Source organism: Lottia gigantea (genome assembly GCF_000327385.1).
Source record: "Lottia gigantea unplaced genomic scaffold LOTGIsca_43, whole genome shotgun sequence".
NCBI classification, from domain to species: Eukaryota; Metazoa; Mollusca; class Gastropoda; family Lottiidae; genus Lottia; species Lottia gigantea.
The window spans coordinates 472,253-544,341 of record NW_008709504.1 but is presented as its reverse complement, the minus strand read 5'-3'; the positions used below and the strand labels follow the sequence as shown (position 1 = coordinate 544,341).

General features: G+C 32.6%; 8 protein-coding genes across 8 annotated transcripts in view; 3 read left to right on the top strand and 5 right to left on the bottom strand.

Annotated features, from left to right (window-relative positions):
• LOTGIDRAFT_164038 (hypothetical protein) overlaps positions 1-3,418 on the bottom strand; it is a gene marked incomplete at both ends in the record, with an annotated part of 5,756 nt that extends 2,338 nt beyond the window's left edge. Inside the window, 7 exons of the mRNA XM_009060536.1 lie at positions 1-131; positions 492-640; positions 934-1,228; positions 1,612-1,823; positions 2,137-2,327; positions 2,497-2,833; positions 3,382-3,418. The exon at positions 1-131 is cut by the window's left edge and continues 68 nt beyond it. Coding sequence (XP_009058784.1) covers positions 1-131; positions 492-640; positions 934-1,228; positions 1,612-1,823; positions 2,137-2,327; positions 2,497-2,833; positions 3,382-3,418 — 1,352 coding nt within the window. The remainder of the gene's footprint in view (positions 132-491; positions 641-933; positions 1,229-1,611; positions 1,824-2,136; positions 2,328-2,496; positions 2,834-3,381) is intronic.
• A 1,711-nt stretch (positions 3,419-5,129) lies between these two features.
• Positions 5,130-6,493, top strand: LOTGIDRAFT_123177 (hypothetical protein; the record flags this gene model as incomplete). Its single annotated transcript, XM_009060535.1, has 2 exons — positions 5,130-5,552; positions 6,233-6,493. 2 exons carry the CDS (start codon positions 5,130-5,132, stop codon positions 6,491-6,493), a joined length of 684 nt encoding a protein of 227 aa, XP_009058783.1.
• A 9,136-nt stretch (positions 6,494-15,629) lies between these two features.
• Positions 15,630-22,835, bottom strand: LOTGIDRAFT_164036 (hypothetical protein; the record flags this gene model as incomplete). Its single annotated transcript, XM_009060534.1, has 8 exons — positions 15,630-15,731; positions 16,196-16,332; positions 18,286-18,363; positions 18,969-19,033; positions 19,449-20,221; positions 20,543-20,659; positions 20,973-21,156; positions 22,753-22,835. 8 exons carry the CDS (start codon positions 22,833-22,835, stop codon positions 15,630-15,632), a joined length of 1,539 nt encoding a protein of 512 aa, XP_009058782.1.
• Positions 22,836-23,342: 507 nt separating this feature from the next.
• On the top strand, positions 23,343-27,663 carry LOTGIDRAFT_164035 (hypothetical protein; the record flags this gene model as incomplete). Its single annotated transcript, XM_009060533.1, has 6 exons — positions 23,343-23,440; positions 24,066-24,150; positions 24,437-24,468; positions 26,362-26,455; positions 27,187-27,317; positions 27,579-27,663. 6 exons carry the CDS (start codon positions 23,343-23,345, stop codon positions 27,661-27,663), a joined length of 525 nt encoding a protein of 174 aa, XP_009058781.1.
• A 582-nt stretch (positions 27,664-28,245) lies between these two features.
• On the bottom strand, positions 28,246-30,365 carry LOTGIDRAFT_150507 (hypothetical protein). The gene is made up of 4 exons (XM_009060532.1): positions 30,176-30,365; positions 29,872-29,948; positions 29,240-29,458; positions 28,246-28,798 (listed from the first exon to the last, which is right to left on the bottom strand). The coding sequence occupies exons 1-4, from the start codon at positions 30,294-30,296 to the stop codon at positions 28,568-28,570; spliced, it is 648 nt and encodes a 215-aa protein (XP_009058780.1). The 5' UTR covers positions 30,297-30,365; the 3' UTR covers positions 28,246-28,567.
• Positions 30,366-32,545: 2,180 nt separating this feature from the next.
• On the top strand, positions 32,546-33,425 carry LOTGIDRAFT_123274 (hypothetical protein; the record flags this gene model as incomplete). The annotated part of the gene is made up of 3 exons (XM_009060531.1): positions 32,546-32,645; positions 33,007-33,078; positions 33,298-33,425. Coding segments are annotated over 3 exons (300 nt in total), but the record flags the coding sequence as incomplete, so codon positions are not given.
• A 5,185-nt stretch (positions 33,426-38,610) lies between these two features.
• Positions 38,611-40,570, bottom strand: LOTGIDRAFT_123261 (hypothetical protein; the record flags this gene model as incomplete). The annotated part of the gene is made up of 5 exons (XM_009060530.1): positions 38,611-38,781; positions 39,009-39,345; positions 39,594-39,706; positions 39,948-40,138; positions 40,417-40,570. 5 exons carry the CDS (start codon positions 40,568-40,570, stop codon positions 38,611-38,613), a joined length of 966 nt encoding a protein of 321 aa, XP_009058778.1.
• Positions 40,571-41,204: 634 nt separating this feature from the next.
• LOTGIDRAFT_123321 (hypothetical protein) lies at positions 41,205-43,798 on the bottom strand (the record flags this gene model as incomplete). The annotated part of the gene is made up of 3 exons (XM_009060529.1): positions 41,205-41,393; positions 41,745-41,905; positions 43,735-43,798. Coding segments are annotated over 3 exons (414 nt in total), but the record flags the coding sequence as incomplete, so codon positions are not given.
• Positions 43,799-72,089: the final 28,291 nt, after the last annotated feature.

Below are 72,089 nucleotides of genomic sequence, written 5' to 3'. Positions count from 1 at the left end.
TCAAATGACAGAGTTATTCCAGCTCCACTGTCACAGATTGAGCCAGGAAACACACCCCGTCCATCTACCAGGTTAAAATTACTATCAGTTGATAAACAGGCTGATCCTGGACTAATAGTTGTTACAATAGCCTAGCAAAACACAAAACTCATTTTATGTATATCTTAGGTATTACTATCTTGCTGCTCCCGTTTGACCAAAGATGGTCAATTATATGCAGTTTACAATAGGGGAAATTTCATCAGGACAGCAGCATCAGCTTACTCAATTTCATTCATTTCTTCAATAAGCAGTAAACTTATGAATGGTTTTGGATTTTTCTAAACATCAAAACGAAATGTAATATTGTATGCTATGAGAAAAATCACTGATAGTTTGAAGGTTTTATCTAAATCAATGCCTGGATTGAAAACGCCCAAAGAAATCCTGATATACATGTTAATGTAAATACCAATAAATAACAAAAATAAAATCAAGATTTTAATATTTACCAATGTTGAGTCTTGCCCAGCGTAAATTCTATTCCCACCAGAATCGCGTACTTCTACGATAATGTCTGGTGTTAGCGGCATATTGGCACCAATATTTGTATAAATAGTAGATGTAGGTGTAACTAATGCTAGAGAGGCTGCAGCTTGTTCTAAAATATAGATTGAAATAGAATTTTTCTCCTTGGAATCATATTTATGCTTTTCAGCAATTTCATTAAAATTACCAATCATTTAAATTTGCGATGAAATATCTCATTTAGAATGAACAAATTCAAACAAAAGAAAAGTTTATATCATTAATTGTAATTTAAAAGCTGACATTAAAGTCTGTGCAGTGTAAGATGAGGTAAATTTCCTCAGGACAGCAGCATAAGCCATGTCTTTTATGATTTCATGTGAAGAGAGTGAGGGAAAGTGAAAGGAAAAGATCACAAGCACTTACCTGTGATAATTATAGGATCTGATATGAGTATAGCGTCTACAGTGGGACAAGCTGCGGTATCATTATAGGTGAAATAAACTCCATCATAAACAGTTTTACACGTCATATCAGAATAATCATCAGGTTGTCGAATCCAGGGATCTCTCGGAACGGACATGGTAAAATTTAACTTCACTGTTCCAACATCCAGAATTCGAACATTGGTAAATGTCACTACACCATTAGTTGCCCGTTTTCTAATTATAGTATCATAATAACTAGCATGTTCCCTGGCACCATCACCGGCTAATCTAAACTACAAGTAGATATTACAACACACTGTATTTATAATTTACACTTCAAAGTCAAAAATTGAAATAATTGTGGAGTTTAATGTCATACTTTTCTGCACTTAATTAGGCAAAGAAGATGTGCCATGCATTGCAGCGTGTGTAATGAGATGCAAAAATCTAGAGGTTTTATACTGACCTATGCCGAGATTGAACCCTGGACCTTCAGGTTAATGAGCAAGCCTGTTACTCACGGAGACACAGCAGTTTGGATAAACATTTGTTTTAAATTTTCTAATCTTTTCTTTATCATGATGCCAGAGAACAAGTTATGTTTGAACGATTACATGAACTGAAACTGTCTTACTTCAGTAGACATGTTTTATTATTAAAATTGTATAAACTATACCTGTGTCTCCTTCAGAAACATTTCTTTACCAATGAGATGATAAAATTCTTTGTGTTCCCAACTGACAGATAACGTGACAAATAGAGTTGAATCTAAACCACTGGTGACCACGTTTCCAGATCCATCTTTAATTTGTAATGTGATGTCAAATGGTGAATTGGCTGTTGCAGTAGCAGGCAATACTGATGATACAGTCAATGATTTGGCAGGCTCTGTCAATCAAAAGAAAAGAAAAATGTTAAAAGTCATAAATTCAAATATGTAGCTGAATCAATAAACCAGCAAAACTTCCTGGTCAATTTCATTCCAGGCTTATACATATTGGTAGTTTTATATGGATAAGACATTTTTGAAAAGATTTAAGCTGCTATGAAATTCTCTGCTGTGTGAGTGTATAGCCTTGTAGGGTGACTGCTTGTAATATTGGTCAGGGACATTAGCAGATTGTACATAAGCAATGTCTAAACATGGTTTATATTGCTTTAAATGTATTGTGAGTCAAATTCAAATATCTCTAACACTTACCAGTAACCTGTATGGGCTCAGTGACTTTGGTATACTCTGTTCCATTCACTGTAATTGACACTTTCAGTACTCGATTTCCAGTGGGAACCGAACCAGAGGGATGAGTATGATAAAGTCCTTCAATAGTTATTAGTCCACCAAAAGCTGTAATGCCCTCCAATGTTTTGGTTGTATTATCTGCACACACAAACCTGAGTATTAAAAACAAACAATTCTAAATATGGGAAAGAAGAGTTATTATTTAAAGTTAAATGAAGGTAAAGCATATAAATTCATTTGTAGAAATATCATTTTTCCCTTTGTAACTATCCTAGTCATATGACAATATGAAATCAAATACAAACAATTTTCTGTACTTACTCAGCAAATCTTCGATCTCTTCTTTTAGGATACGCTACGTTGTAAGCCCATTGGCATATTTTACCTCCAGTTGATGCCCATGTATCAGAAGTAGAAGGTAGATTGTTATCATACACATTCTCATCTATTGATGTCACTTTAACCTCTGCACTGGCAATGTCACCAGTTGTTACATAGCTGCCATCAAGTACAATTTTAGCTTCTACAGGCTTACTTATCCGTTCTCCAAGAGCAACAGAGTACACCCTATTTTCATCAGTTGGGATAGAGGATGGTGGACTTTTACCAGAAATAAACTCGATGTCAATAGTTGCAAACACTCCTACCGTTACAGTCGCTGTAATCAAATAAAAAAAGAGGTGTTAAATACGAGATTTATCTTGTCGATAAGGCCTACCCTACAGTCCTACGGCTACAGCAAATTATAGCTTCAATTGCATTAACACCAATGTTAAAGCTAAGCTACCTCAGACGTTAACATAGACGGCTAACATAACTGTCAAAGCTTCTTGGCCATAGGTAAGGGGAAGATGCCCTCCAGTCGATTATGTGAATAAGGAGCCTCGTCAGTTTGTCTAGCCTAAAATTGGGTCAAGGTTACAACTACAAACCGCTTTGCCATTCGCCGGTTCGGTGCGCAGTCGTAAAAGGGGAAGGAAGGAAAAGATTGGGATAACTTGCCTACTTTGGCCCTAGGCAAATTTCTTGAAATATAAGACTAAACGTTGTACAGTGTACATATCCAGGATAGCGATAAGTGGGCTACTACAAGATGCAGACGTACACAGAGAACTTTATAAACGACAATCGTGGAAGAATTGCGCTGAGTGAAAAACGTCTGTGAGGGAGACAGAAAGAAAATCTTAAACCAAAATTTGTTCTTACCGGCGAGGACAAACAATGAGAGAGTCCCCCAAACCATACTAAATCTCGTTTTACTTATTTGCTCTCATGAGAGCCTTCTCTCCAAACACAAAAAGAACGGGACAGAAAGGTTCAAATTCGCGCCTTCGAAAACATTTAGCACAACGTCATAATTACGTCATCTCCGGTGGAAAAAGCGGGAAAAATAATGGTTGTATTTGATTGACATTTTGCCCGGTTTTATTAAAATTATAGGATCTCTTTTTATCTGTAAATATTTAAGCCTAAATCATAACTCGAAGTATGTCATATTTTCAAACGTTTTGAAGATACGACTGATCTCAATTAACACCATTTTTTCACCCGACAGTTGCAGCATCAGGCCCATAGCCAAAGGGGGTATTATTATGAGAAATTAGGATTTGCCTGGGCCCCATCGCAACAGTCCTTCGGTATGACGTGTCATGAAAGTCATTTCCTTTCAGATATTTTCTCTGGGATTTGCAGCTTAAAACTAGAGGATTTTGTCCTGTTTGCCTTCAAACCGGGCACACAGTTTTGACAGTTAACAAAATGAAAGTAATGAATTATACTGTAAAGATAGTCTTGATTATCTAATCAGCTATACACATTGAACAGTAGAAAAGACTGGATAATCTGACTACGCTATCGTAACTAAAAATAGACTTGACTAAGCCAATCGTAATGGCTTCTATCCAATTAAATATTGTGTATTATCAAGTTTAGGCCTGCCTAGCGATGAGTTGTTGTACCAACATAGTAAACAATACAACTAAACTCCGTCGTTGTTAATATCTCTACTCTGGAAACTGGATTTTTTTTTTGTTTTGATGACTAATTTTTCCGGTGAGATTTAAATCTTTCTCTTTGCAACTAACAATGATGAATATGTTATGAAAAAAAAGAAAGGGGGGTGGGGGAAACCGTAAAGGCGGTGACATTTTATATTCACTACCGGTACCAAGAAATCAAAATATAGCATGGTCATTCATTTTGCAATCAGTATCGGTCAGTGAATTATGTAATTAAATTAATTGACTATGGATACATAAAAAGAGAGAGAGAGAGAGAGAGAGAGAGAGAGAGAGAGAGAGAGAGAGAGAGAGGGGGGGGGAGGGGGTGTGAATTTATTCATCTTGCAAGGCGAAGGGCTACTTTACAAATGAAAATATATCCATATTTTTTTTTTTAATTTGCCAGTGAGGGTCAATTGATATTATCCCCACCGTACATTATTATATGAGGGCTTGTGAAAAAGGGTTGGATTGGGAGTCCACCTAGTGGAAGACATCCTTGAAGGCATTGGCTGAGGTATCAAGAGGATATGGGATTCAAACCTGTAGCAAATACAAAACCTAGTAAAATCACTATCTAGCTATTTACTCTGTAAAATGTTAGCAGAATTAATCTTCTACTTTCTTTGTGCAAAGTTTAGAATCTGACTATTTTTTATTTCAATTTCAGAATTGTAAATTCAAAGCAACATTTTGACCCATTGTGTGCATATAAACAACATAAGATTTTATCATCAAGAACAAGTTTTCCTAGTTTGGATTATGTAAAGTGTTAACTGGATTAATCAAGTCTCAAATGGAACTGTGTGATCAAGACTAAACATGTCACAAACTTTCGAACCCAGGCCACCAACATGGCCGAAACTTACAGGCGGCAAACGAGCGCCATCGTGCCCTTTAGTGATTTCTAGCTCCAGTGAAAGCGAGGAAGATGAAAATGAACACAATGTTTCTATGGAAAAAATTCCAAGCCCTCGGATCAATTTGGATTTGAATACGTTAAAATCTGGATTACCATTGGACTCGAAAGGAAATAAATTTCAAAACTTTAGTAACAGAAGTCCACGGAGCGAGGCATTGACAGTTCTAACGAATCTAAGTTCTCCGACAGATTCTAATATAAGCCCGGCCTCCAGAAGCGATTCACTGAGTCCAGCCACCTCCTCCAGTTACGCGACTGAGCATGATCACGATTATGAAAATATCGCGTCTCCATGTAGCAGCACAGCCAGTGGTCCAACCTACGTCCGTCCACCAGGTTTTGAACATCATGCACAAGAAATTCTGTCATCCAGCGTAAAAATTAAAAAGAAGAAAACATCAGCATTATTCGCTCATCGAGAAAGTTTGCGAAAACGTGAACCAACACCGCCTAAAGTTAAACCAAAGAGAGGTATGTAACATAACACTTATAGTAATTTGAAAAATTTTGTGCAATGACGTAAACAACATTTAGAAAAAAATGTATGGAGTTTTACATCCTACTTTTCTGCAACTAATTTGGGCTAATGAAGATGGGCAACACTATGCAGTGTGCATTTTAGAAAATTTCGAAAGGACAAATCCCATTTAAAATGAAATAATTGTGGAGTTTTAAATCCAACTTTTCTGCACCTCATTGGGCTAATTACATCATCTAGCAATACATCATGAAAATAAATTTTGTAAAGAAGATGGGCAATGCTACACAATGAGCAATGAGGGAAATTTCACAGGGACAAATACAATTTAAATCTAGAGTGTTTATGACATTTAATTTATGAGTATAAATAATTATTACCTCATTATAATGAGATTATCAGATTAAGTTACATGCTAATGCACTGATAAAAGGATTAATAACCGTGAACTATGATATACTTACCTCATATACCCTAGTTGTTATTATTATATACTATACAATATCACACAATATTGGCCCGAGTTAATATCTCACACTTGATTTGTTATTCAATAGATATTATATACGCATACACAATTTATACCCTTTTCGAACTGAATTATGTGACTAAGCATAAAATTTTTAAAAGATTTTCTGAAAAAAGCCTAGTGCCTAGAAATTTGAAAGACATCTGTTTAATCTGTATAAAGAAGAATTACCAATGAAGACATATTTTCATTTTTCAGAACCATTGCCAATGAAGTTGAGGGCATTACCCCAATCATTCTGGCAACAACCAAATCAGCCCCACCAAGTATCCCCAGGGAATATTTTCCGTGTTTTACCCCCGTTATCTATTAAAGATACAGGTGAAGATGTCACAGGTAAATACTTTGGTCAATTGTGTGCAATGAGGGAAATTTTGTCAGGACTGTAATGCCATGCAGTGTGCAACTAGTCTTAATAGGAGGCAAAATCTAATTTAAGAAAAAGGTCTGAATTACATTCAAAAGCCTTTTTTCAACAGCAAAAAAATACATCAGGGTTCTTCTTGAAGGATCCCACTCAGATCTTCAGATCAACAAGCTAGTTTCGAACTCACTGAGCCATCGTTACTGTTTAAGGTCTAGTAGAGATTGTGTATATATAAAGATTGTGATGTTTACATGTATATATTTTTAATCAGTGAGACAATCAATATCATTTGATCAATAATTTGTTATAGTATACAGCATACAGGTCAATGACCTTTCTTACTGTATAGCAGGAAAAACTCATTCTTTCAGAACAGAATAGAAACTGCCTTTAGATCTATAATCTTTTATTCTGTCTGGCAGGGCATGCCGTTGTTTACTGTCTGGTAGGACATACCCATGGTTACTGTCTAGCAGGGCATGCCCATACTTACTGTCTAGCAGGGCATGCCCATGGTTACTGTCTGGCAGGGCATACCCATAAAACAGAATACTGCCAAATATCATTTCCTTTCCTACCCAAGCCAAGGCATTACCACTCTTCCAGGACTGTATAGAGTATAGTCTATAACAAGCCATCTTAACAAATGATCAATGATTAGTCATCATCCATTATTGTTGTGAAATGAATTTATTGTAGAAGTTCGTCCAGTCACACCGACTGATGACAATGTTGATAAAGATGTCAGTAAGAAACCAAACAGGTTAAGAGAACAACAAGTTTCTGTAGCAGATACAGAGCTACTGTTTCGTTTATTTGAAGGAATCAATGAGGAGAAGAAACCAAAATCAAGTAAAAGACAGAGGTTAGTTATAACATTTTTTCTAACTTTTATGAGAGTTTGTGTCCTCGAGCTGCATACAGCAATCAAATTGTAGCTGCAAATACTAGGTCATTTGCACTAACATGAAATTTTCACAAAATGTGTTCTCATTGTCATAATATGTTGCGATTCAAGAAAAATAATCCAATTTGTTTTTGTATCATAATTATTCAATTCTTTCTTTCAGAATCAGAAATCCGAAACCAGTTCTTCGTGGTAAGAGTCATATGAAAGGTTTGTTATCAGGGAATGACCCGTATATCGTTGATGCTGTGACGAATAAACTTTTTCCTCAGTTGTCGCTAGAAAACAGTAAGAGTGGAGTTGGGGGCGTGACCTCGTTACAAGTGATTACCGTTCCCAATGGAGACAAAACCTTGACATTGCCCACGCTAAGTGTGGAACAAAATTATCCCCAGATTTTGTCTGAGTTAGTGACTCTTATTTGAAGATGCTGGCTGCCATTGTTGAGGTATTGGAATCAAATTGACATGTTCATCATCAGGACAAATGCTTAATGGTGTCAGTTCGTAGTTCTGGAGCAAGAATAAAAAATATGAAATTGAATTTTTTGTAGTGTTAAACCAGTGTACAGTGGAATCTCAAATTATTTTTAAGGAAAATTTCAATCTTGAACATTAAATGTCTGTTATTTAATGAATTGTTGAATTAGTGAGATATAGTTTTATCTTTTATAATTATTAAAGACTGTAATTATTATTAATGGTGTGATTGATTGATTGATTTGGCTCAAGATTTGTTCCAAAAAAAAATAGAAACAAGTTACAAAAAATAAGATTTATAAATGATTTATGACAAGTGAAATGAAAATGACTCGTGATTTGAACTAAAAATTAACAATTATAAGATTTTGGATGCTGGACATGAATTGATTAGCGAAAGAGCTCAGGTTTTAATCATTCCGTCCGTTTTTTTTAAAAGTGAATTTACAACAAAATTGACAATCACTTTGTAACAAGTACAAGACAAATTATGTTTTGACAAACTAGCCATAAGAATGATATAGTCAAAGAAATATTTGTTTTACCATCAGATTGAGCTCAATTTCAGCTATCCATAACATTCTCATAATGAGAATCTGACTTGAGGTTCATCTGTGATTAAATGAAAATGTATTGAGCTCTATTAGTTGGTAAAACATATGTGTCTACATGTTTTCTTTTTGTGTTATGAAATAAAACTATTGTTAATAGAAATATTATAACTGTGATATACATGTCAGGAATGAAAATAATTTTACATCAAAACACCCCTACATTTTCACAAGAACCCTTCTATGTCCTCTTATTATTGAAAAACCATGTGAGGAAGAGTTCAAGAAAGATTTAGGGGTGTAAGAATTATTTTCTATTTTTTATTCCAATTATTATTATTTATTTATTTTTTGCAAAGTTATTTTTGCTTTTTTTTAGTTAAATGATCATCTTAGTCATGAATGAATTTAAATGTATTTTTTGATGGGCATTGGTCAGTTTTCTCTAGATTTGAGCCTCAGTCCATTTGCCCTTACATGAGGTTATTAACTGCTTCGATCAAATATTTCATAACCAAAATGTCATTGAATAATTCTCAGAAATCTTGTCACTGGATCAAAGCAAATTTTAATTAATTTCTTACATTTTAATTTTTTTGTTGCCAAGATGATCAGAGTTGTTGTAAAAAGTGCTCTTTTTAGTTTTGTATTTATTTATTTATTATTTATTGTGTTTCCGTCCAAAAGTTGCATTCCATCCTTTTACCCTTTTATATACTTGCTAAATAGTTTATTTTTTATGTGTACCGGTATACAACAAATTTAAAATTGACTTTCATGATATAAGCTAGAGACATAAGCTTACCTTTCTTTAAATTAAGTTTTTTAAGAAATGCTGTAAGACATGTAGAAGTATCACTGCACATTAAGAGACAACAATTGTTATGGATATAAACTTCTATTTATTCCTTTTGAACACAACGTTTCATCACACATACAGGTAATGTTCTGAAGTGATGAGTCTTATATATACAGTTTTCCAAAAGTATATTTTAAAAAATTAAATGCTCACCTAGCTCTATTAACCATTTCTTGATATTTTCTTCAATTTTCGCTTCAAGGAATAAAATTTTGAGCTGAGGGAACGTGCTTGAATAATTTTGATCCATTCTTTTTCTTGACCTTCATTCGATTTTGATCTTTATCTCTTTCTTTAGACTTCAAACTGAACATGATGTTGGTGCCAAATAAATCTGAAATATAAAAAGTTTGAATTAGAATTAGAGCTATATTTCAAATTTTTGTAGAAATATTTTTGAATTTAAACTTTTAAGCTAATTCTAGAATTTTTTGAAACCCTTCTTTTCTGCACCTTATAGGGCTATTAATGAAACCTACATTAATTAAGATGTGTTAAGATATGTATATGTTTTATCGGTGGTAAATATTTACTGTGATTTTCATAGTTTTATCTATAGAATTATATTCAGGAATTTGTTTAAAGATATTTGATTAATTAAAATATTAAATAGTTTGTTTGTTTTGACCTCTATTTTCTAAAGATTATAGCCTACAAATGGTTTCTAGGAAAGCTATAGTATAAAATTTCCCGACAATGTTCTGTAATTTCAGATGACAGGACCAGATTATGAAGTCACTATGTTTTCATATAGCAAAGTTATCATCCTTGGCCAAGAAAAAATCAAATTAAATCTAGCGCAGATAAACTATTAGAATTAGAGAACTATTTTAGCCCACTCACCGACAAAATTGGGCTAAGAAGAACTAGGACCAAAGCACAGTTTTTCTTTTAATAAGTTTTATTTCAAAGAGAGCAGTGGGGGTGTCCAGGTTTAATTTCACAATGTTCAAAGTAAACTTTTTCGAAGTGCCATCTCTCAGTTCTAAAATTGAAGCAATGGAGACAAACATCAAACATACCGTCGAAAATAAACACAAAAATTTATAAGGAATGGATTTAAGTTCATACATTTCATCAAATTGGCCTTATATTATGTAGTTGACATTTCTAAACTTACGTCGGCCATGTTTGTTACTTTACGTTGGAAACACGTCTGCCTCGCCTCGAATTGTTTTCACTTAAATTAAGCATTTTCATTTGAATTCACGACTCATGTTTGATAAATCAAGTAGTAAAAATATTTTTTCTTAACGAAAAAAAAGACATAAATCAGTGTAAAATACTTCGTACCTTCAAAGGAAATTCTTTTTGAATTCTATTCCATGGAAACATGTGATGAGCTCACGGTCTAAGGGAGGGAACTCGCTTCAGCAAAGTACATAGTCTTGATTGTCAAATGGTCTCGTTCTTAAAAATTTATGGACTCCACTAGGCACTAAAATATTTTATGCAATGTAGTCCAGGCTGTTTTTAGAAATCTTCTTTCTCTCTCCCTTTAGGGATTTTTGCATGCCTATTTTTGGGTAAAATTTGGTCTAGATTTGGAATTTGGTAGCTCCAAATTTTCACGGTCATCATATAATGAATTTTTTAGGAGACATTGACTTGAGAATTGGTCAGGCGAGATTTCGGGAAAAAGGTTGAATTTCGTGTTTTAACATGGGAAGAGATGGCAAATGAATTAGTGGAGTGAGTCCTTATGGTCTAAGGGAAAGAACTTGTAATGATTTACTTCCCCTCCTTGAGTCTTGATTGTCACATTGCATACTTAGACACAAAACCGCCATGCGTCATTTCATCCCGATTATTAAATTGGTTTTTCCACGACTCTAAAACATTTTTTAACATTTACAAAGGCCTTGAAGTTTCAAAAACATTTTACTTTTATGATTTCTGAATTTTTCATTATTGATTTGTCCGAAGAGGTAAAAGGGACGGAATGACATACACAGATCTTTATTGACTCCTAAAGATGAGACTTAGCAACAAGAAAAGATAACTCAGTCAATACTACCCGATGCTAGACTACAGTTAAATAATCAAAATTGCATCATCATTCCTCTTAAGCTGAAACTAACAAATTTAGATTAAAGAACTGGCCCTCATCATTGTTTTGATATTTTTGAGAACATAAACGTGTCTCCATTCTTACAATAAGAGATTCAATTTAACTGGTAGAAACAAATCAGTGCTGTCAGCCATCTATGCACAAATAACTTATTGCCTTGCCCTCCAACAATGGCTTTACTCTTTTTGCCCTTTAAGCGTATTCATACTTAAGTTCCAGTAAATTCCAAGAGCAATCTGATTCTAAAGGAAAGGCTGGATGTCACTTGTGAAGTCAGACTGAATGACAATGACAATAACAGTTTAAAGGATAGAGGGAAGAGTTGGCAAGTATAGACTGCCCCTTTCAAGAAGCAGAATAAATTTTAGGTATTTAACATTTTTAATCAACAATATACGTAAAACAGTTAAAGTGTAATCTATGAACGTCAAGGAATAAGATTAATAATATTGAAATAGTTGGTAGGAAATAGTTTCACCACAAACAGTAGTTGTGATATAAGATTAAGTAAGTACTTCACACATACATAGTATAATATAATAGTCTGAATTCGGCCTGACACAAAACGGAATAAATGATAGACACAGCGCAAAATAAATGACAAAACGTAACGAATTAATGAAACACAATAGTGATAATCAAGTTTCAGAAATTTCGCGAATGTTTTATCCAGCTCTATGAAACTGTTCAGCCAAGTACAGCACGTTACAAATTGAGAAAACAGCAGTGTACGATAATCAAGATGTGGAATTTTTGAAAGAGTTCTATCCATTCTAGCCATGTATCCATGAAACCTTTCCACCAATCAAGATGATATTTGTAATATATGGTATATGCTTTATTTTCTTTACAAGATACTTTAGTATGCACAAATTTTATCCATGAAATAATTATCTCTGAAATTTGTTAAATAAAAGAATTTTCGAATGCAAGGTGAGTAAGAATATAAACTTGTATGCTATGAATTGAAAATGCTTATTCTGCCGCAAGTTATTTGATAAAATGACAGTAGTATATGAATTGAATAAAAGTATCAGGCCAAATTCAAAATATACAGTCAAAGAGAATAATACAAACAACATGCAATGACAGATGTTTAGATTCATAATCAACTACTTTTACTTCAATTACAAAATTATAAAAAATTTCATGTTTAACACAAGAGAGATGGGGCTAACAGAGTACCAGAGTTAGGTCACTGTTTTTACAGTTTGTGTGTGACGTCATTGAATCGTGGCTTCATAGTTACAGTTGCTAAGAAATTCTACAATGTACTTAAAGCATTGAATTTCACACAGAAAATGGGGCAATGTTTCTTTCAAAGATGGGCTGCCAATTTTTCTCGAAGCTGGTCTTGGAGAAAACAGACGGCAGTATTGTTAAAAAATTTGCATGACATCAACAGCTCAAGGATGGCATCAAAATGTAAGTTTGTCTAAAGTTATATTCAATTTAGGTTTGATACAAATTAAGCTTTTAGCAATCTTTGTTTGAAAATAGTCATGACTAAATTTGATCCAAAATAGAAAAAAGTGGCAACCCATCTTTCAATAATTGTAAGAAAGGTGCAAGGGTTTAATCTTGTATGTAGTACCAGTCAAAAATTGTACAAACCTTGTATTTCTTTACTTTATTGAAACTTTCAGACAAGGATCATTTTTGTATTGATTTTTCACAAGAACAAGAGTTAAATCATAGAACTACAATAGTCTATATTTACATTCAGGGGTGTTTTATAACTTAATATACAATATCCAGCATCAAAAAAGCATAAAACACCCCTAATTTAGTAATGAGCTAGTCTAAATAAAACAGTTCATTGAATGTGTGAAAGAAGAGTTCAATAAAGTTTGAATGGTTGTCAAATGAGACTGGCACATCTTAAGCCTTAAAGCCTTGTAATAGTGCTCACAAGTTAATAAACCACATACAATAATAATGCCAAAACACAATTAGAGAGCAAGTGCTTACATATTCTCTGATTTTAAAATTTGTATCAAAAACAGTTAATATATCCACAAATAAAACAAGCATGATTCAATACATTTTTAGAGTCTCATGGACCTTTTTCACAATTTTTACAAGTTGGGAAATACACAAAGGGTTTCCGTTGGTAACAAAGACAATTTTTTCAAAGTTTGCCTGTAGAATTCTTCTTGAACTATTCACTGAATTTACATAAATGCAGCTACTGATTTTTAAAAATCTCAACTGTAAAAATATTTCAATAATTATTCTAAAAGTGTATTTTTTAATGTTGGTAGCAGTTAAAATATGAATAGAAATAAAGTGATTAAACATTTTCTTTTTAGATTTCAAACATAAATGCATGATTCAAAATTAATCGTATTATATTCGAATTGAATTTAATGTAAATTTTTGTTTATTCAATTAAATTATGATGATGATGATGAAAAGCGCCGCAGAGAAAAATTACTCTACAAAAAATAAAATTATAAATGAAATCGGATGATGTGAACGATTTTAAAAATGAAAAAAACCATGGTTTTGAATTGGCATTAGTGGCATTATTCATGAAGGGATATGGCCTTCAATTTTTTCTTTAAAACAAGTTGAGGGGCCCTCACACCATAGCCATCACCAGTTGTGTATAGTTGGGAATCAGAGAGGCAATCATAAGTTTCTCATGTAACTGAGTTGTGTTCGGAACTTATGACCACTTTCATTATTCACAACTATATACAACTGGTAATAGCTCTAGTGTGAGGGCACAACAAAACTAAGTTAAGAACTTTCCTGTTTCTTAAAGAGAAAGTTTAAACTTTTGCTCTTTACAGTTTGTACAGTGATCCACTTATAGTAGCTAATTTCTTCATAAAAATCTACTTAGCAAAATAAAAACAGCAGAATACAAAAAGACATTATGCAAATATCTAATACAAAAGTAATAATAAAATAATTGCACACATTGAAACTGAACTGGTTCAATATTTAGGGAAATTGATGCCTTGTATAAAACATTTATGTATTGCGCAATATTAAAATATAGTCAAATATATACTGTATTGTTTTTAGAATAATATGCCTTAAAATTGTATATAGACTATACTCAATCTAACAACTTTTCATCATGTTACAGGCAACTTAACAATGTCAAGCTATTATGAGCTTTGTGTTATACCTTTACTACAATAGCCACTATTCTTGTATCTCAGAAGTTTGTAATTGCAGAGATTTGATTGGATTGTAAGTTAGCAAATACAGCTAATCAGAGCTATCGACAGAAAGTCTGTCAACAATACACCATAATGTTAATAGTTTTTCTGTCGAGGGCTCTAATTGGTATTGTACAATTTAATCAAATCTCTACATAACGTGATACAAGAGTAAGAGCTTGACGTTGTGAAGATGAAGATTTAGCTGTATATGCCTGCTGTAATATATTTTAATACACTGTCTCCTGCATAGTTTCAAGTCAACACGAAATATAAACTGTAAATATTCTAACAAATATGCCTTAATTAAAAAGAAGAAATCCTGTACTGACATGTTAAAGCAGAAAATGAACGTCTTGACAAAAATGTCTTGCCGTAATGACTGAATATAAAAAAAACGGTTTGATAATGAAAATGGTGTGATAGAGCTATGATATATCTATGAAAATAATAATAATAATAAATCTTGGTGAATAACCATGACAACATTTCTTCAAAAATCTTACAAAATTTTGACGTACATTTTTTCTTGACATACTACAAATTGAAATTGTAAAATTTTTGAAGAAAGATTGTCAGAGTACAGTAATAGTTTCTATATTGAAATATCTACTCATAACTACGTAACAAATAACACATGAATAATAATAATATAAAAAAACACTCGCGGTATGTGTCCAGGATCTATTTCGTCTCCCAAAGATATTCTACCTATCTGGATTATTTATGCTTGAAGTTATCTCCCGATGAGTAAAATATCTCTATCAGACTCAACCAATTTAATATCAGCGTCACCCTTTAATTCACTCAAAGCTTGGATAGATACAAAGTTGTTTTCTGTTTCTTTTTTCAATTAGCTAAAATGTTAACTGAATATACCATAGTTGTTAATATTGAGAGTCAAAATTGGTAAATTAAAAGCAGAATGATTCATTCATTTAAAAAATTTACAGAACACCAACAAACTTTTTTTGAACACTGTCTTGTTTAAATTTTGTAAAGTTACAACAAGCAACTTGTCAGTAGACAACAATTTTACATTTTTTTCCGAGTACAGCCAAGTTTTATTAAAGAGTGACGTCCACATTTTAATTTAAATGTTTCAAGAGTTCCTGTCAACACCCACAATGAAACTCCATCTGGGTGTCTTTAACTGCTGCATAAATAGCTCCTACACACATTGTATGGTACCACTGGTCACAATCATCACATTGTACCTGAAATAGACAGGGGAGGGGGTTAGGTGGATCCTCTAAAACTACAAATTAAATACATAGGCATACAGATAACAATGTAAACTCTCAACAACAAAAATTGAATACATGGGCAAATAGTTAACAATGTAGATTTACATAAACTGCCTTGACGACATAAGAAAGAAAATTAATATTAAAAAATGTTAAAAAATATTATTAGTTCGGTAAGGTGGATAATACAAAAAGTGCTATACAAACTACATCAAATATCATATATGGAAATCAGCACTAGACTGATTTGTACAAAATAATGCAGATTTCTGTCAACTGGCCTGCAAATGCCTATTTTCCTCCTGGCAATGGGTGGAGCTTGATTGTCATCTAAACAGCTGGTAACCACATCACAATCAAGGTAAAGATTGAAGATATGATGATATCCTGGACAACTTTATACAGGAAAGTATATAAAACATCTGATAACCTACCCATTCTACTGTGCTATCTGAAGGTTTTAAACAACTTTCTGAAGCACAAGTTTCACCTTCATAATACCATATCTCTTCTCCATATTCTTCACTTTCATCTGTCGTACTTGTTTTAGCTTTTTTATTCTTATTATTACCTGATTAATTAAAATACATAATTTGTTACTCTAAACATACAATAAATCCTTGGTTTTCACAATTTTTAGTTTGTTTTGCTATACTTTTTTAGCAAAAAACATCATAACCTCTCTTCATAAAGTCTAAATTTCGGTTTAGATCTTTTACTCAAAACTTTTACTTAAACACGAAAACATCTAATACTTGAATGTGGCATATGTGGTTTTATTATTGTTATATATGAAAACAAGTGGTTGCTAGCAAGATACGCCTACTTTCCTGATACATTTTCAGTATATCAAATAGTGTTGAAACAATTAGTGAATTTTACGAACCGGGTATCGTCGGCAATAACCGTTTTTTACCTGGTTAATTACTAAAGATTATAAAAGGAGTCGAAAACCGCATTTGCGGCCTTAACTCACCGTTATCTAAACTAGAGTAAGTGTAAATGAGTATCCAGGAAGATTTTGGTTAGTTTGTCGGTACAAATCGCCAGATACCAAACAGCCCATTGAAGTGTCTGCTTCAATGTAAGTAAGATTACGAGCGGGCCTGTCAGAGTTCAGATGGACTGGTGCCATTGTAACTCATTGCTACAGTCTCTAGGTAGGTAGAAGACAAGGTAACGTTCGCTTCCAGCGGATGCTGATATCGCAGTCTCTAACAGATCAAAGGTTTTTATACCAGTTGTGGGGTCAGTTTATTGAGTTTATCTCATTGAAGTCGCCACGAATCAGTGTACTGGTTCCACAACTGGTATAAAACTATTGTATCAATGAATATTAATAAGCTTGAAGCTGATTGACAAGCAAGAATAAACAAACAGCCAATTAGAGGAGAGAGTTAATAAAAAGTAATATGATCTCTTTATAACTGTTTTATTCTAAGCAACTCGTACCCGATTGAAATAATAAAAATAATAACAAAACTTATTAAAACACTAGAACATGCTTAAAAAACACTGTTACATTTCCACAATACAATAATAATAATATCAAGATTCAACGAACCGTGGCACGTGCTGAACGTCTGATAATGATTACAGAGCTACAGTGCTTATTTGTTTAACCTAATTAACATAACGGTGCACACGGCGACTGTCGACAAACTAAGACCATCGTGAAGCGATTATCAAGAACGAGGTAATTAGTTGAACTTATATCAAAAAAGAGACTTGTTAATCTTGACCACAATTCTCGCAACTCGTTAGTGTTTTGATAATTGATACCCTATCTTGATTTATTAATCTCAATTATTCAATCAATAAAGATGTTTGTTTACTAAGAAAAAAGAATTTTCTGTTAAAATTGCTCTCTTTTTACTTCTTATAAAATTTTCTCAAATCAGACCCGGTTACCCGTGAAATACTACCCGAAATCGGTTAACTTTTTAACCGTTTCAACACTAATATCAAGGGCAGTGTCTGTGTCAAATCATACCAAAAATCTAATCTAAGATATTGTTGATTTAAACAAACACATTATTTAATAAAATTCTGACATAAAACTGTCACCTTTATCGATAACCAATTTTGATGCAGTTTTTACTAAGTCATGGGCAATAACTCAAATTCCGTTGATCGCAAAATTGTCAAATTTTATCTTGACTAAGATCTCATCATTATAAATGATCAAACCAAATTTCATTTAAATCGGATGAAAACTGTACTTTCTATTGTGTTCACAAACAAATTTTTACGCGTTTTCCAATAACTCAAAAACCATTCGTCGAAAGATAGCCAAAATTCGAACTTGTTCAAGATCTCATCAATATAAATGATCACACCATATTTCATTCAAAACAGATGAATACTGTAGTCTCTATCGCGTTCACAAGCTAATTGTGGGCAGACGGACAGACAGCAATATATGTCCACATTATAATGTGGGCGTATAAGAATGTTCTTGCAATAACACAATAGCTACGAGATAAAACTGATATAGCCTTGAAAAATACAGAATTTTACAAACCTTGAGGTTTTTTCCGTTTGGTATTTCCAGCTGTCTTTGTCTGTTTTCCAGTCGTCTTTTTATTTTTATTTTGTGAAGCTGAAATAATAAAAAAAGATGACATTATTCATTGCCGAATAAGATATAAAAAGCTACAAGAAAAATCTAAATTAAAGGCACAACATCTAAAGAAAGAGTCTAAAATATCTACCCTTCGTGGTAATGGTGCTGGGATTTGATACTTTTTTTGCATTTCCATTTTTTCCTTTTGATGTATCCTCTACAACACAATATTTCAAGAATATAATAACTTTTCGAAAGGAAACAAATTGGAACTCATAATTCTTATGGAAGGTAATTTTACTTAGATTTTAACAAGTCCTTAAGTTTTGACTTAAGTGCTCTTACATTCACCTTTCAAGAATGAATGAATAGTGTGACCAATAATCTTCCTTAGCAAGCAAAAGGTACTCTGATATGACAGATATTTTGACAAGAGTGCTGTTGATTCACCTCTTGAAATAAACTCTGATAACATGACCCTCCCTAGCCTACAAGTGACTAGTTTGATGGTGTAAGGAAGGGGTGGGCATTATACAGTAGAATAAAATTCTGAAGCCTTCCTCATATAAGCTTACGGTACCAGTTAACAATGACATAAAGTTTATTTAGATATAAAATTTGAAAATCTAATCATAGCTTACCTTCAATCTCTTCCTCACTGTTAAAGTCATAAGGATCTCCTAAATTATCAGGTTTAAGTGAATTACTGAAATGACAACAAAATTACATTATTTTCATTTAAAACGTTCAACAAATTTCTCTTCTTGTCTGCAGACTGAATAAAATTCAAGATTAAAACTATTGTTAGAAACAACAGTGTGAGTATGAACAGTTTAAATTTAATAGAGAGAGAATAAGACACTCAGGGCTGTTGATTTGCCTTTATTCACTAGACATGATTGACCAGCTACAATGTCCGTTTATGGCAGGAATAGGTAAAACGAAGTTCAACGGTACTGGTACTCTGTGTGAGATAAGATTGTTATGACAATCGAGTCTCTCAAACCACGTGTAGAATTGTCAATCTGAATAGTGTCATGGATAGCAAAAAAACAATCTCTATCTGTGACTATATCCCTTCTTACTTTGTTTTAAAAACACAATCAAGACGTGCTACTTACTTTTTACCATTGGCAGTAGATTTTTTGTTAAAAAGAAGCCGTCTTGATGGACTGATAGTATTGTGATTGTTAGAATTGTCTTTCGCTATTTTACTTTTACTAGTAGTTTTTTGTGATGGTCTCCCTCGAGCTACTTTCGTTTTAGTTTTCGCTTTCACAGGTGATCTTTTAGCATTAGTTTTTTTCTGCGAAGTTTGAGCATTCCGCGTCTTGCTAGTAGCACTGGCAGTACGTTTTTGACGGGGGGAGGCCTTTGTCTTTACACTGATGTCTATCGTTAATTCATGTTCTGACTCCGACGAAGAATTCTCCTCACTTTTTTCACTAGGGGCTGTTGACTCGGAGTCACTCGAATCACCACTCGACGAGTCATTCCCGCTATCAGAATAACCTAAAGTCGCTTGTTTCTTAAGAACTGGTGGATCTAAATGTTCATTTTTCACATTATTCGTTCCGTTCTGTCTTTGATCACCTTTGAATAACTTGTCTTTATTAGCACATATTTCCAGCCCCTTTTTTCCTCTCGGGGAACGAGGATTCACTTTCTCACTTTTGGTAAAATCTTTGTTATCGAGCTCGCTTTCACTTTTCCGAAGGTTATTTTTGTTCACTTGTTGTCCTTGTTGCCAACACTGACTACGGTCGTATTCCGGGGAGTTGTATAAATTCCGGCTACAGAAATGTTCGTTAGTTGGTTGTGTTGTATCTGATTCTGGTCCAGAATCGTCGGAACTCGAATCAGATTCATCTGAATCCTCCTCTAGTCTTTCAAACTGAAAGAAAAAACCAGAGATTTAACATTTTTAACAAAAATAAGTCAATCCCAAGATAATAATAATTATCAAAATTCAGTATTTTTCCTGAATGAATCATCAATGATCAAGACATTTTTATGCATCTTATGTTCTAGGGCATTTAATATTCAAAATCTGCATTATAATATCATTGGGAAATAAATGACTGGAGCATACTTGAACTATAAGCTCTCTAGTATGTGTATGAGCCTCTGTAAGAAGTTAATAGATAATAATAAGGCACTATTTACATTTTTTAAAAAATTGAAAAATTGTTGAAAAATTGAAAGATAGTAATACCGTGAACTGAAATTCTGAATTGGGTTGTTTTGAATACTGTCCTGGGTCTATTTTAAAACCATTTGTATGACCAAACGTTATTTTATCTCCTTCTTTTAAAACACACGATTTCTCCATCTGAAAAATACAATTTAACTTTTTCAGGATCACTGAGATTATGGGGGTGCTCTTGATGTAAAAAATGAGGAGGGGGTAGATAATACTGATTCAGAGAACAGGTAACATTTGATGAAACATTTGATAGCTCTTGATGATAGACACATTACTAGCTCCTCATCCACATATATTTTTGCAATCATTTTGTGACAGAATTAAAGAATTAAATGGCCTTGTTTATCCAATATAGTCATCGAGTGCTCAATGGAAAATGTGACGTTGATGTAATAGTAAAGTTATAATTGTGTGACTGAGCGACAAAACATCTACATACCCGAACATCGTTAATAAAGGTTCCATTTAATCCATGATCATACAAAACAAACTGAGGTTTTCCGTTCACTTTCACGTATCGAATCTCCGCATGGTGCCGAGATATAAAGTTCTTGTGAGTTTTAGAATCCAGATAAAAATCATTATCTAAACTTCTTCCAAATCTAGTGTTTCCATTCTTTAACCTAGAAAAAGCATAAATTGGATATAAATAAAATTCAACCTGACCGGATATATCATGTATCATGGGTGGCTTTTTTTTAAATTTCTAAACCAAGCATACTATAATTTTTTGGCTAGAGTATAGATATCTTCACAACAAGGTATTATGAACGTTGTCTTATACCTTGACTGTAAGACGCAATTTTCTCAACTTGTATTACAGGATGCAGGGATTTGATTTGATTGTAAGACAAAGTTCGTAATAATTTGATAAATGTTAAGATGCAGGATAGGACATAAAATGTAATTTTTATTTATATAACAGAATTAAGGTGTTAAATCAATATTCAAAACCAATTTGAATACTTATTTTGCTCCTTTCTGTAAAGAATTGCAAAACCAAATACAGCTATTTATTTAAATCTAAAACCAATTTGCATAATTGTTGTAATAGCTTTCTAATTATGATTTTGAAAACAGAATAAGGGGTAAATGATAGAGGATACTAAAGAAGGAAGTATATTTGTGGCTTCCTTATTCTAACTGTTGGTGACTCAGTTTGAATAAATATTTTGAATGTAAAGTGATACAATGTAGAATTATTGATAATAACAGAAGTCAAATTATCAATTTATATTGTCCTCCTATTGTCAAATCAGCTTTGTGGTCTTTAACAATGCTTAAACCATTTGAAGAGCTCTTGCTTACAGTTTTATATAATATTCTTAAGAATTGAAGAATTGGGATTATAAAATCAACAATGTCACTGTGACATCAAATTCACACCTGGGAATTTGTTATTTGCATGTCACAGAGTTTTGTGTTTTTATTGAAAAGCCAAAATATATTTCCAAAGGTTTTTACTACATCAAAATTTCTTGAATGTTGTCTTATCCAAAATATTATATACCAGTGTTATGGTTATTTAAGATTGTAAGCTGGATGATGATGTGATTTCAATATTTTTCTTGTGACCTTGGCCAGTGCTTATTTAATTGCTTCTTCTTCGTTATAATACACGCTCATTTATCACACAATAACATTGAAAATGACAGGGGCTGATTTGAATATTAGTTATAGCTCTTTGAATATTGACAAGACATGTCCCAGTCCAACATAGCAACAGTCAAGTGGAAACCATGGGAATGCAGAAAATAATTATTCTAGAATTAATAATTATAATCAGTAATTCACACCAGAGTTATAAGATCTTATGTTGTCCTGGCAATCACTTCAGTCAGATCAATACTTCTGCTTTCTGCGTCTGATCGTTTTCGTATCGTCCCAAACCAAATCAAACATTGATTTGAAACAAAATGTCATCTTAATCCTACGAAAGTCAATAAAGGTAGAAGAAACCCTTGACCACTCTTGACATATTTAAACTATTTGTGAATAGTAGAACATAGTGGAGTATCATTGACTTATTCCCGATAAAAATTGTCCTTGATAGTAACATAGTAAAAATTTAATCACTACTACACAGAAGTGGCACTACACTGGCAGATCTGCTATTTTTAGAATCTAGGTCAATGTTTACCAATGAGAACGGACGAATATAGGTCACGTTTTAATATGTCGTCCATTGCATTATGTTTTTAGAAGCCATTTTTGCTTACCTCATAAGATCACAGACATTAGCACACGATGCTGAAGGCCCAAGACGGCGTAATTGCCATCTACAATTATCAGAAGCCGCCATGAACGCGGGATTATCCCGTCTCAATCGTGACCTTTTCTTATCAACTTGAATTCCTTAAATTTCGAATTTCACAAAAAGTTACACAAATAATTCTTGCATATTTTTGGTCACTAGGTCGAGAACGATCAGAAGTACACAAATGAGTAATGAAATAAGTCCAAACTGCACAGAATTTGATGAAAAACACGCAGTAAATTTCTAAGCTTAGTCCACCATTTCAAGATTTTGATGAAAACCTTAATGGACGGTTTATTAAATTCATTACTTAAAACCACAATTCTGGCTAAATTTTTAAAATCTTTGGTAAATAAGCTAAAAACACAAATTAATTGCCTTGAAAAAAATATTTTCTTAATTTTCACAAAATAATTCAAACGAATTGATCATATTTTCTGAAATTTTTATGTAAACAATAATAACTGGTCCCGTTCTGTCAAACAAATGGCGGACGGCTGCTCTGATAGAAACGATTCAATGTCGGAGAAATCAGAGTCTAATCCAGTCAACATGAGAGGTGAAAATGGCTTCAATAATGCTTATCAAATCGAACACGATAGAAGCCGATACCCTCATTGTATCGTGTGGACGCCCATTCCCTGTTTAACGTGAGTTTGGGTGATTTAATTTGGGGTAATTTTTAGTGATGTTTGTTGTAAATGGGACTGCAGTTACAGGTGTGTGCCTGGTTACCTACAAGGCTAGGCCTAGCATCAACTTGTCAGCCATTCCATTTTAGTCAATAAAAAATAATTTTGTAGCCATGTTTCAACACGTTTTCTAATTAAATTTCATAAATCAATACATTTCTATTAAACAATTATAATGGCGAATGAATGAATGCCACGATTTAATAAAAATTCCCTGCTGTTAGATTAGGCCAAGTGCTAGGCCACAGGCATCTGTCTCTATAATAGTCGACTCTCTCTATAATAATATAGAGAGTCGATTATTGATAGAAACAGATGCCTGTGTGCTAGGCCCTAGATTGAAAATCACAAATAATTTTTGCATACTCTGATAGTTGATATTTTGTCAAAATTGTCCTTCAAAGTCATAAAAACAACCGTTCTTTTCCATTGGTATGATAAAAAAATGTGGAAAATGATGCTTTAAAACAAAATCATATTTTCTATGGACTGTTAAAGATGGTTCTTTCTAAGGGTCAAAAATGATCTTTGACAATGATGTTTTTATAAATGAAATTATATATTTTTTCGGTATTTATTGTAGGTGGTTTTTACCGTTTATTGGTCACATGGGTATAGCCACTATTTCCGGAATTATCCGAGATTTTGGAGGTCCATACTATGTTGCAGTAAGTAAGATACCGTATGTACAATAAAAAAAAAATTAGGGTGCTTGACATTAGATTTGCAGTCAATTCCATGGACAATTGAAATTGTGCAAGTAGGGCAAGGAACAAAATAATGTGAAGATGAATTTAAAAGCTTAGAACAAGAAGGGTTCTTACATCTTGGGATTTTTTACTCTGGTCTTTCAGCCAATGATTCAGTTGAAAAAAGCTTAAATAACTGAACCATGATGTTAAAACGATATTTCACAAATGAAATAATTATTAAATAATTTTTTTTTTTTTACAGGAGGATAATATGTCATTTGGAATTCCAACCAAGTAAGAAATTTGATTTTATTTTATTCATTTATCAGGCAATGCAAGCATCCATCATCTTTCACCTTCTTAGAGCATTGAGGTCAACAAATTTCCTTGGATTCCATGTAATTTGACGCCTAATTTCTCAAAACAAATCTGAAAGACAATTCACTTATTTTGTTTAACCTGAACTGTGGTTGAATACATTTTTATACGCCCACATCTCTCTATGTGGACGTATATTGTGGGCACCCCTGTCCATCCGTCAACATTTGCTTGTAAAGGCTCTAAAAACTAGATTTTTTGATGGAATCAAATGAAATTTGGTATGTGTATACATATTCATGAAACGAAGATCAAGTTGAAATTTGAGCTATTTTCGACCATTAGAAGCAGAGTTAATGCCCTTGCATATTTACCATCCGCATGCCATGGTGGGCTATATGGCTGTGGTCCACTACCTTTTAAAGCTATCATGTTCTGCTATTTTGAATATTGGCAGTTAGATTTTTTAAAATTTAAAGCTATCATGTGTATTTTGTATTTTTATAGGCCCACATGAAATGCCGTCACCCATGTCCATCCGTCGGTACGTCCGTCCGTCCGTCCGTCCGTCCGTCCGTCCGTCCGTCCGTCCGTCCGTCCGTCCGTCCGTCCGTCCGTCCGTCCGTCCGTCCGTCCATCCGTCCACAACTGCTCGTAAACACTCTACAAGACACAATTCTGGATGGATTTAGACAAAACTTGGTATGAATGTTCGTAATCACCCAAGGATGAACCCTATTGAAAATCAGAAGAACCGAAAAATATTTAGTATAAGTTATTGCCCTTGTTCTTGATAATGCGTTCAATTTTTAGCTCGTAAACACTCTAGAAGGGACAATTCTTGATGGTTTTAACAAAACTTGGCATGAGTGTTCGTAATCACCCAAGGATGAACCCTTTTGAAAATCTGCTGAATCGAAAAATATTTAGTATGAGTTATTGCCCTTGTTCTTGAAAACGCGTTCAATTTTTAGCTCGTAAACACTCTAGAAGGAACAATTCTTGATGGATTTTAACAAAACTTGGCATGAGTGTTCGTAATCACCCAAGGATGAACCCTTTTGAAAATCTGCTGAATCGAAAAATATTTAGTATGAGTTATAGCCCTTGTTTTTGAAAACGCGTTCAATTTTCTGCTCGTAATCACTCTACAAGGGACAATTCTTGATGGATTTTGACGAAACTTGGCATGACTGTTTGTTATCAACCAATGATAAACCCTATTGAAAATCAGAAAAATCGAAAAATGTTTAGTATGAGTTATTGCCCTTGTTCTTGAAAACACGTTCAGTTTTTAGCTCGTTAACACTCTAGAAGGCATAATTCTTTACAGATTTTGATGAAACTTGGTGTGAATGTTTGTAACCACCCAAGGATGAACCCTATTGAAAATCAGAAGAATCGAAAAATATTTAGTATTAATGCCCTTGTTCTTGAAAACGCTTTCAAATTAGCTCTAAAACACTAAAAGGCATGATTATTGCTGGATTTTGTTTTTGGTTTTTTTATTCAGTCCCGCAATGGAGATTGAATATTTGCCTTCTAGAGTGTTCACAAGCTAAAAATTGAACACGTTTTCAAGAACAAGGGCAATAACTCATACTGAACCTAAAGAGTTCAAAAGAAGTGCATGACTAAAGATTAAATATTTCTTACTGGTGATTGTTACTGTACTGATAAACATTTTTATTCAAAATCAAAGCTGCCAGTGGGCGTACATTACCTTGCCTGGCAAGCTATCTTTTAAGATATTGGCAGCTAGATTTATTTAAATTTAAAGCTATCATGTTTATTTTGTATCTATTTTAGATATTGGCAGCTAGATTTATTGAAAGTTAAAGCTATCATGTTTATTTTGTATTTTTTAAGATATTGGCAGTTAGATTTATTTAAAGTAAAAGGTGGAAGGGAGGTCTGGGATAAAGCTGTATATGAAGCTTCAGAAGAATATAAAAAACGAATGGTAAGGTTTACTTTGGAAATTCAATACCCCCTTCTTATTGGCTCTAATAAAACTAACCAATGATATTGGGCCTAAATAAAAACCCAGAATTTGACCACTTACTACATAGAGAAAGTGTATACAGCTATATTTTAAACGAATATTGTTTTTATACGCCCACATCTCTCTATGTGGACGTATATTGTCAGCACCCGTCCGTCAACATTTGCTTGTAAACACTCTAAAAACTAGAGTTAAAAAACGAAGATAAAGTTTCAATTTGAACTATTTTCGACTGTTAGAAGCAGAGTTATTGCCCTTGCCCCAAAATCTTGAATATGCTATTACTCTCTTAGTTTTCAACCGATTTTGATGAAACTTAAAATGGATGTTATTGGACCTAAATCGAAAGGTTTGAGAAAGTTTAGTTTACTTCTGATTAAATTTAAGGCTCTTACAAGATTTAGGCCTCTATACAGTAAGTGCTTCTATTAACATCAATTGCTCGTAAACACTCCGTCCGTCGGTACGTCCGCCCATCAACATTTGCTTGTAATCAAATGAAATTAGGTATGTGTAGACATATTCCTAAAAACGAAGATCAAGTTCGAATTTGAGCTATTTTCGACCGTAAGAAGCAGAGTTATTGCCCTTGCCCAAAAATCTTTAACATTTACCATCTGCATGCCGTGGTGGGCGTATATGGCTGTGGTCCACTATCTTTGAAATTATCTTGTGAACTTTTTTTTCAGCACAATCTTTGCTGTGATAATTGTCATTCCCATGTTGCCATGGCTTTAAACCTGATGCATTATGGGTCAAGTACATCATGGAATATGGTAAAATTATGTTTTATGATGCTCATTTATGGAAAATTCACAGGGTAAGTTTTGAATCTTTTTTTTAGTAAGAAAACTTGACCAGATTAAAAAGTTTTGGGTCATGTCTAAATTTCTTTAAATTTGCAGGAACCACAGACATTAGGTTGGTCTGATACGCATACAAATATCTAGAAACCCTCTTTTGAATTTGTTTACAAGAATAATATTATATTAGCAACTTGTGAGACTTTTCGTTAATAAATAAACTAAGTAAAAATGATAGATCAGGACCATTGCTAATCAATTTTACTTGTTTATTTCAGATTTTGTGGTTTTTTAAAGACCTGGTTACCGTTTTTAATAATGGTGGGAGTTGTCTTAACAATAATTCTTGTCCTACATGTATAGTGCTCAAATCCACCGAGAGACAACACAGATCAATGATGAATATATTTTTAGGTGATGTCATCCAACTAGAGCCATTAAAACTATTTTTGTAGTCTAGTACCATTTATGAACTATATAACAAATCATGCTCCTTGTGATTAAAGCTATTTTCTTGTTAATCAGTTACCATAAGCAAAAATATTCTTTTAAACCAACAAATTAATTAAATAGGATAGTTTTTCTGGCTCTAGATAACAAACATCTAAAGTTCACAAGCTGTGTTCAATCTCATCCTATTGTTATATGTCATTCTACACAAAATCCTGTATATATGATATATTCTAAATTAACTTTGTATATGAAGACTGATTATTATGTTTCTATGTTTTTAATGTCTGAATAAATTATTGAAATGAAATGGTTTTTTTTTAAGTCATATTTTGCACTTGTATTTTGCTGTTGTAGAAAGCTGTGTACAAACCTGTTAGCCCCCAGGAAAAAATCTAATGGAAACACCAACTTTAAAATCTCTTGGATTTAAAGAATCTATTGTAAAATGGGATATTTTATATTAGATAGGAATTAACGAACAACTTTCGTTTTAAACCGATTTATTTATAAATATTGTTTGTATATACAACACAAATATAATAATAGATGTCCGATCTGAAAAAACAAATATTTTCTCTTTGACATGACAGGAGAATTGACCCCATTAAAATTGTTATCAAATTTTCAATCCCCTGGTCTCTGTTAACAAATACTAAAATAAGTTTCATCTGTCATTCAATTCAGTAGCTCATTATATTAAAAACAACCCACAAAACGTGGCTAATTGTGAATGCAATTTTACTGTTTTAGTGTTTTCCAATAGTTCCTGATTATCCCCGACAGTGCTTCTCAGTGTTTCTGAATTTTACTGGAGTTATTGTTCAGTTAAATCATCGTTAAAATAAAGATGTATTGCCTGTAAGAAAGTATCATCATTCATACTGAGTTTATAGAAATCTTCATCTTCATCTGGAATATTGTTCTCTTCTAGTGATTTATTCATATCTAAATTACGACCATCATATTTCCATGTATAACTTCCAGCGTGAAGGTTATATTTTAAATAACGTTCTAATATCTCAGACATATTCTCTTCCGAACAAACCTGAAAAAAAAAAACAAATATAGAAATGTCAAAACAGAAACAGTTTCATGCTATATGATCTTCAGACAAATGACTTGTGTCCCTATGGAAATTGGACAAGTAGAACTTGTTCTCATAGAAACAGGAATAAAAAAAACTTAAAAAAAAACATTTAAATGTTATAAATTAACATATATTTAAATAAATAAGACTATTATATTGATGGATCAGTCTACAATATTTATAAATTCTTGTAGTAAATATTCTAGAATCATTCATACATAATATTGTCCATATATCTACAACTTGTGCTTCTAATAATGTATGCCATTGAAGGATTAGTTCCACCCGAAAAAATTCTCCTCATTGCACACTGTAAGGCACTGCCCGTCTTCATTAGCCCAATCAGATACATGAATGTAAGATGTGAAACTCCATTCTATTCATTTTAGTTTCACCTACCTCTATAACTTGATCTTGTGAAGTTAAAGTGTTGATTATTTTAATAAATCTGGTTTTCTTGGATAAAATTCCCACAACATAAGAATCATCTTTCCACCATGGTCGACCGAAATCATTGGCCCAGTCGGAGGAGGGGTAGGGTGGGGGAATGTGTATAAATCTACCGTTAGGACAATAGGGTATTATACAACCTGTAAGAGGATCAACATGTGTTCGGATCTGAAATTTAAAATATAGTCAAATTTAGAATTAGAACTTTCTGAATTTAAGTCATTGTTACATTGCCACCAAATAAAGAATAAAATAATAATAACAAAGAAACTGTAGCTGATAATTCACCTTGGCATATTAAAAACAAAATAATGGAGTTGCTTTCTCTATTGGAAAAAAAAATATAACGCGATATGTTCTATACTGATTATTACGTGCTTTAAAAGAAAAAAAAATAATCTGAAATCTTTCACATGAACAAGAAGAAAAATAATCTTCAAAGGCAAATTAGAAGCACAAGTTATAGATAAATAAGACAATTTTATGGATAGATACTTCTAGAATATTTATTACTTCAACGTTTCAATGTGGTTCTCACACCGTCATCAGGAATATAACAAAGAAAGAAATACCAGACTTACATCTTTATTTTTGGGATTAAACCAGTTAGAAATATCTTTACCAGCAGATAACAGAATAGGCTTCAATAAAACATCACCTATAAACAGAATAAAAAATATAATTACTGGTCAGAATTTCAATACCGGTACACCAATTCATTATACATGTAACGTTTCATTATTCTGCTAGGTAAGACTATGATCACAGGGAAATATTTTGATACCTCAATACAAACCTGCGCTTACAAATATGGATTGAAATCAGACCATTATATGGTCATTTTATTAATTATTCATCAATCAAAAAATCAACCAATCAACTCACCTTTGTACTTTTCACAGAGTGGAGTCAAGTTAAAAACTTTACCCAAAAACGACACCCAAATATCATCGATAGTATTGTGTATAGAAACTTCGTTAGGGGTAAAATATTTCGGCCTACCCATCTTCTTTCAATGACCAGACATTCACAATTAAAAAACGGCCAGAAAAAATAAAACAGCCCAGTTGTTGTCAATGTAAACAAAGCAAACCGGATATTGAAATGCTCCGTGTAAATGTCTGAATCACGTTATATAGAAAACGAAATTAGATTCTTTACATCGCCTGATTACAATTTTCAAGTTTAGAATTTTAGAAGTTTAATTCAAATATATTCAATTTTGTACATTATATCTATTTGAATTATTCTCGGTTTGCTTTTGAGATAAATTTTAAATTGTTTTGTTTCGTTTTGTTTAATTAAGTATTGAAATTTAATTTTCCATTATGGCTGCCGAAGTTAAGGTTTGGATTGAAATTTTCTAATTTTTGTGAATTTTGAATGATCTGCGCTGTACAATGCCGCATTTCTCTGCATAAAGTCTTGCTTATAATGTACTTTATCCAAAGCATTCGACAAATGTTTTATCTGCCCATAGTTTGGCAACATTATCAAACTAGTTTTTCTGCAAATTATTATTTCATGTACTATTTCCTTCATTGCTTAGCCTATTTATCGTTCGATTTTGCTCGGGTTTCCTTTATTATAATTCTTAGTACAAAGGACATATGATAGCAGTTGAAAATATTCGATTTTCTAAAATTCGTTCGATACTTTTTTTGTCGAAATTAATCGAAAAATGCTATTTCGGTTGCTTTTTGGCGGATCGATTTGAAATTTATATGTTGTAGATTGCCGGTATGGGCAAATAATTCTGCATGGTCAAAAAATGTTCATCACTTCCAGTTTTTCGATATTAGTACTTCCGGTGGCATCACTTCCGGTGAAATTGAGTTATGTCAGAAATGACATATGCATAAGCTTAGTGTCACTAATACAAAGTGTTACAACTCAAAAAATTTGTACCGGACGTAACATATAGGTCGCCATCTTTGTTTGCCTCATTATGCAGACCTTGCTATTTTGGAGCTATTTATTATCCGATTTGAACAATTTTGGTGTCAAATGATAGAATTAACGTTTATCTAAAACTCGTTGAGGACAGAATTTTGATTTTCGGTTTTGCATTTTTTGTACGACCGGATATTTTTTTTCAAAGTTTAAAGGCGTGTATCTCATGACCTTGACGTCTGGTGGCCTTCATATTTACTATGATGATAATTTGTGACCTTGAATATCTGATGACATTTTGACCTTTGGGGTCAGACAACTATTTCAGATTTTATAGGGGTTTAAAAATGGTCCATTTTGAACCTTTGCAGTGCTGTATCTCGTAGCCTTATAGAGATATAGCAGTAATTCTTTAGATTTCATAATGCTGAGATTCTGATCTTTCCAGTGATATACAACATGTCTATGTAACATGCATATTTAAAAATTCTATTCGTTTAACATTGTGGTATCAAATTTATGTTAGTTAATGAGATGTCAGTAAAGATAAAATTCCTGAATTTGACATGTCCGTTAAAGTACCATTCTCCCCAATTTCTATCAGAAATGAACTATGTCAAGTTTTCGCATATAATGAAGTTCTGGGGTGGATTTAAAGGTGTCATTCAGCAAATTGAGCTTACTGAAGCACACTAGAACCACGCCCACAGCTTAACTGACCCACTTTCTTATTTCTTGTCCGAATATCTTCAAACTTGGTATATACTTGTAAATTCGATTTGTGATTTGCGCATGCGCATTCCCAACTTCCTCATTTTTTATCTGAATTTCATCAAACTTGGTATGTATGTGTATAATCAAATTCTAAATTTGATGTTGAATTTTTGTTGTGCGCATGTGCATTACTAACTTTTTTATTTCTTGTCAGAATTTCATCAAACTTGGTATATATGTGTATAATCCAATTCTAAATTTGATGAAAATATTGAATTTTTGTTGTGCGCATGCATATTACCGACTTTCTTATTTCTTATCCAAATTTAATCAATCTTGCTAGGTATGTGTATAATCCAATTATAAATTCGATGGAAATATATTTTTTGTGTGCTCATGAGCATTATTAAATTTCTTATGTCTAATCCGGGTTTCTTCAAACATGGTCTTGATTAATTGAAAAACATTCTTTTATTCCTAGTCAATATACTCCAGGCACTTTTGGATATTTGCATTTAGAGATGCAGAAAAGTATTTACATCAATGTAATTGCAATAGACTATCTTCGTATGTACCTGAATGTCGAAACACGCCCTGCATCAGTACTGTTATTAGAACAGTTCTAGTTTTTAATTTATTTCAACTTTGCAGCAAAAGACTGAAGAAACCGTGACAGGGAAACAAAAGTTACAAAGATGGTTGAATAAAAGAATGAAAATTTGTATGACAGATGGCAGAACGTTAATCGGTAAGAATTGAAAGAACCCAAATCAATTTAGGTAGGCCTACCTGGTCACAGACGTTTTGATATTTAGGCACAAGCCACAAAATGTTGGTGCAGTATTTACATTGCCCACTGTTTATTAATGATCTTTACAAACCCATGTTCAAACATATTTATTGCAATAGCAGAATGGACATCTGTTCAAATCAGATTCAGAAAGCCTATGACCATTGTAAACCATTTGTTATATTTAGAAAACACTACAGTTTATTCAAAGGTTAGGAGTTTTGCAATCATAAGGGGCAATAAAAAATCAAACTTATATATTTGGACTGAAGATATTTTGTGTGTTTTTTGATATATAAGCTATGTTATTTTACTACAGGAATATTTCTATGTACAGACCGAGATAAAAATGTCATTCTAGGATCCTGTGAAGAATATTTAAAACCTCCAGGTACAGTAAAAACCTTGTTTCATTTTCTTTAACATATATCTGACAGAATGTCATTGATACCCCATCTCATGCTGCTTGCATGTGTTAAAGATACAACAACTATTAAAGAAATTAGGTTAACTTTCCAATAGGGTTGAAGATTTTTTTAAATCATGATGTTTCTAACTAGTTTGAGGTATATTATTAATATATTAGGTATATTTATATTTCTTTTTGTAGAAAGTGAAGAGAAAGAGGAACCGAGAATATTAGGACTAGCAATGATACCTGGACATCATATAGTCAATATATCAATAGATGAACACGATAAAACAGTACCTTATAATCTAGACATGGAGGTCAGCTGAAATTATTTATATTGAAACAATTCGTTCGTGAAACATTTGATGTGTAAAAAAATGTATGGTCAGTGAAGTATTGATTAATATGATGTTCTCAAAATATTACATTTTTCAAAGACTATTTGCAAGTGAACATTGAATAATTCGGGTGTTATTAAAACATTTGATATGTGCAGAATGAGGCTTAGCTCAGGAACAAGAACTAATTCTGTGTGAGAATAGACACTTTCTATGAATGAATTCAGACTGTGAAGTTTGTCCCGGATCAAGTATGGTCAAATGAAGATAATCAAAATAAAATAACAGATTATCTCCCTTTAATCACAAAATTAAATGTAACTTCATGCTAAACAATGAAATAAAATTGAAACTAATTTGTGGTTCTGTTTCATTTAGACATGCAAAGAAAATTCTTCAACAATATCCCTGACCCAGTGCTATAATATTTTCTCAGATTTTCCCATCTGTAGAAAGAAGAGATTTGTGTACATCTATGAAGGTTTATAACATGAGCCTACCCTTGTGAGGTATATTCAAGCAAATATATTTATGCATATCAGAGAAAGATTCAAACAAGAACAGTCTACTATATCATGAAGTAGTTGAAGTAGTATTGAAAACAACATGACAGTTTTGACTACTCTTTATTTTACCTCAAGCTATGTTTTGAATCGTCCATTAAAGTGCACAATTATATTTGCAGGACCCCACCCTCTGTAAAATGAAGGAGATAGTCAAGATACATTTGTTTTGTGTTTATTTTAGATATAATTACTTTCAATATATACAAATATAAACTACTATTTACACCCTTTTTAAAACATATAACAATTAAAAACAGAGTTAAAATTATCTTCTAAAAACACCAATATTTCTCCTAATAAAAATCACAACTTACCATAGAAAAATAAAATATACATCTTAAAAATTTGCATGAAGGTTGTCTGGGGTGACAGTTTTGGGACATTGATAGGACTTTGATCTGTTGTTACCTGAAAAATATTGTTATTGTTCGATGCTCAGGCATTACTGTTGACAAATTAACGAACACTTGATAATAGGTGCCTATAGATAATTTCTCGACTAGTGTAGAGAAATTAAAGCCGTAGAAAATACCTGAAATTTGACCAGCAGTAAATTTATTTGGAACAGAATTAAACCATGGTGCAATGAACAGTGTATGAAGTGAGGAAATAAACTAGAAAAACAATAGTTTTAACCCTTTGAACACTAATTGCCAGAGAATTTAGCGTCATATACACTGAGCTATACACTGTGTCTGTTCGTAGTTGCTCAAAGTGTCAGAATAATAAGAATGTTGTATACGCAGAATTAAAGTTTGACACGTTCTGCAAAGTTAGTTTACAGTAGACACCATGCCAATGGTGAAAGGGTTAAACTTTTTACCTTTTATATCTTCAAAACCCTATCACCAGATTCTGTAAAATACTAGTCTTTAGATGACAAACAATGATGTCAACAAAATACTCAACAGAGAGTTTATATACCTTAGCTAGTTTTTATTTTTATCTCTGAAGGTTTGTATAATCAAAGTTTGGCGTATGATAAGATATGAAGAACCTTTTTATTAGTTTATAATCCTGAATCTTACACTGTGCTTCGTCTCTTAGCACCTTCATACTAAAATTTAGAAATTTGAGCAGTTTGCTATCAATAAATTAGATTTATATACAAAAACTAAAAATATCAAAGTATATACTGATAATAAAATAATAGTGGTGGTTCGAAAAATATTGCACACTTAATCTTTATTTCATTGGCTGTTTGTAGGGTAAAAATACTGTGCCTCATATTCGCAAATATACACACAAATTAAAAATATATATATTTACATAATTGGGACCCTCTTTTAGTTTGAATTTGACAATTGTAAAGGTTCGCTTATTGTTGATGAATTAATAAAATAAAAACTAAATTCTGATGAAATCAAATGGGAATTTGTCTTAGGTTAAAATATTCATAAGATTTTTTTAAGAAACAACAACCAGGCCATGTATTCTCGAAATGATCATGGCACTTGGATGTCCTAATGTCTTAACTTCTAATACTGTTCTCGGATATCCTAGCTCTAAGATTGTTTCGAGAATATATGGCCAGGCTGATGAAATGAAATATAAATTCTTCTTGTCAACCTATCTCTCACACCCTGTAGCCTATCATATTGGTTAATGAACAATATAAAACGGTGATACAAGTATATGATATGACCCTGATTAAACTAAGAAATACTGTTACAATACAATACAAAAACATATCACTGAATAATTGAATAGTGTAGTGTAGATAAGATAAAAATTAAACTCTCACTAGATAATGGTAGGGTAACCAGTGTGAGGGTTTAAAGTCTAGGTCTAGTTCAAGTTAGAATGTAGGATGATACACCTGTCTAACATTCAGCCCATCGAAATAAAATACTAAAATACAGTGGAGATAGGGTGTTAAATGGATGGGAGTGATATACTCTTGTGTAGATCTAGATCTAGTGCAGACACCAACTAGAATATAACATGAAGAGATGGGAGTGATACACTCTAAAGTTAGATCTAGATCTAGTGCAGACACCAACTAGAATATAACATGAAGAGATGGGAGTGATACACTCTAAAGTTAGATCTAGATCTAGTGCAGACACCAACTAGAATATAACATGAAGAGATGGGAGTGATACACTCTAAAGTTAGATCTAGATCTAGTGCAGACACCAAGTAGAATATAACATGAGGAGATTGTCTAAAAATCTACCAACATCTAGAAATAGGATGCTTTATTTGTGTCATGATGAACAATTCTAAACTGTGACAAGATTCTAATCATTTAGTAGTTCAAACCCATTTTCTTAAACCTGAAATAATCTTTTGTTACTTTGAAAGCTGTTTTTTATTTCAGATTTCTAGGCATTATCAAAACTATAAATGGAATTCAGCAACATCAAAGTGAATTAGTAAGCTTCAAGTAGTAAGCTTCAAGTAGTAAGCTTCAAGTAGTAAGCTTCATCTCACAACATTTATTTCACGACAAATTGTCACAGTTTAAAATGATCAACCCAGTACCTAATTCAGGATACATCGAAATACGAAACAGCATCCTATCTCTTCTATTCTAGGACTATCATGCTTCAAAACAAGTTCTAAACACTAATAAGGATGGAATAAATTTCTAACAAGACTAGAAATGTTTTAACAGACATCTAAAAACACCCCTGATTCTGCAAATGAACTCAACATACATAACATTGTACAATATTGATAGAAGGTATGCATGAGTGGATGAGTTTAATTAAGAATGCAGGGGTGTGGAAATAAAAGACTGTTACATTATTTCTAACTTAGGAACCAACAGGATGACTCTAACAGTAAACAGATCTCATGAAAATTTTCTTAGATAGATATGAAATTTTTCGCCAATACACTCTTTCATACGCTATTCTGATTTAGCTATTTTTCCTCAGATTTTTTTAAAAAGATTCAAAAGTTCTGATTGGATGTAACATATTCATTTTGCTACAAAATTCACACTGGAAATTTAGAATTTGCTGGAGACACTAAATCACTTGTAAGAAATATATAGGTTCTAAAGGCACCATCAATTTCAAGAAGATCAAAACTACCACTTTCAGCCACTACTTTCCAAATCGGCTACTAGATTTCTCCAAACAGCACAACCCTGTTACAACATAGTTGGCAAAATCCAAAAATATCCACTAGCACTTTTCTTCTTTTATCAAATCTTTCACAACCCTGACTAATCCATTGTTACATTTCCATTACTATATCGGAACTTTCTGTTTTCAGGCTGGCGCCAAATCTATTGGTTCTGCCACAGAGTCTAACGAATGATGCTGAATTTGAATCGGTGCTGATATTTTACGTTTTGGTGTGTCGTCGAAAGCTAGTTTCAAATCGTCTTTGAATTTTTTACCAAAAGCACGACTGAGGGATCCCTGAAAGTAAAAAAAACAAAAAAAATCTGTAAAAATTGAAATTTTCTTCACAGCTATTATTATTTGTAGCTTTCGCAAAAATCAACATCATAAAACGCTTAGTTTAAGAAGAATTGCAAGAACCACAGTTATCCATGCAATACATATTTTTTTAACATGAGCCAAGGTAAACCATTTTCATGATCTATCGAGATGAAATGTGGCCTATTAGAAATAATAAAATCAAGTTCACACTATTAAAATCTCTCGAGAGTAATAAATAGAATATTTGTCAACCTACCCGAAAACTAAGTCGACTACGAGATGTTTCTTCGTTAGATGATGTACTACGATATGATCTATTTAAGGATTTATTAGCTGAACCATTGTCTGTTTTCTTACTGTTATTATTAGGGGTATCTAAGGCAGCTCTGAAAAAATAAACAAAAAAATTATTCAAAGTTTAAAAATAAATCATTCTGTATTAAAATTCTAAGCCATGATTTTTTAAAATCAGTTTCCTCTTTCCTATTTCTCTGTAAGCTTCAATAGACTGCAGCCTTTTCATTTCAATCTGTCATAAATCATAAGACTACACAACCAGGTTTCTTCCAAAAGTTTACTACACATATAATAAAAAATTAACTGAAAAACTTAAAATAAATCATAAGTAAATAAAAATAGTACATAAATATATTTAAATATAGTTTTATAGATTTCCATTAATAAAAGAAAGCATGAAACTGAATGAAAAATAATTGAGATATTACACATAAATAAAGTTAAAATAATGGAGGACCAATAACATACATCCATATAAATATAAGGAAAACTTAAAATAAATACATATATTTTGATACACATATAAATAAATAAATATAACTATAACGAAAGTAAATAAGACTAACTGTTAATAGATTAGACCTGTACCTTAATATATTCATTCCAGCTAGATATACTCTGTTAAGAAAATTAGTTAGAATTAGTACTAATTACCTTCACTAATTAGTGATGATTAAAATTTTAGTTAGTGGGTTACTACTCTACAAAATGTCAATGTACTTGAAAGTTCCTAACAATGACAATGACATACAGTTTCAATTTTTGACATCGAACCCTTCACAGGAGCTATAACTAGATATTGTGCCGATATCTCATCAATATATTGCGTTCGAGGCATGGTCGGGCAAAGATTTGATGAGTTAGCAAGGATACTATCAGTCAAGGCTAATGAAAAAGATATTTCGTAGCTTACCTAGCTGGTTTAATAAGGGACTCTAATTCACTGTTCAGATGACGACGGATATAAGATTTAGATGGGGGAATTCCCAAGGCTGTTGCTAGGGTATCCCCAGTAAAAGATGGTTCTAATACCATTAAAGCACCATGGATACCACTTTCTTTTAGGTTTTCACTGTATTCCTGAAACATACAAATTCTCTTTTTAATAAAAATTGATATTTTTCATAAAGTTTAAGAAAATAATAATCCTCTGATGGAAAATTGCAGAGTCTATTTGAGATCAAAATTTTATCAAAAAGCATAGTCTTGATCACTTGCATAAGACCTATAGACAACTGGATATTATAAGGCAACAAAAACAGACAAAGCCAGGTAGTGTGCAATGATGAGAAACTTTAAAAACTTACCCCTAAATCTATAGATTGTATCCATTTAATAATACGTTTATTGGTCCACACTAGTGGGTCGGTGTTCGATTCCTCACAGACACTACGTCTTTCGGTCAACGCCTCCTTATCATAACTTAACCTCCGTAACAACTCAACTCCGTGTAAAACACTCGCTTGATGACATTTCCGATGCATATCAAAATATTTCTCCAAGTCTTTTTTATTAAGAGTGTTTAACGTCCGTCCATCGATAAGATGTGATTCAAATATAGCTGTATATTGCTCCAGTCCTAAATCTGGCAGCCATCTATGGGAAATCCATGTGTGATCTACAGCATCTGCCTTGGGAAATTTCCTAAAATTAGAAAATTAATTAGATTGAGGTATTTCAAATAGGAATTTTGAGAAAAGTGAATGACCGCTCAAAAAAACTAAATGCCTTTTTGTAATCCAACTTTCAAGGGAACAGTGATATCTACAGCCTGTAGCATACTGTGGCTATTTTCATTGTAAAAGTCAAATGATAAGATGCTTTTTCATCATCCCTCCCCTCCCTACATCAAAAACTGTACAAATAACCAAAAGAAGACATGTTCTACTTACACTTCTACTGGTTCTCTCTGTTCCTCTATAGCCAGACGTAATTTTCTACGATGTAAAATATTCACGATGTTTAAAGCATTGTTTAACTCAGAATCACTCAAACCCAATAATACCTACAATAAAAAAACAAAACAGTTTGTTGAAATTTAATGAGGTACACTTCATATGCTTATAGCTATTCATACATTTTCCATTTTTGCTGGTGTCTGGGTATTTTCATGTCTTAAAGTATATTTCGTTAATATCATGTGATGTCACATAGTAATAGCAGCTTCACCAGCCAATCAAGTTATTACATGGCGTTTTAACAGATGCAAGTGTTCAAAGAGTTTAAAGAATGAAATAACACCTTACCTTGCCACTCTTGATATTTTCAGCACACATTTTACCATACATGGGCATATTTAATGCTATTTCTAGCCAAGCTAGCACATGATTGGCTTTCCAGGTTGACATGTGAACTCCCTTTACTTGGTCTAATATTCCCAGTTTTTCTTGATAGTTTTCTTGACTCAGTAGAGTTAATTTGGGACACGGACCAGATTCTGAAATGAGAAATTGACAGTTTAGAGCATTTCTTAAAACACAGATAAAAAGCAAGAAAAACACAACCCTATTTTACAAAGAAAACAATCTAGGTAACTAAGGTCTACAAACTAGTCCTTAACCAAACTTCTTGGCATTGATCTTTCCCAGGATTATCCCTACACATTTACAGCTGGGTCAACTTGAATCATGAGTGTAGATGACTTTTTCAAGGTCACAAGATTACTGTTCTGCATTTGATTTGGCATCCTAAAAGTTTTCAAAGAAGTCAACCTACCATCAGAATCGAGTCTTTCACTGGCTGGCATGGCAATAGATCGCCTAGTTCGCCCCCTAGTGAATACTCTAGATAAAGAACCAAAACTCTTTCTCTTCTTTTTAGATTTGACGTCTGGTTGTGAGTTTTCATGACTAGTGTTAAACCATTTCATTAATGGCGTTATGGAATCTTTTCTATCGGTGTTTGGCGTACTGGTTGATACTGGAATGTAAGACAGAAGTTTCAAAAACCATCCAATCATGAATGCAATCAATTTTGACAGTCAGAAAAACTGTTGTATTATTGGAAATTCACCAATCGCTTTCAAGCATGGTTCACAATGAGAATATCGTTTGCACCATTTAAAATGCAAACATAATTTTTTGTTTGAAGGTTTCCCGATACCCTAGATGTACTATTAAAATGCTGATCAATTAAAGAGACAGATTATCACTCTAGGAAGGAAAGAATATTAGACTTACTAGTAAAGTTATTGTTGTTTGAGGACGGAGGAGGGGACTCGTAGGGTGGTAGATCTTCTACTGGAGCTGATATCTCGATACTATTAATAGTATTATTAGGATCCGATATATTCTCTAATTTATTCGTACATCCTACCGTTTCTTTAGCCTAGAATTATAACAATTATATCATCAATTATCTAATAGTGAAATGAATGGAGTTATACATCCTACTTTTCTGCACCATATGGATAATTTTTAGAGAGAAAATATTAAAGAATGAGCAGAAACAAGTATTTTTCATTATTTTGTAGAACCTCTGGGCACCACAGAAGGCATTAAGAGCTAAAACAATAGTGATAATTGTAAATGTTGATGTTTACGTACCTCTACTAGTTCAGCTTCCAGTTTTTTAATTTGTGTTTCTTTAGAGTCGAGTTGAGCTCGTAGAATAACCACACGTTCTGCCGAATCTCTAGCTTTCTTAATTATCTCCCATTTCTCACGTTCTGACTCTTCTTTCTCCGTTACAAGCTGAAATTTTACAAAATATGTCATAAAGTTTTTGAAGTTTAACTATGGAGTCATAATTTAATTCACAGTCTGGTCATTAAGTATAAAACTCTTCTCCAATCAGATTTTCCAATGTCCTAGCAGACGACAATTCAACTCGGTAGCAGACGACAATCCATCTTGGCAGCAGACGACAATCCAACTCTCTATGGACTGAGCTATTCCATTTTCCTAGCAGACGACAAACCAACTCCCTACTGACTGAGCTATTCCACTATCCTAGCAGACGACAATCTAAAACTTGCTACGAGATGAGCTATTGCACTGTAGTGTTAGTGAGAACCCAAGTTGAAAGATTTTATTTCTACCCACCTGTTTTATTGTATCATCACTCTCATGAACTCGCTGTTCATAATTCCTGATAAAATCTCTCAATTCCGCCTCCTTTTCTTCCAGAGTTTCATACAACTGTTTAATCTGTTTTAACAATTCCAACTTCTCTCCTTTTAAACGTTTTCTATCTGCTTTCATTGCTGTAATAACAATATCAACATTTAGACAAAAGCACTCAAATTTTATCAGGAAAAAAACTCCTGTTATCCTGTTAACCAGCTAGCAGAATGTCAAATGTTAAGATTTTGGCAAAACATGTTATAAGGAAATTAGTTAAAGTGTCTAAACTAAATGTAAAATATGAAGAATCTTGATATAAAATATTACAGTGAGTTATTGTATGGTATATTAAAGTTATCAAGTGATATCTCATCTTTAAATCTAGTAATTATAGTTTTATACAGGCTGGTATGTATCTTTTCATGTTTCTGTTATATCTCTAATATTTTACAGTTGGAACATTTCATATTTCATAACTTATCATCACCGAGTTTTAGTTCTGTGTTTTATTTTGTCACGTCCGTAAAAATTTATTTGTGGGTTCTAAAATAGTTATATGTGGGATAGGGATTATTGAAAGCACAAACAAAGAAACTTTTTTAAGAACTCTTGTCATAATTCTAAGCTGCAGAATCTCTGTTATGATTTTTCGTTTTTTTAGTGCAAGATGATTTGATGTATTCACGGATAAGATTGGAGAAAATATAAAATGTTTTAGAATAAAAGCAATGTATTCATTATTAGGATTCAGAATTAAATAAATTTTTACATCTTAATTTGGTTGATAAACCTTGCCCACCTACTAAATTAAAACTATCATCATTAAGAAATGAAGTAATATGTGAAGGAAGGTGTAGGTTTGTAGCTATATTGATGTGTGTTTCACAGCTGGTGAAGTAAGTATATCTATAAATAAACTGTTTGATTCCCCAGAATAGTTCTGCTAGCTATTTTAGTAGACTTGTTGGTATTTTTAACACTTCACATATTACCCAGGTATTTCCTTTTTTCTGCCAAATTATCTGGAGCATGTAGACTGTAGAAACGTTTGGTGTTGCTGCGGCACTAAGCATGATAGAATTTAATAATCTTCTGTGAATGGTGCGTGCATAGATTCTGAAGTGAAAAAATTCCCTAGCGTGCAAAGCTCAATTGAAAAATACCTACTTTTCAGAACATCTCAAAAGGTTCAATCGAGGGGAATTGGTTGGGCAAAGCAACATTTTAAGTGAATTAATGAACGAGCAAATCTTCATCTTTTTATTTGACCTCAAAATTCAGTTTGAAAAAGGCATGAAAAAAGTGTAACCCAGAAATAAAAATCTAAAAAGTTGGACGAAACAAAAATGGAGTAAAGAAAATTGCGGAAGGGTAGAAATTCTTGGTGAAGATGTTTTCAATGCATGTACACATGTTGTACGAATTATCTGTACGAGAGAAATACTCTCTAAACCAAAACATGTAAATAAACACCATCATGACAGTGAAATCTAGCGTTTTACATTTCTGACATTTATAGCTGTTTTATTTTTCTGTTATTAGTATTTTATTAGTTGTATTTATGAATTCTAGCTGCAAGGTGTTAATGTGTTCCATTTTATAGATCGTTTAGTTTGCATATTAATAATGATGACAGAAACTGTACCATTCAATTTAATTTTCCCAAAAAACTATAATTCTACAAAGCCTTTGCTTGTGACATGCTACAGTATTGTATTTGATGTATTTTTGTATTTTTAACATTAGCCTAGCAGATGACAATGAGCTATCTTCGAATTCAAGAGGTATTGATCGAAACTACAGTGCCTAACTGCTTAGCAGACGACAATGTCACTTGCTTAGTGTTGACCATACAAGCAAACCAAAAAAATAACTAGTAACCAAAAAATCAGGAGCAATAATAGTATAGTATTGAACTCCTCAAACGAGAAGTACTATCAAGTGTTACTATGGTAATAAAGAAACAAACCTTGTAAAGCCTCTTTGGCACGATTGAATTCTTGTTTCATTTGAATTAATTCTAATTTTAACTCTCCGTTACTCGGATGAACGTCATTCGTAGATTTCTTGTTGGATTTTAAACCCTCAATTTCTTTTTTTAAATTTTTAACTTCATTTTGTAAACACGTGTTTTCTTCTTTCAATTTCACCGTCTCGATATCATCACACGAATCATCAGCTTTCTTTAAGGGTATAACTGAAAAAACATGGAGAAATTTTAGACTCAGACGACATTGGGAGGCTACGTGATCAGGCAATTAATCAAAGAGATGGCGTAAATTTAGTCTCAGCAGGTAGCGAGACATTTTTAATCAAATCAACTGGAAGATATTTTAAATTTTCAGAATTACTTGATTACTTGTTTAAAGTTTGATTATTAACTTTCTACCTAAAACAAAAATTTATCATGACAAGTTTCAATATAAACATAACCCGGAGACCAAAATCTTTCACAACTTTTTAAATTTGATTCATCCAGATTCGAGCCAAAATTCTAAAAAGGTTAAACTTTACCAATAGATGTAAAGATAACTTAGTTAAGACTCGAGTTTGACTTGATACTGTCAAATATAAGTTATAAAAACCCCAATAGATGTTAAGATATTTTAAGATCAATCCCCAAGTTTAACATTTGGTATGTTAGATTGATCAGTAAGCTAGTACAAGTTTATTTCTATTATAGTAGAAAGGTTGGAAGAGTAGTTGATAGTTATCAGATAGAAAAATATCAATTACCACCTGGCTTTATCAAACTTTTCTTTTTCTATTGAAAGCTGGAATATTTTCCGTATTTGAAAGATTTGTGGGTAAATATTATCGGTAACTGTATCTATTACCACTAGTAATTCCAAAGCTACGCTAAAAATTATAACAATTGTCCCAGGGTGAAGAGGGTTCGTGAAGCCGGTGGTTTCAATTTCCTATGGACTTTCCTATTAATCTCAGTTTTAATTAATTTGTTTTCAATATTTTTCAAAAATTAAATATATTTCAAAAATTAAAAATTCTGGACTTACTTTCCTCAGTGGGTGTTTCTGGATCACTTTCATTTTTCTCAATGTCTGATTTATCATCGTTAGAGCTAATCTGAGACAGACGTTTATTCGTGTCGGCTAGCTCAGCACGTAGAGCATTGACTTCTTGATTGGCAGCTTGAATAGATCCATCAATCCGTGCCGCGAGCTGTTTATTATCTTCTACCATCTTCCTGAACTTTCCCTGAGCGTCGACCAGAAGACGCCGGATTAACACCATGGAAGATTGAAGAGTCTCTTGTTCCCGTGGTGACAAATCTTTCTCCAAATTAATATCCACATGACTCTGAGAGAAGATGTACTGAACTATCTGGTCGTTGAGGGAGTCCAGAGACTGGATCGCTGAAAATAGAAAACATAAATTTATAAATACTATGTTTGTCTAAACATTAAGCCATTTCGTAACCACGACTGATATTCAGAAAAAGAAATGGTGAGAAGAGGGACTGGATAGCGGGGAAAAATAAAACAAAGATTTATAAACACTTTGTCCATAAAAAAATACTTTAAAGAGAACCACAGCAGTTTCACAATCGGAACAAATCAGAGCCAAAGAAGGTTATTATAGTCAAAGAAAACAGAAGGGCACAGAGTAAAGACTTATTACAAAACTAAAAACTGAAATCATTTCCCACTGGTTCTCTCTATAGACATATTGTATGTTACTCCATCTCTTAATATATATACTATCCCAGCAGAAATGTTTTTATATAAAAATAACATTAAGAGCCAAAAGATTACATCAATACAAGTCGTATTCACGCAAAATATTTATTATTTTGGCATAATCAGCCAAAAATATTACAACAACTTTGATACGCAATGTTTGTTTTTCAACCAGAGATTTGAGATAAAAATATATTTATAGTTTGCAGTTTGTAAATATTAATGTTAAAAACAGAAGGAAATAGCAATCAAATTGTTTTTTTATTTCTGTCGAGAATTCCCTCAACCTTCAGTCAGATGGTTTTTGGCTGTATACTCTCGTTTATTTTTTGAATTAAACTTTTATTGGTATTATGGTTGGTTAAATTTACAACATGTTTACTTTTCGTGAACATAAAAAATGTCTGTGTTATCTGTTTTAATGTGGACAAGTTTCTTGTCAATACAGATTGTTCTGCGTAGTTTATAAATTGAATCAAACTTTACTAGATCTCATATGGTAAATTCCAAGACAATGTCTTACAGTCATGCTAGAAATGGTGTTAATTTCTTTAGATCTCTCACCAGATTCAACATGTCTGGAAAATACAGGTAGATCAACATCCCTCATTTCATACATTACAGACGTGCTAGAAATAGCATTCCACAGTTTCTCTTGAACTCTCACCAGATTCCAATCTAAATTCCTGACACTTATAACAATCCAAGTACATAATTTTCATAATTTACTACACCTTGACTCTTTTATCTTTTAGATTAATTAACATTTCACTAATTAGAGCTAACGAGGTATAGCTTCGTTAATTTACATCATTTGGAAATATCATAAATTATAACCATAGCCTCGTAGAAAATTTGGATGGAATCAATTTTACATCGACAATCAACTGATTATTTTTACCTGAACTTCTTTATCTCAAAAATTATTTAACATTTTATTAATACGTGGTGGTAACGATAGCTTCATTAAGTTTTTTTTAAAATTATATTTAAATATTATAACATATGAATCATATCTGAAATGAGTCTTTCAAGATAGCTGGAACATATCTCAAAATTTAACACATGAAAAACATTAAGATTTTAAAATTAATGTATGATTTTATATCTTTTTGAGAGTGAGATATTAAATTTTATATACGAGATAATTTCTCTTGAAAGTTCGTAATATCCAAGGTCAACTTCAAAAATACATACACTAGATTTAATTTTCTTTGTAGTTACTTCATATCTCTTCAAAGAAAATTATAATTTAGGGAGTGTGTCTCTTACAAAAACTTTTCAGTTCCAAATTGACTAAATGTTTACTTTTAATTTTTACATCCTCTATGTTGGCTAGCTGCTCATTTACTTTGAGTTCAAGGCTGCTTTAGCAAACTTTTCAGATTTTGTCCATGTTTATATCAAGCTGAATTTAATTGACAGTTGAAAGATTTAAAAATACTTCTAGCTTTTGTTTACAACTGAGAAAGAAATAATAAATTCTTAAATGATTCTCACAAAAGAGGCAATTTTAACTTTTCCAATTTGACAAGATCAAACCACAATTAGATCTAATTTCTTTAGCAGGAATTTGCCTCCAGTCATATTAACTACCAGCTAAAATAAAACTAGACTATACAACTCTATATTGTAAATAAACAATCAGAAGTATTAAATATTACAATACACTGTTTTAATGATATTCAAAAGAGGCTTATCATGACTTTGTCAAAAGATATCTTGGTTACCTACCAGTTTATTTCCATACATTCCTCTCAAACCCTGTCCACATACTCACATCCCCTCCCCCCTAAACCAGCCCCCACACAACCCCCAAAATATAAATTGTCCTAATCAGCTAATTTCGTAACCAAAGAATTATCTTTTACCTGATCTTCTCTAAACATTACCTCTTTCTCATACCCCCTTCCCATTCCAATTACCCCACACCCTAACCCTGCCCAGACAATATCCCTCTCCATAATACAACCCCTTTAATCAGCTAATTGCTGTAACCTACGTCAATAAAACATATTTTCTGATCTATCAGTAAAATTATCTCAGTTTTTCACCTGTTACTCTCTAAACATTCAACCATATCTTGATAAAAAAAAACTGCCAAAATAAATATTTCATCTTTCAATGTATTTACTCTTTAATTATCTTATTTTCTATCATTTTATTACAATCAGAATGTTTTTCCAGATCTCTGAAAGTCTACAAATGTAATCCAAAAGAACAGCAACTTCCAAATCAAGCTTGTATCATACTGGACCATAAATATCCGCACAACTGTTAGTATATTTAATCCAAATTTTAACTGGCTAAGGATCCTTCAACAATCCAAACCACATTAAGTTTGATCCAAATGACAGAATCCTTGACAAGCCGAAAGAATTCAGTTTTATCCTAAGAGAGTTAACTAGGTGAGTATCAGCTTGCTACCTTACATCACCACTAGTAGACCCTGACCAGCTGGTAGCCAGATATCATCTACATTTCTTAATATAATATTTACTAGCCATAACCTTCTGATATATAGCTCTCTACAGGTCAGAGGTCAGAGTACATCATCATTCCTTCTGTTATCCACCTGGATCTTCTAGTCACACTTGATAACTTAAAGGTGAGAGGGATTGATAGAATCTCAGAGCAACTGTTGAACCTATAAAACGAAGGAGTGGGGGTGGGGGAGGGGGGGTTTGGCAGGGGGTCAAGATTTTCTTGCAACTGAGAGAACCTTAAAGCAACTGAATTTTCAATGACAAGACCACTTCTATATTTCTAGGACTATACAGAAGAAGTTTGCAGCAAAATTTATAAATAAGAAAACAAGCAAGCACACAATTTATGTTGACAACTCAAGTAGGAAAAGGCATTTGTTCATGTAAAGACTACCACTTTCAAAAAATCCAGCGAGTCAGCAGATGTCTATCTATCTTTTCTTTAAATTTGAAAAAACCCAGAATTTTCTTCAAACCTGAAAGTTTTTACATGATTTAACAGCCGTTGCTGCACGGTTTAAATCTTAAATTTCAAAAACTCCACTTCATTTTACATAAATATAATATATTAACGTACTTATAAACCAAAATAAAACTTCAAATTTATAAAAACATTCAGGAGAAACTTTCAAACAATCAGTATATGGGGGGGGGAAACTTTACTGATATTGGAGCCAAATTGTACAGATGGGTGAAGAGGAGCAAAGATATTTGGATGATCAGAGTTCAGATAATTTTTTTAGGACATCTAGGTCCTGTTTCAAACCTAAACATGAGCTGTCCATTTTATTTGAGGATAAATAGAAATAATAATTAAAATCTGTAACAGTCTTTGTAAAAGAAAATATGCATACCTCATTCATATAATAAATAAATTTAAAATAAATCCTTATGGTTTATAATCCTTCGATCAACTATATTCAATTCAATGTTTGAAAATTCAAAGAAAATATCCAAAATGAAAGGAATTCACTTTAAATTACACTAAATTTAGGATCCAAACTGATGAAGTTGACACAAAAATCTAAAAATAATCCCAAGAAAGAGTAAGAAATCTTACAAAAAAATTCCCAAGTAATAAATTTCTTAAAGATCACAGAAATATTTTACAGTTCACACCCTGATGGCTTCCAAACTTTGTAAGTTATGAACGATAGCACGACAGGATATTTCTAGCACCGCCAAATATCACAGTTCTAAATGTTTATATGGTCTAAAATTATCTTTTTATATGAACTCTCCAGTAGCGATGATGTTGAGGTTTGGTTTATCGCTTCAATATACACTGTATATACTGTTAGCTTGTTTCTTATCTTACATAGGTCTACCGTAGATTTCTTAATAAAACTTTGATATCTAGTTCCATCAGTTTGGAGCCCTGGAAACCAGTAAACTGAGGAAAGGTTGGATATTTAGTACCTGTAGTACCGCTGCTATATACACTGTATATATTGTTAGCTTTTTCTTATCTTGTGGGTGGATGTTAGCTTTTTCTTTTTTACTAAAGTTTACCTGTAATCTTCTTAATAAAAAAAACACCAGATGTGGTTCCAACAGTTAGGGAAGCTACAAGCTAGTTAACTTAGGCTAAGGGTGGAGGCTTGATATTTACAGGACAGTTACAATGACTATTTCTACTGTTCGTTTTTTTTTATCTTACTAAAGTTCACAGCAACCTTCCTTCTGTTAAATGTGGCATCTCTAAAAGTTAATTGTTAACCCTCCAAATGATAGCAACTGTAGTGTACAGTTAATCTAATGTTAAAGGTTATTCCTTATCTTGCTTCCAAGGTCTAGACCTGTATTGGAATTGTACAGTACTATTCCTAATAAATTTGATCTTACTGAGGTTTTAAGTAGACCTACTATTTTAATCAAACTTTTTAATCACTTTGATATTGATCTTAAAATATCACTCTGAAATCAAGTGCATGTTAACTATATATGACCAATCTTCAATCAATCAATGCTGTCATACAAGAGTTACTACCCTTGTCACTTCTCAAATGGAAAACATCAAATAATGTTTAATCATTAACCAAGTCAATTGAAAATTTCTTAAAAATTGCTGAAAAAACTTACATTGTACTATTATTAAATTACAACAGTAAGAGTTATTGCCCTTGTCACAATGTAAAGAAACAAACTTAAGGACTTCAGTAAATATGCGACATTTTATCGTTGAGTTAATAATTGATATTCAATCAAGATGTTAATATTGCCATAATTCTACTCCATTTTTAAACACAACTTTAATATTGACATTAAGGTGGAGGTCAATCTGACGTATAAAACTTAATAAAACATCGGAGGGTCTTCCAGCTCATTTCAATATTGATTAACAAAATTTACTTCAACATTTTTACCTCTATGTAAAGTGTTCGTTAGTGTATGTTGTCTTTTATTTGTTACTATCTCGCTATTAAAGGGAAAGATTCGCCCACCAGTCAACCAATCATACCCATGTCTCAGAAACGGGAATTATCAGTAATAATTAGACTAAGTCAACAGTATATTATGATAGATTTCAAAAACCTGCAACAGTGCTTTTTTAAAGCTTTCATAACCCACTCCCCCTTAAAAAGATAAAACCTGTAACATTGCCTTTAACAATCTATTTTCTTGAACTTAATGTAATGTAATAACAGCTAGGATCAATGAGAGAGAAGAAAATATAATATTTATTCTACCATGGATGTCAAAACATAGCCAGGTTGTAAAACAAGTAGTTTATAAGAAAGTTAACAAGTTAGGCTACTACTGAATAGTTCAAATATTTCTCAATAGAAAAAAAGCTCTTGTTCATTAGAAAATAATATGTAAGAAAGTAGAACATTTCATTTCATACAATATAGATTAAGAGTAAGCCTGTTCAAGCAGCAAGAATATTTGTAGGTCGTAGCCAGTGCTATTGGAAGTTTGCAAACCCACTTTGAAACTTGAAATATCTAAACTGTCTTACCATAAATTCTGATACAAGGCATCTTACAATTACTCAAAATCCATAATCCACAAACTGACAAATCAATATGAAGATATAAACAGAGTCAAACAGCTAAAATGTGTCTTGTCACGTCAATATTTCCCAATGCAAACCAATCATCAAAATATCGCACTTAAATTTTAGAGTGGAAATAAAATAATGATTATGCGAAAATATTCACTACGATTTCTCAATGCTAATTATAGTAACACAATGAGTAATTTCCCCTGACAGAGGAAAAGCACTCGGACTTTGTTTCCATGTAACGAGAATAAATGGACTGAAGGAATGCTGATGAGTCACGAAGACTAGTTGACCTCGACGAATTCCTTCACTCGGTGTATTAAGAAATCACTTCCAGTAATCCTTCAAGTAGCTTGATTTAACTAATGACTGCAGGCAGTTGAAGTTGGTTAGTTTAAAATGCCCTTTGAACCATGCAACTTTTGTTTTTGTACACTTTAACAACACTTTTACAAACATATTTTCAACATACGTTTCGTAGCAAAATAGGGCCCTGGTTTCTGATAAGAATTCAATGACAATTTAGTAAAATAATGAGAATTCAACCCTATTGGTATGGATGTCAGGCGAGATGGCATTTTACAACAAATCTCAGGAAGATAATAAGCCAATGAGGAAATGTGTACTAATCAGGAGTAATCCCTCGCCTACAGGCTTGTCATGATCAATATCAGTCAACTAGATTCAACTACATTTCAATATAGAGCTTGTAACAATACAGCTAGTTTCCTTAAATGAGTTTAGATATACATCAAATCAACATTCGCTATGTGAACTCTCTGAAAACCTATATACCAAATACACATTATTAGCTGTGTGGACTCTCTGAAAGGGATGTTGAGTTGACAAACCTAAATACCAAATAAACATTATTAGCTATGTGGAATCTCTGAAAGGGATGCTGAGTTGACAAACCTATAAATCAAATAAACATTATTAGCTATGTAGACTCTCTGAAAGGGATACCATAGTTGACAAACCTAAATACTAAACATAATAAGCTATGTGGACTATCAGATAGGAGTGTTGGCCACTGAATAGAGATAGTAGAAAAAGTATTCCCTGCCACACTTTAGAATAAATATGTCATTTTTAACCTTCCACATAATTATGACTCAGATAAAAATCTCTCATTGAACACAAGTTGACAATATTAATAACTGGAGTATTAATATTCAAATCTTTTTAAATTTCTGCCTGGGGGAGGTTAAGATTATTAAATTTCTAGAGAGATAAAAATTAATATCAATTTCTCAGATCTTTAATCTAGAAGGACACTGTCTAACTTTTATTTCAACGCGAGAACTTGATTTGATAATTTTACCTGAGGACACTAAAAGTCTCATGACTAAGTCAACCAAGATAATGTATATTGAAAATTCCAGGAGTGGTTTATGATTATTTTGTTAAAGAAAAATATTTGCAATAACTAATGGAAGCGGCAGAGAGGAAACTAAAATTAAGATGAGAATGAGGGAGTAAGCATTTTTCACTCTGGGAAATTGCTGTAATACCCAGCTGAGTGGAAACTAAAGTTAAGATGGAGATGGAAAGCTGAATGGTTTATGAATCATGTGAAGGCATCTGGAAAATCAACCGAGTTCAAACATTTAATTAATCTCACATTCTTTCATTGATTTTATCTGTGTTAGTTCACCAGTTTGTGTGTTTTTAACACGAAGACGTCCGTCCCGAGGTCCACGGAGATGTCAGATGACATAATCATCCTAATTAGGACATCAGAATAATTTCTTTAAACTAGATTGGCAAATATCAGTCCAATGATTTTCTCAGAATACATTCTATTGGATTCCAATTTAACAGGCAACTATCAGTCCAAGAAATACAAAGGGAACATCAGAATGATTGCCTCAGACTGGACCACAGCAGCTATATTTGTTACTCAGATACCATTTTTCCACGTCAGAAGATTTAACGTATATCACAAGCCTTCATTCGACACGAAAACTATTCCCTGCTTCAATGGAATGATTGGTGTCTTTTCGGTTCACATCCACTGAATGGCCCCCACTGCTAAAGCTATTTATTCACGATGGGTCTCCCATTTAAACTAAACACGTAAAACTAGGCCAGACAGTCATGAATCTGAGCTTGCATAAACTTTCTCCCCTTGAAGAAGGAGTTTAAGATAAAGGATTAACTTTTATCTCTACATCTAAACCTCTTTCACGTGTATCAATTTTGTTTTCGGTTGAGCATGTCAATAGGACTTTTAAACTAAATCATTTTTTTCGAGAAAGATCAGGTCGAGGAAAGCGAATCTACCAGACAGTGTGATTGACCATAATATTTTGAGTAAATGCGACAGTCTATACGAAGAAGTCTCTTGTTTACCATTGGTAAACGAAAAGAACAACCTTACCAATTTTGAGCGCTGTATTTTGGACACCTTGAAATAAGATCTGACCATTATTATTCGAAAGAGTGACAAGGTTAATTTTTGTGTCATTCAAAATGGCGAAGACTATATTTTTGAAATACATAATCAGTTAAATAATGCCAATCACTACCGCGAATTAGATCTACCAATTTTTATGGAAAGTGCTAGGAAAATTAACGATATTTTGAAAATTTTGGTACAGAAAAGATTTTTATCAGATGCTCAATATGACTACCTTTGCGCAAAACCTGAAGTCCGTCAACGTCACATTTATACGTTACCCAAAATTCACAAAAATCCAGAATCTGAATGGCAAATACTATACCTAAGGGTAGGCCGATTATTTCTGATGACTGTTCTAGCGAATCTTACCAAGTTTCCAAATACATTGACCACTTTCTGCTACTTGTAAACATCCGCCTTACTTGAAATATACTACCGACTTTATTGAAAAAATTAAAAAATTGAATATACCAGACAATGCGCTATTTATTTCTCTAGATGTAACGAGTATGTACACAAACATTGATAATAATTCGGGTTTAGACGCTGTTCGAAAAGCCTTTCTTAGAAATCCATGTCCTGATCGTCCAGACAAAGAAATATTAGATTTATTAGAACTATGTCTCACGCTAAATGACTTCACTTTCAACGGAAAAATTTATCTTCAAACTTCTGGCACTGCGATGGGGAAACGGTTACGCGAACATATTTATGGCAGAACAGGAACGCGAAATCTCATTAATTTCCCCCTTTCAACCTCTCTTCTATGGGAGGTTTTTAGACCATATTTTTATCATTTTAACAGAATCTTTGGCAAACTTTTGTGAGTTTTTCGAAATTTTGAATAACCACCACTCTTCTGTAAAACTGACCGCAAGTATTTCTAAAAATAGTATGAACTTCGTGGATACAACAGTATTCAAGGGACCAAATTTCACTCAATCGAAGAAACTAGATATAAATGTATATTTTAAAGAAACCAATACACACCAACTTTTATTTAAAACTTCGTTTCATCTGAAGCACACATTTTCTGGCGTCATTAAATCGCAAATTCTGAGATTCAACAGAATTTGCACTAGAAAAACCGATTTTGATTCAGCATGTGACCTAGTTTTTAGTAAATTGAGGGAAAGGGGATATTAAAAACGACACTCTTTCGGCCATTGAAAAGAATCATGACCCCCCTCCCCAACTGTTTCGGTTCTGTTCCATGTGGAGGTGTCGTACCTGCGAATATATAAATGTATCTCACTATTTCGAGAAAAAACAAGAAAAACGGTAAAATTTTCGGAAACTTACGGAAGTACTTTCTTGCCTCGATTAAAACATTATATCTAATTTCTTGTAAAAAATGTGACGTTCAATATGTTGGCGAAACTCAAAACGTGTTATAGACCGGCTGCACGAATCATTTCAATTTACCCAATCATTCTATTGAAGAACTTCTTGTTATGCCTATAGAAAAAGTACCTGCATCAACATTGATCAAACCAAAAACCAAGCGATTGCAAAGGAGTTTTTAGATAGACCAACTACAAACAGTCATAACTAACGGCCTAAATATCCAACATGACAACCAAATCATACCCTTCATTGCAACCTACAATACTACAGCTAAAAATGCTTCTGTCATTGTCAAACGCTTTTATAATGAGCTCCAAGATGAATTTCCAAACGTCTATATTAAACGTTTGGTCACTGCATATAACAGAAATAAAAACTTTAGTAATGTATTGGTTCATGGTAGATTAGAACCCCTTTCATCAACTCCCTGAAACAATTGCAATGGAATTTGAGTTGAATATTTTTTCTTGTAATCTCTCCAGAAGTAATAATCTATGAATAATCTTCAGTAAAACATATTCTGTTTGAATTGAAAAATTTTTCATGTTGAAATCCATAGTCTCTACTTATGACCTAGGCCAGTGCTTCTATAGAAGAGTATCTTCTATAACACTTATAACTGGATACTACTTGAACATGGGCTAATATCAATTGTATGTAGTCAAAATAGCAAGATTCCAAACACATCTCTGTCCCCGTTTCACAAACAACTTACAATAAATTGTCAATATGAAGCCTATGGTTTTTCTCAATGTACAAGGCATTGACAATTTTTAACATCAAATTTTTTGAGAAGCGGGACCAAAACCTTATCATTCTTTCCCATTCTTAAATGATCAAGGAGTTCAAAACATTAATGTTGCCATGTAAATATATAAATTATAACGAGGTAGTTTATCTCCCCCTTTCTCCCACCCTGGGGCAAGGCCAGTATGAACAATAGATCATCTATATCATTATCAACACAATGACTTCAACTATTCAAAAAATAATCACTTTTTTAATGTTTCCTTTTTACCTTTGATAGACAAGAAATGTATTGTTTAGCAAATTTTACACCCTCAGGTAAAAAATAATAATATATTTTAAATAATTGCCCCTGTTTAACAAAGAAAGGAGGGGACGCCTATGACATGCATGAATAAAAATTTTGAGCAGGTTCCCATTGGGACATACATAATGTCTGATGTTAAATAAAATGAATGAAAGGAAATGAGTTTCCGTGCATGCATTACTGACAAAAAGAAACTGGGTTGAAAAGGGGTTCTTTACCTATACCTCGACAGTCAAGAAAGAGAGCAAGCTTCTGGTTCCCCAACTTCCTCTAACCCTTTATGTCCCTCCAAAAACAATATGCATGCCCTTAAAAACTACAATGTGTATTTAATCAACCATGTAAAAATGGACCCTATTGTTCCCCTTGACTAACTTAATCACCTGTCAACTGAGCTCTATCTTTATCAAACTATAGATCAAACTTCATCTACATCTGTTTAATGGCTGACATATTGAATATTATAATACTCTATAGATCAAATCAGGTGAAAAATTAATACTTAGTATGATTTTATGGAGGATTTGTGGTTTTTATGTGCTTAAATCTTGAAATACAAGTTTAAACCAAAATCTCAGAAATTTGTTCACCCTTGAAATATTGATACTTAAGATAATGTTCTTGGTTTTATGTTCAAACTTGCAGAAGAAATCAATTGAAAAAATTATTTTATCAAGAATGATCCCACTAGGTGACTTGTACTTCAATTTAGATATTAACTAAAAAGGTAAATAAATTATTTAAATGAAATTGGAAATTTGAGCTTTTCCAATCATAACAAACATCTCTGCCAAGTTTCATCAAAATCACTGAACTAATATGACTTAAGGTAAGTTTTGTTCATGCATTTAAACATTTCTTAAGCTAAGCTATTACCAAACGTCAAAATTTTTTATCGGCCGAATTTCCTTTATGTTCCCAAGCGGTAATCGGAGCTCCTAGTGTCCTCTGCTAGAATGTAGTAATCCAACGAATGAAGTCAAGTGATCAACCAGCGGATTCTGTGTCAGCAGAAAATTTCTATGGAACACAAAGTGGACCATATTCTTATGTTGTTTCAGTGACTTTTAGCAATAAATCACGCTACGTATCTTATTTTGTCAGTCACTATTTTTTTCTTAAAATCATAGTTCTTTGAAGGAATTGTCACTAGTTATAATGAATTGATATTAAAGCTAAATACTAAGAGAAGTTAATTATACCACCCGGTATCTATACAAGGTGTTTTTCTAAACTTTTTTTTATAGATCAAACATTCTACACGAAAATAGGTGATGCATTCTGCCGCCGTTGCCCAGTTGGTTGCTCATGAAATATGGGTCAAAGTGAAGGATTCATAAAGAAAATCGAAATAAACCAATTTTTATTATTTTGTAGAATATCTGAGGAAACATCTAAGACATAACAAAAAAAATTTGATTTGTTAACTTTGATGAAATTCGTTGTTGAATCCTTATATCCACAAAAATAGGTTACACCACTGTGCTTACTGTAATATTTTGCCATAAATGTATTGCTCCTAATAAATGAGTTGAAAAGCTGTCACAGTCCAGAGTAATCTGTTTCATGTTAAAAACAACTTGGCCAAAGCACAATTAATACTCATCCTCACCAAAAACATTAAATTCTTTCCAAACTCTATCTTAAAACACAAATAATAACACACAAAATACTGTCTGCATGTTGGTCTTGTGCCATATACATGTTTTTCCCACCTCCAACTATAGAGAGTAATTATTTAAATATATAACAGTTTATATGTAAATCACTGAACTGTGTCTAATGATATTTTTTGCTGATCAATCAAGATTTTTCTGTCTGGTGACATTATAATAACTTATATCAATAGTTAGTGGCTATATCTGCCAACAAATAACTTTACTCAACTTGTTCAGAATGAATGAATTTGTTCTGTTGATTTACTAAAAATATAAATGAATGAATGAATGAATGAATGAATAAATTAATTAATTGGTTGTGGAGCTTTTCTATGAATGAATGAAACTGACTGGATGAATAAAGCAAGAAAGTCAAAAGAAAAAGGATGAATGAGTTGTTTTGAGGTGAAATAGATGAATGAATATTTATTATTATTTATTAACATATTTATGGTTGTCTGCATCATTAGTGAAATAAAATATACAACTGGCCTAACAAACTGGAAAAAAATTGATGAATAAATGAATAAATTGACCAGGTCACTGGGTAAACTTTTTTGAGGCGAGAGTGGTTGAAAGGCTAATTGATAAATAATTAATTAAAAATACAAATGAATAAATAACCTCTTTCTAGCTCGAGGTAATAGATGTGAAAAAAGTTTGAATGAATGAATGAATGAATGAATGAATGAATGAATGAATGAATGAATGAATGAATGGATGAATGAATGAATGAAAAGCTAGCTACAATCAATGATCTGTCTGAATGAATGAAATTAAACATTCAATTTTTCAACATGGATGACAAAAAAGCTGTCAAGAAAAGAGTAATAACAAATAAATCAATCAATCCATTAAAACGTTTCTGACACTGAAATATTTCACTTTTAATTGAGAAGTTTTTAACAAGTGCTCAGTAAACATTGACACTTTAAAATCTAAATTGAGGGACGTTTTCGAACCTTTTATCAAGAAACCTAATCCCTTCTTTAGACGGTCTCACGATTTCCACGAAACCTGACGTCTCATTGCAACTAACACATCAAAATATAACAGATTGTAGAATATTGTGAAATGTTTAATATTTGTCGTGACCCATCAAATTAGTTAAGTTCCTCATCTTCATAGAAAACAAATTGAAACGTTTTAAATTGAATTGCAAGATTTTTTTGTGTTGGCCATGTGCAGATAAAATACATCCAATTAATAAAATTAAACCAATGAAAAGAAATGGACTTTTATACAATACTCTTCTGAAATTAAGATATTCAATCATCTACATTTTAAAAATTATAAAAAGATATCTTTTGAAAAGCACCACTTAATTAACAGCATTAACTGAGCCAATTCAAAAAATTTAATCGGCATTTGTTGTAATTTTTTAGGGAATAATTAGAACTTGTAAAAATAATACAAATACCTTCTGATAAATAGGTGGAACCATTGTCAATTAATTTCATCTTGATTTATCCTCAAATCACAAATATATTTTTCTTAATCCAAATATCTTTTACAATTAGATCCTAATAAAGGTGAATACCAAACACATAACAATAAGTTTAAAATGTCCCCAAATCAAATCCAAATTTCAAATATAAAGTATAAAAATGAGATGACAAAAGTCCCCTTTTATTGCAAAATTCTATCCAAATTCACACTTAATGTGAAGAAAATCACAAAATATCCAAATGAAATCCCACAGGATATACACGCACTGTTTCAATGAGAGTCAACTCATATACTGTGGTCAACTCTTCAATACCTTTTCAAGGTAGAATGACTACCATGGCCTGTGGTCACTAGAGTGGTCTAAATTGTCCATGGACGGTCATGAAAGGATGAAAAAGGGGATAATAAAAGCGTCCCTTTAAGGGATTTCAGTATAAGATGGTTTAATGGAGATTGAAGATTTTAAGTAGTAATTAATTGAAGGTGGAGTCTAATCAGCCGTGAAGTTATTGTCCTCCATTGTTGTCTATCTCCAGTGAATTCTAGGTGTTAGTCCCTAAATAAACGCTGCAATTATTGATCTTATAGATTTTAAAGATTTTAATAGATTTCACATTTACAGTAGCTTTAAGATAGTTACTACTCAATGAAAGGTAAATTGCAATTAAAGAAGATACCTACTGATGAATGGATGAATGAATGAATGGATGAATGAATGAATGAATGAATGAATGAATGAATGAATGAATGAATGGATGAATGAATGAATGAATGAATGAATGAATGAATGAATGAATGAATGAATGAATGAATGAATGAATGAATGAATGAATGAATGAATGCTACAATCAATGATCTGTCTGAATGAATGAAATTAAACATTCAATTTTCAAATGGATGACAAAATTAGCAAAGTGTTACATATTTTCTTTTTTTTTAATGAATATTTATTAACATGAATAACAATAAAAGGTTACAAAACACAATAAGAGATTAAGAAACAAGAATAGCTTATTTTAATCTATTTCCCTGAAGATAGAAAGCATATTTTCAAAAAGTATAATAAATACGAAAATATTTGAACTGGAATATAACTAAATGAAATTATTCAGATAAATGGCAGAACAGGGTCAGTTTTATATGTAGAACATTAGTTGAAGTTTACAAATCAGTCTGATAGAATAATAAATTTCTCTACTGTGTTAAAAAATTTTTCATTAGCATTATTGTCTAAGCCTGGGTCGCTATACAACAGAATTTTGATATCAATGTTATGGAGAAAAGTATTTATGGTTTCTTGCCGTTCTTTTCTACACTTGGGACAGGTGATGAAATAATGGTAAGAATCCTCTAGAGGGTTACCACAAGAGCACTTGGGATCTTCTGAAATATGCATCATAAATTTATGGTAATTTAGTTCACTCTTTAAATTTCAAAGACGAGAGAGGATGATCTGTAAAGGTCTGGTGCTACAGAAAAAAATAATACAGGATTTTCAGATCGTTTCTTTTTAACAGACGTTTGAAAGAACTAATGGTCATAGGTATTTTATAGTTGTCAGGTAGTGAATTCCATTTGATGATGGTTGGCAGAAGAAAAGAGTTTTTATATTGATTGGTTGGTATTGCATTTGATAGGACGATAATTATTGCTATTTCTTAAGTTGTGAGTTGTAATGTCTTTTATTTTAGGTGGAAGCAGTGAATAAAGATAAGATGGTACCATGTTGTTGATCATTTTGAAGAAAAGGCATAGACCGTGCTTTGTTCCCTTACTTTGAGGGTGTTACATATTAAACACAAACCTATTTGTATGAAACCTTTTTTATCCAACATCTACATAAACCTTCAACTTTTTTGGTTGAAAATTAGTGAAATATAATCCACACTAAAAAAACTTTTAACCATACAAAAATGTCTTCCTTAGCATCTTAAATTTCCCAAATTCTGAAGTATTCATGCATCAAGGGAAGCCCAAACTGGCAGGGAGTATCCTTTCATACAGACCAGGACCACCCTCAGGCTAGAGACAGACATGTTTTATACATGTAAATTTCAGTTTTACATATCTACCCACTCTCAAATAACAGTTTGTGATCAAACCAGTTTTTTTTGTCAAAAAGTCAAAAGTTCAGTAAAAATCTACCTGTAATTATTAAAGTCAACAACAGACACAATTTGACACCATTTTGTTAAATTTTCTCTAGATTGGAAAGTCAATAGTTTGTAATTGAATTCAAATTAAAACCTAGATAGGGAAGGTTAGATACGAGGGTGAGGGGTGGAGGGCGAGGGGTGGAGGGTGAGTTGATGAAAGGGTCACGGTGGAAGAATAATTTAATGGGAGTAGTATTGAGATACAGGGAAATCAATTTGTAGGATATTTGTCATTATTGTTTGTATGTACTGAATGTTTCTAAATTTCCACTAGTAAATATTAGACCACAGAAATTAGAAATATCAAGTGTAAATGCCTCAATAATTTTGATAAATCACCCCCTCCCCTCCAATCTTCAGTTGGACACAATGTGAGTATTCTATCAAGTTAAAGAACATTTCTAATTAGCCTAGTTGATTACTAGAGATTAACAGGTGCTTGTTACACTCTCAGACATAATTCCACAAAATTCTATCAATTCTTACAATTCCTAGCTACCAATAGATCTTTAAAACACACAGAAAATTTGGTGAAAAATCTTATGGGCATTTTACATCATACTGTTTTCCTTAAATTATTCCACACAGAGCAACATATACACATACCAAGAGATATCTCTCAGACATATTGCCTATTGAACACACAAAGATTGGGAAAAAAGTTTTTACATACAAATTGTAAGATTAATATTTTAAAGTTAGTCTTACCTTTGTTGATTTCTGTCATCTTTCAGAAACAAATTTCTAAATTAATTCACAATAATCCCAAATTCACACAAAATAATCCATAATTATTCATTTAAGTTTTTTTAAACACTGAATTTTCCAACTAATTCCAACAGATCAAGGATTCCTCCTCCCAATACCAATAATAGAAAATCAGAACTAGATTTTTTTTTAGACTCTTGATGTAAACAGATGCTCAACTCTCACAAGACATTAAATTTTTTTCAGCTTTAAACCCACCAACTTATTATTAACAGATTCAAAAATCTATGAAGACACTTATATCCCTAACAAAATAAAGAGTTAAACCCACTAGACACTTTCTTACCACTTATTACAACAGATGAAAAAATTCTGAAGGTTACAGAAGAACCAGTTTCTTTTTTTCAGTCTTTAAGTATTTTCTGGCTTGCCTGGCAGGTGAGAGCTGAGTAAATTTATGACAAGACTGTTATATATTACTTTTTATTTCTCTCTTTCTCTCTCTCTGGTTTTAACCTTTACAGTTTTTATTTTAAATCTTAAATCTCTGTGATCTTGCTTCCAGATTTTTACTTTGCTTGGATGGATATACAATTTTATGTAAACAACAAGATTACATCCATACAAGCAAGACAATTCCATTAATCAAATCTCCTCCAAAGCATGCAAAATCAAGAGTGGAAGTTGTATAATAGTGGACTTCTCTAAAGACGAAGTACCATCAGGTGTTTCAAGAAGAGTAAGCATAGTTTACTTCTAAGATTTTTAGCTTTGGTAGGATGAAGATACAATCTGTTTTAACAGTTAAATCTTTTCTGTTAATGAAAACACAAAAATAGATTTCAGTAATCAGATTTCTACTGGTTTGTGGTTTAGGAAAAAAATGGTGCTTACAAAAAGATAAACTACTGAGAAAGTTAATGTTCTTAGAAATGTTTAAAGCCTTGAAAAAATGAAAACATTATTTTTATGTTTTAGGAAACTCGTCTTCCAAAATTTGCCTACAATAAACAACAAGTCTGCATAAACAATTAAAAACCGGCTGAAATGAAAACAGGGGAACAGTTTAAAATAAAAATTCTCAAGGTGATTCGCTCTTTGACGTTAAATGAACCATGAAATAACTATTGCAACCTTTTTTCACCTCTTTCATACAGTAAATACACATGTCTTGACCTCTACAGCCTTAGCGATGACCTTTACTAATTTGAAAATGTGGTAACTTTGGGCATTATAGCTGACACAGACAAAATTCTCAGAATGAAAATATGATTTAAAAAAAATATTGTTGAAGAGCTTTAATTCCAAAATGTTTGGATAATTTTGCGATTGTGGTAATATAGTCACTTTTGCTTGTCCAAAAACACATAAAGACGTGAAAGTTTACATAAAGATCTCATAAATTTTTCCAAAAATTCCATTCCATATATCCATCAAAAAACTTCATATAAATTTACTAATTATCCTCTTGGTTCAATCAAAGATGTCTATCCTTTTATCGGCAACAATGGAATTCCACCAGCACCTGCAGACACTGCTGGAAATTACCAAATGGTTTGTCTTTAAAATTAATGAATCGTAAAAGAACTAACTCACTTTTCAGCAACTTCATTCATTTATTGGAATTTTCAAGAATTCATCCACTATGATTGTTACACTAATGTTTTAAGAAAGAATAACTGAATTGAACTCAAAAACCAGTGGAATTTGTGAAATTAAAAATACACTCCACGTGAAATAGTAATAAAGTTAAGAATGATGAATATAATTATGTATATTAAAGACCAGCTTGCTACCTAAACTGTTTATTATATTACTTACGTCTTTTTCATTAACTTACTTACTCTCTTTTCAAATAATTTCAATAAACAGAGATCCTGTATGGTACAGATCCCTGGACAGTTAGAAATCAAACAAGAGAAGACTTAATGTTTTCAATCAGAAAATCTCAACACTCACTGACCACTTAATGGCAAATTTTACTTTGAGAAATTCGCTTTTTATTCTGTTCATTCGAATAATATGGATTTTTTACTTTCCATTCATGAATTGTCAAACCAAAATTTTGAAGTAAACACTGCCAAATCCAAATTCACTAATTCTCAAAATACAGCTAATTTAAAAACAAAACTAACTGATTTTAGTCCCAAGTCCAAGAAAATGAATTCACAAAACAGAGAAAATTCAACAATCCTACATTTCTGACACAATGAATTCCAACAATTTTATCTTCTGTTGGAATTTCTCAATAATTTTCCAATATGACTAGTTCCAACCATTATGTAATCCGCAGTGAAGACGCTCGGAAATTATTTCCATTCAATACTCCATGAGTCATACGCAGAAAACTTCGTGAATCTTCATTCAAATTCCATCACTCAACGATTTTCTCATAACTTTCAGAGATTTTTTTCCGAATCATGAAAAGACTTGAAGATTTTTCACAAGAATTAAATTCAAGATTTTTTCAATGGAATATTTTAAATTTTATTGAGATTTTTAATTGAGCAGATTTAAATATATATAGTTGTAATCATGAGCTCTAAATAACACATTTTCAACACTAGCTGTCCTGATGAAGATTAAATATCTGAAACACATCTCTGCAACTAGTCTAGTTAATAAGCTAACATTAAGTCTCATATTAGAAAGCTAACTAGCTCTCCTGATGAGGATGGTGTATCTAAAACACAAGTTAGAAGCATGAGGTGAACTCTACACTACATAATGTTTAACAGACTAAAATGCAGAATTAACCCTCATTACCAGAGATTATATTGTAGATGAATAGCAGGTATAATAGAAGGTTAATGATATATACTACAGATAGATCAAACATACTTTAACTATCAAACTAGAACATCTGTACTCTTTACTCTTAATCACTTCCGTTTTTCACTCAACAACCAGTAGACCTCCATTACCAAATCATCATAGATATCACTCTTGTTAAAACAGGTACATTGACAGCCAGAATCAGAATTCTAGAATCAGACAGACTTCGATGAAAGCTCTTTGACCACAGAGGTTATCCATGCATACAAGAGATGTTGATTTGCCTGTATTTACCAGTCATGTAAACATTTTTTAGAGATCGGCAGATTTTTCATAAATGTTTTTTAATACAAAGTGTAACAGATATTAAAACTCGAAAACAAAAATATTTTGACTTCATCAGGAGAAGAAACATATCACTTCAAGGTCCATATAGGGGCTGTTTATTTGCCAGTCTTGTCTGACTAGAGCTCTTGGCTGTTGATTTAACTAGACTATAAATCAAATCATGACCAAAATAAATCATTAACATTGACCGATCATTGACCCTTATATAATATTATTATAGACCTACTGGAGGAGTAACTAATATTAGGTCATCTAAATGTTATAATTTCATTGAGTATATAGGAGAAACTAGGGGTTAGTAATGAAGTTATTATATAAGAACTGAAGGTAATATTATAAACTTTGTAATAACTTTAGTAATAACATTACAATATAATAAACCACAATTCTATCTGTCAATAATAATCGCATCATAGTAATTATTGAAGTTATTATATAAGAACTGAAGGTAATATCATAAATTTTCTAATAACTTTGGTTATAACAATGTAATAAACCTACAATACTGGCTGCTTCTGGCCATAATAACAAACCCTAACTACCATGATTTGAGAATTCATCTATTTATCTCAACAGTAACTAAGAATAATGAAAAGATTACTAAGATTTGTGGGTAATATGAAAACTATTTAATAACTTTGGCTGTAATAATGTAATAAACCACAATACTCGCTTATAACAGCAAATTTACTTGCCTTTGAAATTGAAAATAATGATCATATATCTGAAAACTTCTAGTAAAAAGTTTACACTGTTTTAATAAGAAACAAGCAAAAAGTCACCAAAAACAAAAAATTAATCACTTAAAAACATCAAATCATTGATCAAGTTTTGTCACCGTAAACACTGTATTAATTAGAAACATCTAAAAGTCACAAAACACTAAGATAGACATGAAATGAGTCCAATTTGATTTACCTTTTAAACTATCAATATAAAGGTCCACTTTTAAAACTAGTACCGGTAGTAAACACTAACACTGTTTTTAAAAGTCAACATTCAAACAGAATGAGGTGAAAACAACAAGTTGAAAGCAGAGTCAATTTTACCTTCTTTACTTGTCAATCAACTTTTTCTTAAAACCTGATGTTTTTATTCGAAAATCCTGCTCTCTGACCAGTCCAGCCTACACCTGAGGGCCTAATGTCAAAACTGTCATAACTCATAATTGAAAAGTAGTGGAGTTTTATGTGCTATATTTTTTTTTACGAAGAGGACTACCTTTAAATTAGGGATAAGGGGATGAAAGCTGACACCAGGCTGAACCTCATGAACACTGGCATCAGAATAACCTTGAGGAGGATTCGAACCCACAGCACCTAATCTCCCACAGCCGAATTGGCCTCGGCCTATGCTTTCGTTATTTCAGTTATATATTGTTTTTCCAACCACCCACAAATTAAGAGAATTTTTCATCCTTCTAAAAAGTGGGGCAGAAAAAAACCTGAGAAAATATCTTATGCACTAAAATTTAACATCAGAAGAAAAATCCAATTTGTCTTCAAACAAACCAATTAAAAAAAAATGCACATTAAACAGGCCAACTTTCCTGATCTATTGTATTGCACTTGGCTAATTGTTGTCTGATGTTCAAAGAATGTTCACCACCAATCCCCCCCCCCCCCCTCCCTTCACCTGATGCCCGATTATCAAAGGATTTTGCCCTCACCTGTTAAGGGGATGAACCTGTATGGAGCTATAAATTCAGACATTAAATGAAATAAACCCCAATTAATGACAGTATATACCTGTACATCACCTGGCCTAATTAGATAGATGAAAAGAGAATCACATGGATAGGGAGATGGTGGTGGGGGTATATTAGTTTTCTCCCACCTCCCTCACCTGGGGTGCTAGTGGCACTTTTACCCACAAAGTTTCAGAGACTTTGCATAAAATTCAAAATGTAAATTTTGCAGATTTTTGTCAAACTTTCATAAAAATGAAAGAAACATCACAGGAAGTTATTCTTAAACAAATTTCCTCGAAACAAACCTGTGTTGAAAATGAAAGTTTAATTTAATTAAAAAGTTTTATTCAAACCAGACATCCCTTGCTGTGTTTAAAATAATTCTAACTTAAAATGAATTATACAACAGTAGACACCTTGAAAAAAAACTAATAGAAGTTACAAAAATAGTTAAAAAAAACAAAATTTATGAACTGAGAATTCATTGCAAAATATTTATACCAAGATGGCTATATTTTAGTCTAAGACAAAATGAATATGTAATTTTCCGCATCAGTATGATATCACCGTCTGCTGATATTATTCATTTACCAGATAGCAGGTTCTCTTTCTGAAAAGAGATACAGTTGGCTGAAGTTAAGAGTTCTATCTATCAGCTGATAAACCAAATATCAAGACATCTATATGCCTTTAAGTCGCACTTTCAGTTACAATTGCAATCCTTTACAGAAAATTTGGCAGTACAGATTTAACCAATAGGAAAAGAGGTAAGATCAACATGGCTGATTTTCTAAAATTACAGAATACATAGAAACTGTATAGGTTTTAATCTTCACGTATATTTACTAGAGAAAGGACAAGGGGATAATTTTACTGTCACCAAACGATTTTTAATCTTATAATCGGCATGTCGTGTTTACTCTCGACCTACGCACAGTTTTATTTAATCTCTCTAGAACGTTTTGAAATCGTTTTTAACAGAAACCTAAGAGAGATCAGTTACTTTCTAAGGCATGTTTTAGTGTCAGAACAAACATGTCAGCTACTTTCAGTTTTATATAGGTCAAATATTTGCAGGTTTTTTTACTGTTTTGTACGAAGAATTCAGAAATGTTTTAGATATATGTTTGATATATAAACAGACACAGAACATGATTCTGTCTGAGAGACCAACATTTCACCAGAATTGTCTATTTTGCGCTACTGGAAATAGATAAACACTTAGCAGTATGCAATGAGAGAAATTTTGTCAGATAGTGAGAGTATGAACCCAATCTTTTTCTTTAATTTAATCCTTTAAAGTCAAACGTAACGCCAAGTTGGATAAGACAAATAAAACTTTCTTGACCAATGTCCAATAATCAATGCAGGGTAAAACTTGAACCAAGAACCAAGTTCCTAATCTTAATTGAAGTAGTTAAGATATAAACAAAACGTCTTAAATAGAAACTTTGTTTATAAACAACCACTATGCCCTAATTACGTTAGATAATAAACAATCCTTTAGAAAATGATCAGTAAACAACGTTTATTTAATTCTTTGGTTGGAAAGTGGTCAGTTAAACTTTGTAACATTTTAGGTCATAATATTAAAGGGATTGTAAACAGGTTTTCTAAAAATTTGTATGTGCATCAGGGACACGGATAGCATCGAAAGCACCATTCCAATTTTCAGATGTCTGTGATTCCTGTAATTCCACTAAAACTCTGCATTTCATGACTTTACTAGCGACTTGCGACGTCTTAAAACGCCTACTGCAGGAATCTCAGGCGTCTGACTGAAAATTGAAATGGTGTAAATCAGCAATACACATTAAATGTTGAGAAACTTCTTTAAAATTTACTGTAACTAAAATAGAAGCTACTGTTATAAACAACCACTTTGCTTTTTAGTTTCATGATACCGTAATTTCATTGGATAATAAACAATACCTACTACTTCTCTTTTTTACTTACGTTATCTTCAGAGAAAGTGGTTATTCCAATATTTGTTACAGATTATTAGGTCAGATAAAGATCTCAATCGAAGAATCTAATTGGCTACTGACATAATCAAGAGGTTAATCAACCAATCAGAAGTCAATAAACCACTTCCAGAATAAACACGTAAACTTAATTTAACTAATTTCTAAATTGACAGAATTGATAGAGATCTTGTCCAGATCACCTACTAAAATGTATCTGGCTGGTTTCAACTTGACCACCCAATTGGCTTCACTTTGAGGTTGGTGGGATTTGCCCCACTTTTGTAGAAGTCAAATCCTTAATTGACAAAAGCTTATCTCTGGCAACCAGTCAAATCTTTGAGGTTGGTCCAAACAGGAAAGGGCAGACTTAATCATCCAGCAATATGCAATGCTCTAGATATTTACCTTTTAATTATATTGTCAACAAAAATGATAGATTTTCTTTCTGGGAAGTGGGACCGGTATGTTTGGCTGAGAGCCTAGACGCTACATCATAACGACAAGGGATAGAGGCAAATTAGACCATCCTAACAACGGAGGATAAGTGATATAAACAAGCTACTAGTAAATTAAACCAATAAACTTTGGAATTCCGCTTTCCCTGACACAAGAATGGCCACCATTAAAAACAACCTGCGTAAACAAACACACCAACATTAGCCTAAAGGTTATGGAAAGTCAAATATGCCAAACATGGATTGATACATAGCAATGATAAACAATTAGATTGGAAACTTATGGCGTGATTGGCTTCCCATAGAAAATATGTGTTCTACCCTTTGGTTTATTGGAATTAGGTGAATAGTTGAAAGCCAAAAAAGGACAAATATGCCCAAATCTACATATGACATATTTAAGTGATTGACCAATCAGATGACTGGAACACTAAGGTGAACAGATGAAAATCCAAAAATGCATAAATGGGCCCTTTCTTAAAATATTAATCCCTCTCTACCAAAACCCCCCCTCTTCCCCCCTTTGGCTCTGCTACTGGATGAATGGAAGATTGAAATCATCTGTAGAAAAGGTTTAGGTTTTGAGAATAAGGCCCCCTGAATAAAACTGAAACCTGACCACTCTAGCTTGACCTGACCCTCATTAAATAAATAGCCATGTCCGATTATGTCCTCCATGTTTATAAAGTGAGATATTGATAGTTTTATTACAATCTTTAGGCAGTGTCTAAATATTTTCTTTGAAATCCGAGCCGGCTGATGATAATTTAACTGTGGTCTGATAATTGGGTGTGAAGCTACTGATAAGATTAAAGCAACATCTTGTTTGATAGTTTGATAGATTGATGAGATGAGAATTAAATGAATGGAGTTTTACATCTTACTCTTCTGTTCCTCATATAACTAATTAGATGGATGATTGATTTTTCAACATGTTAAGTGTATCGGAGACACTGCTAGGGTCGTGGAATTGCAGGAACCACAGATGTCCGATTGACATAAACAGGGCATCAGGAAGACTAAGACCCATTACTCTGAAGGATAAGAAGCAACCACATTTCATGAAATCAATGAGATTTCCAGTTAAGGTATCTCAAAACAGGTTGGAAGTGGATTAGATTGGCAAGCAACAACGAACCCACAGATCTGAGTGGTCAATGGTAGCAAAACCACAAATCTTCTAGAATACAACAGTTGATCACAAATAACATCCCTGTGGTCAGAGGCAGAAACCACAAGACATCATGTCTCTTTGATGTACAGCAGGTGATTACAGATTAACTCAACTCCTGTGGTCAGAGGAAGGTGACCTGAGGTCAAGCGAGAGGGTGTAGAAATGTTTACAGAGATCAAGTTAGTATTTAGAAGATTAGCTCAAACATTCTTCCTGGAGGTTTATCATCATTGACTGGGGGTTGTTTGAAATCTGACTCCCTTGATTATCCCTATTCTGTGGGGGCACGTTCAGAAGATCAGGTGTCTAAAATGGTTTTAAAAAAGAGTCTGAGCCAGATCAGGACTGAGTTTAGAGCCTTATCATTCATTGCACACAGCATGGCATTGCTGTTCTTCAGATTACAGCATCAAGATTTCAGGGTTTAAAGAGTTTATTTTCATTGATAATAGATTCATAGCCTTTATCTTCATTGCACACAGCATGGCATTGCCATGTCGTCTATTGAGGCATAAACAGTATATATTAACTGTATGTGAAAGTAAAAGATCTGTACAATCAACTCTCTCCCATCAATTACTGTACCAAGGTAACTAAGACGTTTAATGACTAGTGAATGGACTAACTAATTGACTTAAACTCCTCCTCTATCTGTCAACAGGACTAAGTGGGTGTTCTTGTCATTGAAAGGTGTTTAGAGTAGGGGTGATTAGACCACTGACAGCTACTTGATATGTCCATTTACTGGCCTTACTGGTATAAGTGTGTCTTTTTTCCCCTTCAATGTAGATTGAACCAAGTTAAAATTTAATGAATTCAAGCCTGATGCCACTCTGAAACAGGGTTTGTCAACTCAGCATCCCTTTCTGAGAGTCCACGTGGCTAAAATCTTACATTGAGTAGGCCAAAGCCCATATAACATCATGTCCCCACATTAACCCAAAGCCAAGCACACTAAAGTGTACAATGAGGGAAACAGCATTACAACACTACACAGACTCTCATACTGGCCCCCATTAGCATGCCATTCTTGTATCACATATCTTTGAATTCAAGTCCCTTACCTTGGCAATGAAATTGGGCTCTATTCAGAAGTTTAGCTTTCGAAAAATCCTGACGAAACATAGTAAAGCTAAACTACTATTAGAGAACTTTGTAACAAATAAAAATAAAACTGAGTTCAAAGTTCAATACTCATTGTTATAAAGACCAATAAAATTCAACCAAGTCGAAAATTTTTCCTTATTACAATATATGAATAAAGTATACTGTAGTCTCACAGCATCAGATTTAAATTGACCATGTTCTACTCCTGAAGCCAATAAAATGGTATTTTACATCTGTCATGACTGCTTCAGTTTGGACTTATGAAGACGGACAAATTCATGAGCAAAGTTATCATGACAGTAGTATTCAGCTTTTTTCCCTGCTATTGAAAGATTTTAAAATATTCAGCTTATAACAGCATGTACAAAGTGTCTTCTGCGATGAAGTCAATATAGGACTGATAGAAAGAGAATATATAATAAAAACAAGCTGTGCTTTGTATTCCATCAATAATTAATAATAACACATGGTGCACATACTTTATTACTACAACAAAACTCTGATATCAGTCCTTAACAGTATTCTAATATCAAAATCTACTGACTATACAAAACCAAAGAGTTTATAAGTAAAGGGAGGTTATCAAAAATCTACACAAACAGTTACACACAGCTAGATAGAAAAGGCAATATTGTGACTTTACTGTAAAAACTTTGAAATGTCAATCATAAACAGAAGTACAAAAACAGAATTCATTTACAGAGAGATAATTCTGTTCAGTTGAAAGTTCGGTATCGCAATCTGGAGCTGAAAATTTTGACAGACACTTTTAAAATATTGATAAAGTACCACAGATATTAATGAAAAATTGTTCATTAATGAATCAATCAAATTTGAG

Coding starts and splice junctions, on each gene's coding strand:
- LOTGIDRAFT_150507 (XM_009060532.1), bottom strand. CDS start 30,296: ATGGGTAGGCCGAAATATTTTACCCCTAACGAAGTTTCTATACACAAT. Junction 29,949..30,175: donor ACTCTGTGAAAAGTACAAAG/GTGAGTTGATTG, acceptor TTCTGTTTATAG/GTGATGTTTTATTGAAGCCT. Junction 29,459..29,871: donor TTAATCCCAAAAATAAAGAT/GTAAGTCTGGTA, acceptor TTTAAATTTCAG/ATCCGAACACATGTTGATCC.